Raw genomic sequence first — 72,089 nt, forward strand, 5'->3', positions numbered from 1 at the left:
GAGCCCCGCTCATTTTCGGGTACTGCCGGCGAGGAAGGGGACGAATGGTGACGCACTACCAACGCTTCAGCCGGTATAGAATGTGAGACACGAGCGCAAAGCTTTCCAACGTGGTGTTCCTGTTGACAGACACGAGTCTGGGTATGAGAACCACGAAGACCCTTTCACATCCTCGGTACGCTTTGTAGAAGAGCTGTCCAAGCGCTTTGTGACTCCGTAGCGGAAAAGAAGCGAGCCGAGCAGACACTTGCTCAACAAGCACAGCTTCCTGGAGAGACCTGCACACAGTGTATCCAGGTGGCCCTAAATCTCTGCAAAGTTGTCTATCCTTGCACGTCTGGTGAGGACAAGGTGGGCCACCTAGTAAAAGGCCTTGCTGAAGATGTCTACACCTACCTTATCAGCAAGTTAAACTTGGCATCAGTCTCGAACGATGCGCGGAAAAGCGGAAAAGAAGCGAGCCGAGCAGACACTTGCTCAACAAGCAGAGCTTCTTGGAGAGACCTGCGCTCAGTATATCCAGGTGGTCCTAAAACTCTGCGAAGTTTTCTCTCATTGCATGTCTGATGAGGACAAGGTGGGCCACCAAGTGAAAGGTTTTGCTCAAGATGTCTACAGCTACCTTATCAGCAAGGAAAACCTGGCATCGGTCTCGAACGTGATTGAGCATTGCCGCACTTTTGAGAACCCTAGGATGCTTCCAAATACACCGAAATTTGCTCGTTTAACTACTGTACCAACGGTGGCAGCCATTGACTCCACTTCTGCCAGCGATCTTGCCGCTACTATTCATCACATTGTACGTGACGAGTTAACCCGCTGGCAGGATCTAACTTGCCGTCCCAGCGAGTAGCCATGCGTGTATCCGATGGCTTTGCCTCAACCCTTATCTGTCAACGCAGCGGACTACAAGGGGTACCCGATGCACCAGCTGTCTTGACAGGGTCGACTGCGCCACACCTGTAGATCGCTGAGCGAACTAATTGCTGCCCGAACCAATTGTGTGCTCTAGTGAGCCACCACCGGTCACCTACGATGAAGAAGTATGACGTGATGCCTTCCTACAGGCTCCAACACTGTGGTAATCCTGGCCACACCTCGCGGTTTTGCCATCACCGCCGCTCGCCTCGCTATGGCTCCACAGTTTACCCTGCACGGCCCATTCATCAGCCTCATCCCAACGGGCAGCCTTTTAACCCAATCGCTGCATCAGACCACTGACACGCGAACTAGAGGAACCCTTCTCCTGAGTCAGATCGCAGCATGACCCCCTCCGCCATCCCGAATACGCCGATCGCCGTCACCACGCCGGCGCTCCTTACCACCTATTTTGGAAAACTAGCCAGAGCGAGCGATGGACGTGAGGTCGCTGGATGTCTGTTGAGCCTCGACTACCTCCCCCCTGTCTTAATGCTTAAGAAAAAAGTTAACATGTCCATCGATGGCGTTTCTACATCGGCCTGGTTGATACCGGGGCAATTGTTTCAGTTATGAGCTTAGGATTTAAACGGTTGCTAGGGAGCAAAGTGATGTTTCAGTGCGCTCTAAATCGGCGTTCTGTCAAGTGAACGGTGAATGGTTACTGACTTTAGAAGTGTGTAGTGAGGAAGTCAAACTGGGTGGATCAGTGTTCCAAGCGGAATTTATCCTTATTGCCCGTTCCACGCATGACATAACTTTAGTGCTGGATTTTGTGAAAATGTGCTGCGCTAAGTTGACTGTCGTAGTGTGGTGGTTTATTTCAAGCCCACACTTGTGCCTGGTCTCGAGGAAAGTTCGCGCGATGCGGACGCTGTGTTTATAGCGTCCCAAGGCAGTCTTGTCATCGTGAACTGCAGTGTACGTCCAAGTTTCCTAATCGCCTTGCAGCAGTGACACGTTTGAGGCTGTAGTGCAACCAATTTATTCAGCGTGCATGAAGAAGAATGTCCTAGTACCTCTTTGGTATCTGGTGAACGGTAACCCCTGTTTGTGGACAATTAATTCCTCCGCCGAACCCGCCATTCTGCCAGTTGGCTTCAAACTTCCGTCCTGTGGCCCCGATATGCCCTCCGCTTTGGCATCGGTCGAAGTCGCTCCAGCGGACCCTTATCTGAAGGCTGCAGCAGAAATATCCACAATTACTCGTATAGCCATCACCAGCCTCAGTACCCCTCAGCGCCAGGCCCTGGTGGACTTTTTGCTAAAATACTCATCTGTTCATGACTGCGCCCAGCCTTCTGCACCGCCTCCTATCCCTGCGTCTCGCACTCGTCCCGCCATAGACACCGGTCCTTATCGCCCGATCCGCCAGAAGTCATATCGTGTGTTAGCGTTCGAGCGCAAGGTGATCAAAGAACAAGCCCAAGAAATGCTTCATGAGGGAGTACCTCGGGAGTCTTCGAGTCCTTGAGCGGCCTCTGTAATCCTAGTGCGCAAGAAGGATGGTATGTAGAGGTGCCGCATTGATTATCGCGTCGGAATGCCATCAATAAAAAGGGCGTATACCCACTACATGTATGATGACGGCATTGGCTACCTTTCTGCCGCCTCGTTTCGCGTGTCGATCTAAGATCAGGTTACTTACTGGCCGATACCTCTGGACCCTAAAGACAAGAAAAAAATTGCATTTGTCACCCCGGACCAACTTTTTGAAATTAATGTTTTGCCGTTCCGACTTTGCGACGCGCTAGCAACCTTCGTACGATTTATGGAGACGGTGTTGCGCGGTTAGAAGTTTGATATTTGTTTGTGTATCATGGACAACGGTAATGAAGGGGAACTGAACAGGGGGTAAAGGGTTGCGCCTCAGCTCGCAGGTCGAGCAAACGTTTCGACAAGTGGATTTGTCTTCGTCTGGACAAGTCCAATTGTGGAAACGTTGGCTCGACCTGCGAACTGAGACCTGTGACCTTATTCAGTGCTCCTTCATATCGTGTAAACCACCTTCTTCCTCTCGTTGTACCTGATCAATGTTGTCATTATGGTAAGGACCTTCTAGGAACATAACGAAAGCTTAGCTATTGTCTTAGACTATTTGCGTAACGCTGGCCTCTCCTTAATTCCAAGAAGTGCCGGTTCCTCTGAACTGAAGTTCCTCTTAACATCGCATCCTATCTTACGGCGCTTCAACCCTTCTGCTCCAACGGAAGTGCATACTGACGCTAGTGATATAGGCATCGGTGGTGTCCTTGTGCAGTGCAATGACGAACGCGGACATGTCATTGCTCAAGCCAGTTGGAATTAAGACTGAGCGCAACAACACCACCCTCGAGCAAGAGTGTCTCGCGGTTGTTTTCGCCGTGCAGCGGATTCGCTGCTACCTGCACGGACAGCCTTTCATAGTTGTAAACAGTCACCATTCCCTATGATAGTTACTTAACCTCTGTGATCAGTCTGGTCGCTTGGCCAGCTGGGCACTTTGCTTAAAAGAATACCACTATACTCTTTCACACAATATCGGCCGCCGGCACGCAGATGCGGAAAGCGTCTCCCGGTTGCCACTTGCCATGACGGAATGTGACGCGTACAACTTCGATCGTTACATCACTGCTTTATCTGAAGGATTTCCCGATACTCGCGCCTTTCGAACAGAGCAACACAACGACCCGCATCTGGAGCCACTCTTGCTACTCAGGACCCAATCTTGAACAGCCAGCTTTATCTACTTGATGGCTTGTTATATAAGAAAGCTTATTCCTACACTGGCCTTCTATTCCTGCTGGTAGTGCCCTAAAGACTCCTTCGTCTTTCTAGTTTACGCGTCATGCATGACGATGCAGGTTCGGAACACACAGGATCCGCGAAAACTTTGCACCGCACACAGGAACGATTCTACTGGCCGCAGATGCGGCAGACGATTGACCACTATGTGGCCAGCTGTACTCAGTGCCAGAGCCACAAAATTCCTACTGGTGTAGCCCCAGGAACGCTTGACCCTGTACCGCCGCCAAAAGTGCCTTTTGAGAAAGTCGGATGGAGGGGGGGGAGGGTGACCTTTTGGGTTCTTTCCCTAACTTACTAAAAGCAATCGTTGGATTGTTGTATGTGGGGACAATCTTACTCGTTATTGTGTGATGACTGCTGTTCCCGCCGCTACAACGTACCTAGTCTCTTTTTATGCTGCATTCTGTCATCTTGCGACAAGGCCTCCCGATAGTTGTGATAAGATACAGAAGCCGCCAATTTATTGTCGATGTGATGGAAGAACTTCTCCGATTATGTACATCTGATTTCATACATTCTATACCTTACCAGCCTCAAACAAATATTTTAAAAGAACGCACCAACAGAACGCTCATCTATATGGTTTTAATGTACGTCGCTTCTAACCATAAGAACTTGGACTGTGTTCCTCCATTTCTCATATGAACCTTCAACAATGTCATCCATGAGACCAGAAGATAGAGTTCATTCTTCCTATTGTACGCCCGCTCCCCTCGACACACCCTCGACACTATCCTTCTATTTTCCGCTGATGACAACCCGTGCTTAGTTGACACCATTTATCTGGGTATAGAAGCGTGGCGGATTGCCTGAGTGAGAACCTTGGCTTCACAAGGCCGATTGAAAGCTCGACATGAAGACCACCATCGCCAGATCACCTATCTCCCAGGTCACCGAGTCTACTTTTGGAAACCTGTAAGAAAGCGCGGCTTATGCTAGAAAATGCTGACACAGTACACTGGTCCAAATGGTATTCTAGAACGGCTCGGTGAACTAAACTACAAATGGCACGCATTACGGCGAGTGGACGACATTCGGCGAAGACTGCGGTGGCACATGTCGCCTGGCTGAAGTGTCATTGTCGTGACAACATCTGATTCTCCCAGAGGGCTTCGTTTGCGAAAGGCGGCCAAATGTTACAGGCTAGATGAATGAAGGAAACGTGCAAATCAAAATGAGAGGAAATAATGTGTGGGTGTTGAGGTGCCGTCTGGCTCGGGTGCACTTGTTTTGTGTGAGTAAGGTTGGTTTAAGTGGTAACATGATTAGTTTTAAAATATTTTTCGTAATTCACCTTATCAAAACTAAGTGTCTTGGATATGTGATTATAAGAAGTTTGCAGCTTTCCTCTTAGCCAGTGGTGTCAAACCATTGTCAAGCTGGAAGCTGAATGTTGTGCGGTAATTTATCAAATAAGGTAATCATGTGTATATAAAAAAACAATCTACATTAAATTTTACATAACAATTCAGGCGTTCTGTCCTCAATAACAGATGTTAGCCTTTGCAATGTATCGTTTTTTCCTCTGCTTTTGCTTCATTTATTCTGCGGTCTGATTTATATAGATTGTTTACTTGAGTTTACATTTATTTTCATTGCCCTTTTCTCATTGCCACCTGGGCAGTGGCCCTTACGGGTGTTACACCTGGTGTTTAGGAGACAATGTGTGGTAGCAAGAGCAGCATCCACCTGCAAATTCCTTTGCCTCTGCTGCTTGGTGTTTGGTGCATTGCAAGGCGGTCATTTGATGCATATGTGTGTTTTTCACATGTATTGTTGGACTTCTGCCGTAAAAACTGCTTCGTGTTGCTGTTTAATTTCGTTTTGGCAACTTTTTCAATGTCATCTCATTCAGCTATATATTATTATTTTCTTTTATTATTCTCTGATTGGGGCCTAAAAGGAAACGTATTCAACATTAAAGTGATTACTGCCCATCTTTGAAATAGACTGTCTACTGATTAGTAGTTTCCCTAAACATATCCCCTTGTTTCTCTGAAGGCATGCCCTTATTCGCACGAAATGTTTTATTTGCACACTACGATGAATTTTTTTAGTATGCTGAAATACGGGCCCGTACGAGAAGGGCCATATCGCCAATAGCTGTCATGCGGAGGAACTAATTATGCACGGTACCGTTCGGTACTTGTACGGTTTTGTGGCGACCACCCTAGCTGTGATGTGTTACTTGTGTGCGCCAATTACTGTTCTGATCTAGTATATCAAAGTGCAAAAGTGCAAATTTTACGCTGTTTTCAGAGGCTAGCTTCATTGTGTTAGTTTTGTTGAACAGCAAGTTGGTTTAATATGGTCAACTGCGAGTGGCCTGGAATACTGCACCGATTCTCGGCACATTTTACGCAGTACGTTTTAAGTGCAGGATAATTGTACGGTAGTGTGGCGACCACCCTAGCTGTGATGTGTTCAATGTATGTGCCAATTACAATTTTGATCTAATATATAATGGTGCAAAAAGTGCACATTTTATGCTGTTTCCCAAACCTAGCTTCATTATGTTGGTGGTGTTGAACAGCAAGTTGCTTTAATATGGTCAACTGCTAGTGGCCTGGAACACTGCACAGATTCTCGTCACATTTTACGCAGTGTGTGTTAGTGCAGGATAATTTGTCAACAAGTGTATGTATCCCTTGTTCTTTACTTTTTGCTGTTCATAAATATGGCCTTTGTTCGTGCAACACGTAATTTTTTTTATTTTTCCTCATGAGCGTCAGAGTCATTAGAGTTGCATTCCTCCTGACACGTAAACAGAAATAAAATTAAAAATGTATTTGTCTTCTCTACCGTCTATTCCCCATTAGCCTTTCGCATTGTCAACTCCTGGCAAACTCCTTCTGTGGGTACGTTTTTTCGTTCGCTTGTTATAGAGCAGAATTGTAAATAAATGAAACTTGGGCCATTAATGTATGCCAGCTGGTATGTATTGTGTCGGTGCCATTGTGCTCACTGACATGCAGATTTATCCGGTGACAAGTGCTTATTTGAAAGCACTTGTTATCTTAATATCAGAATAAACGCTAATTTGCTTTGAGTTAAAGATGAGGCTCCCATTAATCTGTATAGGCAGCATGATGTATTGCTTAGTGAAAGGCGTTGATTACCAATGTCAAGTGTAATACTGCAAGTAAATAATTATAGGTCTCACTGTTAATGAGTTAGATGTGAATAAATTGAGTTTATTGCACCACTATGCATATATCACTCAATAGATTCTGTTGCGTATATTTGCATAAAACCGCTTCTCAGTTCAGTTCAGTCGTTCAGTCGTGGCCGACACTTGGTGACCCTATGGACCATATCACGCCACGCTTTCCGGTCTCTATCTTCCTAAAATCACATAAATTCATCTGCAGCGCCTCGAGGATGCCATCTAACCATCGCGTTCGCTGCCTACCCCTTCTCCGGTAACTGTCAATCTTTCCCAACATCAAATCTTTCTCCAGCGAGTTCTCTCTTCTCATCAGATGACCAAAGTAGCTGAGCTTTAACTTTAGAATTTGACCCTCCAATAAGCAGTCAGGGTTTATAGTCGACAATATTGACTGATTTGAGCTTCTGGCCGTCCAAGGAACTCTCAGCAGTCTCCGCCAGCACCACAACTCAAACGCGTCAATTCTTCGGCGGTCAGCCTTCTTCACAGTCCAACTCTCGCATCCATACATCACAACTGGAAAGACCATAGCACGAGATATACGGATCATCATGGTATAACCTGGTATGATTACAGCCTTGAAACCACTTCTAGGCTGTAATTATTTGTATTTATTATTTATCTGAGAATAAATATGTACTAAATGCGTCAAAAGATAAATTTCTGGATAGCTTACATTGTCTGTTAAGCTCCATGTTTCATCATGGCTTACATCGAGTATCATTGCGCTCAATTATTGCCGGCCCAAATAATTTTCATACAATTAATCAACTAATTCATAGCTAATAATGTTAGATATTCTGCACAACACTACATCAAATAATATATTTTGGTAGCTTATGTTTAGTACACTTAATTCAAGTAATTAAGACAAAACAATTATGATTATTGATCATGATCAAATACAAACACATATCATTATTGTCCTTTATGTTGCATTATCCAGAAAGATTCACTCAAGCAGAGATGCACTCTTTTAGCGGTGTCAGCAAGCCGCATAGCACCTATTAAAAGGTCGTGTCTATACGTCATAGCGCCCAAATTTATGGTACGAGCAATGTCTAAGCAGTGTACAACCAACCAGTCTGTTTTACAACTTAAAGTGTAGCACTACAGAGCTGTGCTTTTTTTGTACAACAGCGCAGACTGTAGTAGAACACATCTGTTTGTAGTACAACAGAACATTATTCTGTTGTACAACACAAATTTGTGTTGCACAATACAAAATAAAACAAGACAAAAAACAAGCCCAATGACGTCAACTAAGCTAACCACAGCGCATATTGACATTCCTGTCTGGGTTCCGTCATTCTGTGTGCTACTTAAATTCCTACGTGATGACAGCATGCTCAAATACACCCTGCCGATCAGTCTGGATAAAATCAACCTCAGAGAAATGAAATTCATTACACTTGTAATTGATTACCAGCTGACCATTCTTGTTTTACACTGAAGCTACCATTCCTGTAAAACGCATTATAAAGTACAGTTTCAAGAGTGATACGTCACGGGAACACCGCTGCAGGAATGCATGTATGCTGGACCATGTTCTGATCTTAAAGAGAAAGTACAGTGTAAAACAGTTTTAATCGCGCTTATAACATTATGCATCGCGCAGGAACGAGTAGCGGTACATGGCAAGTGAAGTAACACACACACAGTTCACACACAAGCTTCCTTAGGCAATCGTGCACTCTTCCCTATTACTTCATTAGCGCCTGGCCTGTCGCTCTAAAACCGATCGCGTCCTCAGCGATCGGAAGCAGCCCCAGTGGAAGGTTCTACTAATGGTGATTCCATTATGTGAGTTTATAGAGGCTTAGCAACAAACGTGGCTGTTGATGACGTGGTATTCAAAAGGAAAAAAAATGGTCGTCCAAGCACAAGGACCTGGTTAGCAGAGTATACATCAAGGAGGTTTTATAGGCAACCCCATTGCTATATGGCCACTTTTTGGATAAGTGATTGTATCTGATACCATCAAAGCAATTCAAAGAAGCATTGAGCGAGAGATGGCTGCGCCAGATAGCGCAATGTGTTGCATAAGTATCCACAATTAGCTCGGTAACGGTGAATATTTTTGCTGGGCCGCACGCTACAAGCTCTGAGAGGCTAACAAAGTTGTTTATTAGCAATTTCGTTGCTGGGGGTAGTAAATTAAAAAGACTGCCCCCAATGTTTTTTCTTAACGTGATGTTATTGTAAAGTATCACTACAATATCGCACACAAATTTCTGAAACGTCTCTCATAGTAACGAGGCCACACCGGAATGTCCATCTGCCCTTGTGGAAAGAACGCATGAACAATAGCAGCTGAGCATGTAGCCGTGAAAAGCATTGTTGCAATCAATATAAGCAAAATTAACAACGAAGCTTCTATCCACAAATTTCAAATGAAGGAACGTGTTGGCAAGCGACGCAAAGCTCGAAGCTCATTGCCCAAAATTTCGGTTAGCGTAGTGGGGTTGTGCAGTGGGCGTGGTAGGGAAAGGGGTAAAACGGAAGTTACATTGGGCTGGGGCCAGGTGTCTCCAATTTCTAAGAGACGTCGGTGCTTTTGACAATGTTTGCTTACTTGCTGGAACATTTCATTATTCATTTTATTTGTATTTCCAGCATTTCTGCAGTCTAGAATTCATGAACGTGCTTCATCTTTTTCCAGTTTAGATTGGTCAAAGCTAAACTACTTTCTATTCTCCTGCCATCTGCTCTTATAGCATTTGGGGATTTTTTCCATGTAGCAAATCTCTTCCTCGCGTATATCTAATGTAATGAACTTCACTGCGTCATCTCGTTATAAACATTCCACCGTGGCATCTTCAATCTATTCCTGCTTTTTACATTCATTTTACTCTGCCATCTTATATGATTCCCAAATTTCATGTCCCCTTTTAGTTGTTCTATGAATTCAGTCATCTAGCAATGCATGGACTGCTTTTTATTGCCCTTTGGAGGAGGGTATATACTTCAGTTCTTTCTTCTTGATAAGATTATCATGTTTCGTCAATGCTTCCTTTTATAACGGTCTCTTATTTGCATGGGATGTTGCCTTGAATCTACACGTTGTTGTCCAACAGCTCCCATAGTTTTCTTTATTCGGTCAACTTCCGTCTACTCTTTCCAATCCAACGACAATTTGTTGCATTCTACAGAAGGCATTTTGCGCTTTAACCTAACAATGCGCTGTAGAAGAATGGATTATAATAATAATTTTCTAAAATACTATCTGGATAGTTCCTAAACTATGTGCAATTGAAAAAAAAACAATGTTTATGATCAATATCTCCGCATGTACCTCACAGAAAAGTTTCTCCTTTTCTTGAAAAAATCACCAGCTTCACAGATTTCACGTCGCGAAGGCAGATGTTGACACCGATGTGGTCTGGTGCTTCGTAATCGCAAGGCTAATCATATAGAACTCAAAGCTAGCAGATTTATTGACTGAGCGGTTCTATATCCATGGCACGCTATGCACACTGCAGGTAAGCGGTCAGGACACACGCTAGCGTGTGCCCTATCCGCCTACCTGCAGTGTGGGTCTTTCTTGTGTTGTCTCCCTTACGTTTGAAAAACACAACCAAGAACAGGAGTAGAAGAAACGGAAAGTAGTGACTTCACTCACATTTACTTGCGATGTGACTAGCATTCAAACACAGTGTCGAAGTCTAAATATTGCTGGTCGTTTTCATTACGTAAACTTACTGTTCACGCGGAAGCTTCGTTGTACCTGGCTACATGTAAAACATTTTACTCACGACAAGCTGTTTCCTTCGTCATTGCTACGAAATTGTCAGCAAAGTATTTTGCCTTCGTTGCCATCAGAAAGTAGTTTCTTGGAAACTGCTATATATATAGTTCGGTGGTCAGCAAAGTAGCCCATGATGGGCTTAACATGGCGGGTTTAGAGTTTTCGACTGAGTAGTTGCACGTTTAAAGACTAGGTCGACCCATGTACGACAGAGGGTCGTGCTCCTGGATACCTCTGTGGCAAATTCCGGGTCAAAAATTTCGTTTTAACTATTGAGGAATGCGGGGTCTCGCTTGAGGTCTTTGATAAAGTCTGCCATGACCACCGCAGCTTCGTCTTAGCTCTTCAAATCTCTCTCCATTGCGCGCCTAGCCGACAACTACACGCGCCGCTGTTATACCCATCCCAGTATGGCAACCAACGACATGCGCAGTGGGGAGACGCATAGCTGAGTGATGACGTCAAGCTCTGTGTGGATGAAGAGCTCCGTGGCGTGCGGCAAACCCGCGCCGGCTGAAACTCCTGTGGTTTTGCGCGCGCGCATTGCGACATTATGCCCTGCAAGGCAACCTTTGCTTTAGATGGCGCAGAAAAGCTTTCGCTTCAAATGTTCAATGACTTCATTAGATCGTGAAAGCGGCTGATTTCACTATGGAAAACAGTTCTGCCGCTCCAGCACTTTTACCGACTTCCATCCCCTTATTCATTATTTAAAACACTTCAACTGTGCCGTGTAGGCTGGCTCACTATGTGTAGTGCCAGCTTGTTGAAAAAAAAATTGGAATACTTTTCCGTCCTCAGGAAAACGGGGCTTTTATAACATCTCTTTATTCCCGACCACTGTGTTTCACTACTTGTCGCTCACATAACGTTTAAAGAAAGGCGGCAAAGAAATTACTGGTGCTCTCATCAGCTCGTGTTTATTGTTCTGTTCAGCAACAGCTTATCTCTACTAAATATTTGGCGAAGGATTGCAAGCACTGTTGGGACCATATTGTACAATGTGATAACTGTTATGCCTATTTCTAAAATGTGTGATAACAACTCTGGTGCTGTCCACATCGGAGTACGGAAATTGTGAAAGTTAGTTGCGCTGTCAGACTTCATAAAAAAAAACGCGAAGGTAACAAACAATTGAAGTTACACATTTCAGTGGTTGCAATCTGTCTTTTCAAAATCTTTATTTCATGCTGGGGCACGGGGCTTCATTCCAGCTGTCAATACGCTTAAGTCCCGTTGAGTAAAGTTTTGCTGATCTTCCAGCCAAATAATGTGGTCAAGTGCATAGTTCAAGTCTCTTGACCTGGTAAAGGCCACCTGAATTGTAAAATAAGATGAAAACAGGGCACAGCAAAAAATTATTTTAGGGAATGTCAAAATAATCAGAATTCATACTCTTTCCCTGCACTTTCACGCAAAAGGTATGACCACAAATCTGTAGAGAGATGTGCGAAGGGAGCCATCGTTCTTTATTTAAAAACAAGCAACTGGTTAAAAATCACGAAACTTCAGTTCTGAAGGAGTAAATTTATATTGTATTGTTCAAATAAATAAAATTGCGAAGTGCAATGTTGAAACTGCATCACAGTCATCACAACTTCATTAGTGAAACCTAAAAAAGGCTCATAAGGTAGCCTTCAAAGATTCTCCAATTAATTTTCCACTCTCAATTGCGCTTCAATGCAAACGCTTAGACAAGAGTTCGACGGAAGTCCGCCTAGTCAGGCATGTTGATGCAATGAAATTAGCAGTCACAGACCATAGTCGAAAAAAGACGTTTAGAAACATGTACGGGTTTCTTGTTCACGTGAGTAGGACACGAACGTTGGCGAATTTATAACAAAATAATATGACGTAAAAATCAGGCGTAGATGCTTAGCAAGGAGCTGGAGTTGTTATTTAATGTTGGATGCGTTCTTTGAATGAATAGAATTACGAGAAGAAGGTCGGGTTTTGTTGTTTGGATTCGATGGAGGCATTGACCCAGTCAATCTTAAGGTCTGTGTCGTGTGCATGACCTGCGAGCGCATTTGTGGCACGCTTGTTGTTTTTCACATCGCGTCCTGTCTCATAGATGTAGACATGATTACAGTTCAGGCATAGTATCTTGTGCATAACTCCTGGAAGCTTCTTATTTGGCTATCGGTCTTTCACAATATTAGCGCATTTCGCAGCTTGCGACAGTTATGGGGGCCAAGCACTGATCGTACCTTGAAAACACACTAGACAGTGCTTCGCTGATGCCATGTACGTACGGAATGCGTACTCGTGTTCGATAAGTCCTGCGATCAGCGGTCGGCGGAAGGGCAGCTCGTCTTGTATTTTCGACATGAAGTGGATTGGATAACCGTTGGCTTCACGTATTCTTTTTAGCTTCTTTTTTAGATCTCTTCGGTCCTTCCACAAGCGGGTCGCACGTTTAGTAAGTAATGTAACGACGGAGCCTTTGTTGGCAACTGGATGATTTGAAATAAATTCTAGATACCGGACTGTATGCGTAGGCTTTCGTACACTAAGAAGAAAAGGCGGTTTTGTTTTTGCTTGACCTTGACATACAAGAAGTCAACGAGGTGTTCTTGTTCGAATTTGGTTTGAATATCAAGCTAGGTTCGACACTGTTTAGTTGATGCAGAAACCGCGGCGCGTCTTCTTTTCGTAAAAGGCAAAAACTATCATCGACATACCTGTAGAAGACTTTGGGCGCCGGATTGAACGCATTCAGTACTTTGTCCTCTAGCGCTTCTATGACGAGGTTTATTGTGGTAACTCTGTGCCGCTGGGTCTGTCTGTAAAACATCGAATGATAGAACAGACACGTATTGCTTAAGCAGAACCTTAGCAGTGAGCTCAGCTCTGAAACGTGAAATGGCACACGGCTTGCCAGATTACCGTCTTTCTCCAACTCTTGCCAGATTACCGCCTTTCTCCAACTCTTCCCCGCATGTGGTTACGGCTAGGTCGACTGGGACACTAGTGAAGGTATCCGTGATGTAGAAGGAGATCATTAAGTCTTCTGCGTCCTGTTCAAATCACGCACTTTCTCACCAAAAGACGTTAAGGTCGCAAAATACGTCATGATCCTCCCGGAAAACGGACTCAACACGTCGTGGAGGTACATCGAAAGTTGATACAGTGGTAACCTTGTGGAGTGCACTATCGGTCACAGGGGCACTCCAAGCTTGGGGATGTTTGAGAGCCCGTATATAGCAGGAGCCGAACAGTTCGTCCACAGGAGAAGATACTAAATCGATACTAAATCGAAAGTGTACCGAAAGCCTTCGCATACAGCCCGGCACATAGATTTTAATTCAAATCATGCAGCTGTGCACGAAGCCTCCGTCGTAACCTCGCTGGTTAAACGTGCGACACACGTCTGCAAGGTAAAGGGCATATAAAAAAGGAGTTAGGAATAGTGTGCGAAGAACTTTCAGCCAACTGTTTTCCGAGTCACTTCATATCGAAATTACAGGAACGAGCTGCGCATCTGGCCACCGCTGATCGTAGGACTTATGGACACGAGCAGTCATTTCGTACGTGTATGACATTGCGAAGCACTGTCTCGTGTGTTTTCAAGATACAACTTGCGCGTTGCCTATATGTCTGCCAGCAAGCTGCGGAAACAGCTAATGAATGTGGAAAACTGATTGCCTAATGAGCAGTTTCCAGATAATATTACAAGATGCCATGCCTGAACTGTAATCCTGCATGGCTACATCGATGAGACAGGAAAGTTATCGTAATGTAAGAAAGATCATCAACCTGATATGAAAAACGGCAAGCATGCTACAAATGCAATCGTGGGCCATGCACAGGGCCGTTGCCATCGGATTGACTGGGACAATGCCTCCATCTTATCCAAGGAACGAAAAATAACTTCGCGCCTCCTTCTGGAATCGCTATTCATTCAAACAACGCATGAAGCATTAAATAAAAACGTCGGCCTTATTCCAAGCATGTATGCCTGATTTTTACTTCACATTCTTAGGTTGTAAATTCGCCACCGTTCTCTTCCTGCTCACTGTGATCATGGAACCCGCAAGGGTTTCGAAACGTATTTTGTTTTTCGACTATGGTCAGTGACTACTTCATTTTATTGCAATAGAAACGCTGCGTCCATATAAACTAAGAGTGCACATCAACGAGAGTTATTCTTCTGTATTCAGAAACAAGAGTGTTGGTTAATATCTTAAGAACTTGATGCTCAGCCCAGTTAGGTAATATTGTCTCAATATATTCACAACTGAGAACGGTACAATGATAAAACGACAGAGGACCAGTACGTTTTGGGATTTTCTATAGAACTACATAAAAGGTGCAAACGTTTTCAGCTAATATTTCAAAATTCTCGACTGTGTTCCAGCACAAATGTTATGAAAACCAAAACAGAGGAGTCTGCGAATTTAATTACCATCCAATGTAAGGAAACTAGAAAATTGGCGAATATGAAACAATGGCTATTTATAACACAGCCAATTAGATTATATTGGCGAAATTGATTCAAAACTCAGAACTTTGCAGTGCTAAAGTTAGAGAACACGAATGTATTTCCCAAGCTGCAAGCATGCTGACAATACGGATGTGAGAGTTTGGAAAGGCATGCTCACAAGCAAGTTATCATAGTTTTTCGCTTAAACTTTGCACTCATCTGCTGCGCTCGAGCACAAACTCTATGACATATACCCAAGACTGCTAGGTGTAGTAATTTATTATCCTGCATGCAGACACAGCAAAATTGCAAAGGCTGGGAAAGGAATCCTCAAAACTGTTAATTCCTGTCCCAGCCTGACACTATGTCGAAAAGCCTTCCACCACGCAGTTATTGCCTCAACACGTGTCTCGCCGCACTATGTCCCAGAGAAAGCAGTCAGGAGTGTAAGATATAGCATGTCTGAGCTGAACGGGTGATATGTGTTGCTGACTTATGTGAATATCTTAACTAAAAAAAGACATATAAAAAGGAAATGCTCGCCCAAATCTTAAAAAAAGGGAATAATTTTATTTTTTCCATAATCTTGAAGCTTGCACTACATTGTCTACATATCACAGCTTAGACATTGAAATCAATCTCAGTGCTGTATAAATTTATGCAATAGAAATTTTGCCGAAAAACCTTTAAATCTGTACTTGTTTTTTAGCAGCCGCCGGAATGTTTTCTTATCAATGTGATTCTGGCACGCGTATCAATTCTGCATTCTTTGTTAATGCTGGATGTCGCGAAGCGCACCTTTATTAGTTTTTTTGTCGCGCAAGATGCGCCGAGATTCCGGCCACTCGTGAATGGTTCTACAATGTTTCAGGTTGGATAATGACCCTGTGAGCCGCATTTAAATTGGGCATTGATATGTGCGACAGGCATCCTTTTTTCGACGATCGACGTGCGCGTTTCTTGCTATCGCCGCTGCCGAGTTGCTTAGTTCTTTTGCGGGCGCAAGTCAGCCCAATAGAGTTAATTTCGGTACTACCAAGTCTGTGTCTTCTTTTGGTGTATACGGCTTGTCACCACCACGTAAGATATGTTGGAGGTGCTGAATCCCGACACCGTGACGGACCCTGAAGATGGCACTCGTCGAAGAGAAAGCACCCTTGTTTTTTGTCCAACCCCGTGAGCCCCCCTCCCCCCTTCCTTCTTGCTTCCAAGGACGACCGGGTGAGGATGCACAAGACTGGCTTGGCCTATTGGAACGCGTGGAAACGTTCAACGCCTGGAACGAGGAAGCGGAGCGAAGGCAAGATTAACTTTCTTTTGGAGGATCTGCCCGTATATGGTTTGAAAATTATAAGGCAGCTTTGAAAGATTCGACATTTTCAGGACTGAAGTTTTGACGTCCTTTGCAAGCGTCATCCGCACGTAACGAGCCTAGGCCCTCCTTCCTTCAAGACTTTAACTCCCAAATGAGCCTGTCCTGGTTTACATTGAGGAGATGAAGCGCCTATTTCGCTTCGCTGACCCTAACATTACCGAAGATGAGCGAGTGAAACTTTAATGCGAAGCGTTAAAGAGTCGCTTCTTGCAAGCCTTCTCCGAAATGCGCCTAAAACCATGGCGTAATTTGAAACTGAAGCGTCTACCATGAACAAGACGATGGACACCTGGATGCGCCACTTCGGACGACCACTCCAACCGGACTACTCAAGCCACTATCCCAACGCATCAGCGAGCGGAGAGAACCTTCGGGACCTCATCCGGGAGATTGTGCAAGAGGAGCTTCGCCGATTGCTGCCATCATCGCAACAACCCTAGGTGGCGACGCCCGCAAGCGTCGTCCGCCAAGAAGTCCAGCAGCCCTGGACATTCCAAAAACGATGGCTCGGAATGCTCTCGAATGAACTATACTGCTGCATTACGTCGTCCTGCACCCCGACGCGACGGCACAAGCACTCGTCGCTAACATCCTGCTCCTGGAATCCGCCCCTTGGCCCCCGCCTGCCATGTCTACCAACTATCTCTAAGCCCAGGAAATGCGACGCACGGAGGATGTCTAACAACCGACCGCTCTGCTTTCATTGTGGTGAGGCAGGGCACATCCTGCGTAACTGCCCGCACAGGTGGATTGGGCTCCAGGGTTTTGCTCTCGACGCCTGACGACCCCGTCGTCCCGGAGAGCGACCACAGCAGATTGACGGCTCCCTGCGCAGCGGAGATCACGCATCGCCAAGACGCCTGTCACGCTCCCCATCACTGTACAATGCCCAATTTGCGTCGCCGGGCCGCGGTTACGTGCAAGGACGGTTCCCTAGCCCCCTTAGGAGAAACTAAAGGGAGCAACCTTTGAGGTGAGGTTGCTAAACGGCGAACTCCAGTCGTATTGACCACCACACGACCGTCTACCCTCGCCCTGCTAAAACGTCTGCTCAACTCAGATCATTTCTTGTGAAATCATCTAAGGACTGGAACGATCTGCCGCCGGAAGCCGTGCAGCTTATCAACCCCATCCATTTCAAGAAAAAGATCGAAACCATATGTTTTTAACTGTCATGCCCAACCCTCATGCAATGCCCCATAACAGGGGCCTTTGAGGTACAATAAATAAATAAATAAACTGATGAAGATCCTCCACTGCCGACGACGAGTGACGATGCATCTACCAATACCCCACCGCTACGCACGACGAGGACATCGACGGCCAAGCGACCACACGTTAAAGTAATACCGGCGCCCAGTGTGCCACCACTGTGACAACAGTGTGCCACGTGACAAACGTGTACCACGTCCGCGACCTAAGCAACCGAACAACAGTGTGCCACGTGACAAACGTGTACCACGTCCGCAACCTAAGCAGCCGATGGAGCAGAGATGGAACTTCGAAGGCAACATGCAATACGAGGTCACGAACAAGTGACCTTGCCGTTGCTGTCGACTGACGCATGGTTACCAGCCTAGTGGACACCGGAGCCAAGTACTCTATCATCAGTGGAGCTTTCGCCGCCCAGCTAAAAAAAGTGACGAATACTTGGGATGACCCGCTAATCAGCACCACTGGTAGTAATTTTATCACACTGTTGGGGTGATTCGCAGCAAGGGCTACGGTAAATGGACGTACCTACCCTACCAGCTTCGTGCTCCTACAGCAATGTTACCGCGACGTGATTATAGGCATGGATTTTCTGAACGAACAACGGGCGATCATCGACCTCCGATCCAAGCTCTACAAGCTCTCGGGGAAAAAAGCCGTATCTGCTAGGAGCTAAATGGCTAGAGAAAGAACAGCGGTTGAAGAAGGACAAATTATGCGCGTACGCTCTATGCGAGAGTCATCTCAGTGATCTAGAAGATCCGCCGTTTTTAGAAGTCTACGTCTGGGAAGGGTGCAACAGAGCGAAAACGGAAAAAAAGGGGGGAGGGGTAGGTATGTTGATACATCAAGGAAGAAATTGGAAAATAAAAAAAAATCCTTTTGCAAAGAACATATCTGGGTATCAGGAAAAATTGCCGGCATAAAGACATGGCTAGTGGTAGTTGATTTAGGAACAGGACACCAATGCAGGCAAGACAACAAGGATCTCGTTCAATGTCTCAGTGACTATGTAAGCCAGTTAGGAGACGGGCCGATATTATTCTACTCGGGGACACGTACGGCCATATCGCCGATCTGGATGGACACACGGATTGTAATTGAAAGCTAATGCTAGATTTCGGTGAGCGACACGACCTAGTTATTGTAAATAGAGAAACAAAATGCGAGGGACAAATCACGCTGGAATTCCGCGACAGGCAGACGACCATTACTGTCTAATGTCGCAGGGAATTTATAGCAATGTTACAAAAATGAAAATAGACGGAGAAGGGGAGTGTAGTCTGGAAATGATCATAAACATATTATTCTGCAGATCGGGCCCTTGATGAAAAGAGAAAATTGAACTTAGGCAAAAAGTAAACGCAAAATTAAACGATGATCAAATAACACAGATAGCAGCAGACATAGAGGAAGCACTAGAGAAAAGCCCCATTGCAGACTGGGATAATGAACAGGTAGAACTACTCATAAGGAGAAACGTTAAGGAGGTTAAAGTAGCAAACCGCTGGAATAAAACGAGGAAGCCACGGAGTTGGTGGAATAAGAAAATAAGGGACGCCATTGAACGACGACGGACAGCTTCAAGGGAAAACCGAGAAGCAAATAAAGCACAGCTCTCAGAAAGAAATCGACTAAAAATGGGAATCATATCGACAAAAGAAACTTGATGTACAGGCCTTCCGTCCAAAGTAAAATAAAGCACTCCACCGATCGCTGGATGGCTGACATACACGATGCCACTAGAGGCGGACCAAGAAAATTCTTGAACCATGTAAGCTGGTTAGGTACAAAGAATCTGATAAAGCAAGACCGGATTCAAGATAACGACGAAAATTGTTTAAAGGGAGATAACACAGTGAACTACATTACATCATTTATAGCCGAGTCATTTAAGAGTGACGATAGGATACTCTCCGCAAATCAGGAAGCAACAAAAGATAGCAGAATACAAAGCAGCTTAGAACTAACCAACCTAAACTGGGAAAAGGCAGAAAAAAATATTCCAAAAAACACATCTACAGGAATATTGGAATTCCGATCAAGCTGATTTTTGAACTTGGTCCACGAAGTAAGGAAACTTTCTTAAAAGCTTTGGAAGCAAATTCTGAACAGCTGGCGGCAGAGTAAAATGAATTTGATTTATAAAGGAAAATGAGAAAGGATGCACATAAAATCGTACAGGCCGATTATCATATTGATACAAGCTATAGTCGACGACGAAGCGGAGACAATCAGTGGCTGGTTTCTGGACTGAAGTGCAGCTTCAGCTTTCTCGCGGCGGTCGGCATTGGGGAAAGTGGTCAGAAGTTCACGGCAAAATGCTTGCCAGGTGGTAAGGGCGCCCTCGTGGTTTTCGAACCACGTACGCGCCGACTCTTCTAGGGCGACTTAAACATGATTGAGCTTTCGCTCGTCACTCCAGCCGTTGTACCGAGCCACTCGCTCGAAGGTAGCCAGCCAATCCTCAACGTCTTCGAAGACGTCGCCGTGAAAAGATGGTGGTGTTCGCGGCGGGTGGCAAAGAATCGGATCTGAGAGCCTGGGATCAGTGGCCATGTCGAGGTGGCTCGAGAGTTGCGGCTGCGTGATCCTCGTAGGGGTGGAAAGGGGCCCAATCTCAGGCGACTGTCTGCGGAGGCGGCGAATGAGTCGCTGGTGGACCGGAGTCAGATCCGTCGTGAAGCGTGTAAACGTGGGAAAGCGTACCCAGCGCACTCCACCAGACTGTAACGGGTATTGCGCCAAATGTCCAGACACCACTCTGAGCCTAGAAGACTGCCGAAGTCTGAGATTGGTCCGAGCAGCGGTCTGAGCGCGGTTCCAGGCAACCAACTTCGTCGTCTACGCCAACCAGCCGCTGATTGTCTCCGCTTCGTCGTCGACTATAGCTTGTATCAATATCATCTGTTATGCACCGGTTCGCCATACAGACGGTGAAATTAATAATGCAAGCATGGGTAGAAAGTAGCAAGATACTCTGAGAACTTCAGAACGGTTTAGAAATTGTAGGCGCTGAGATGATTACCTGTTCGTGTTTACCCAATGTATTGAAATATCTACAGCGAAAAATGTACCTTTGTATTTGGCCTTGCTTGACATAAACAGGGCGTACGACAACGTAAACAGGGAACTCCTGCGGAACATATTAAAAGAAGAAGGTATCGGTCATGAGATAACAGAGTCCCTACAGGAAATATACTGGGATAACAAAGTAGAAATTACATGGGAAGGGATAATAAGTACAGAAGCTGTCAAGGTATGCAAAGGATTAGGACAAGGTTGCTCTTTATCACCGCTGCTGTTTGATGCTTTATATAATAAATCTGGAACGGAGGATGCAAGAACGTAACCTAGGTTTCATATAGACTAGGCGGAAATTCGGTAGAGCAGCGCCTCCCTGATTTAATGTATGCAGACGATATTGTGCTGCAAACAGAGAGTCGGGAAGAATCGCAAGCTCTTGGTGAGTATCGCTAAGAGGAAGGGGACGCTCTGGGCTTCCGTTTTAGCCCATTGAAGTCAGTTCTGATACTTTTCAACGGCTCAACTGATCCGGGTCTTAATATATAAGGCCATAAAATACCCAGAGTGGCAGGATATAAATATCTCGTGGTATGGGTAAACGAAGAATGGGCATACACTGAAAAGCATGAGGAATCACTTAAGGCAAAAGGGTGCAGAAATGCCGTGATAATGAAGCATAGGGCCTTGTGGGGATAAAACAGGTATGAGGTTTTGAGGGGTATTAGGAAAGGAATTATGGTGCCCGGGCTTACTTTCGGAAATGCAGTTTTGTGCTTGAAATCAGAGGTAACGTCGACATTAGAAATAAATCAGAGAGCCGTCGGACAATAAGCACTGGGTGCTCACGGCAAACCACAAATGAGGCGGTACAGGTAGATACGGGCTGTGTATCTTTCGAAGTGCGGGAAGCTCAGAGTAAATTAATATATGAGGAACCCTTGAGCAAATTGGACAGTAAGAGATGGGCAGCTAAAGTATATAAATACCTTTAACTAAAAAGCGTTGACACACTATGGGGGAAAATAACTACGAAACTAACCAGTAAGTATGCTGGTCACAAGGACGAAGAAATAAAGAGCCTTAAGCAATAGTTGAAAAACAGGGAAGGTAAAAATTGGATAATTTCAATGAAAAAGGAACAGAGTGTGAAACTATACCGAATGTTGAAAAGGCAGTTCAGAAAGGAAGATTTCTTTGATAACTCAAGAGGCAGTGCTCTACGTTTTGAAGCTAGATCAGGGTGCCTTAGAACACGCAGCTACGAAAAAAATTTTACAATGAAGACGACGCCTGTGCAGTATGTGGTAAATTCGCAGAAACAATTAACAATATTATACTCGAACGTAATGTTATTCATCCGGAGGTCGATGCAGGCGCAGTCACTGTTCCTGAAGCTCTTGGGTTAAGAGACACCAGTGGCCGGGTAAATTAACCTGCGGTGGATGCTAGCGAAAAACAATTGGAAGATTGGCGGCTTAAAAGCAGAAAAGTGACATAATGTTACTAATGTGGAAAGAAACTTTTAATAAATTTAATAATGGTATAGCTAACGAATTTAAAACAATATACGATATAGGGGGGGGGGGGGGGGGGAATGAGCATGATAGCAACTCCTACCACCCCGTTTCAAAGGGGATGCTCCTATATTCCATCCTTCCATCCACAGAGAATAGACCTTACCGCACGATCAAGTGTCATCGTCCCTGTTTCCCTGTCGAAGGAAACAGTAAGCTCTTACTGGATAGAGTACTTGGAGTCGCACGAGACGTCACCCATTTCTGTCATGAACAAGCTCAAGTGTTGGTCGCAAACTTCACCGAAGAATACCGGCAACTGCACAAGGGTATAACGATTGATTTCTTTGACGAGCTAACGGACACCCGAGAAGTCGTCGCCCTCCCCAGCCAACCTGCCGACGATGCACCCAACCTAGCCAAACAGCCCATTTTCTACATAAACACAGCGCTCCCCAGAAACAGACAAGACTGCATTCGCACTCTTCTTGCGAACTACAGTGAGTGCTTTTCTTCAGCGTCGAAGGAGCGGCAAACTCCGTTGGCGAAGCATTGCATCATCACGGACGAACACACTCGACCGCTACGTCAAAGCCCCTACCGTGTATCGCTGCTAGAACGCCAGGCCATACGCGATCAAGTTGAGAAAATGCTGCGTGATACATGATCCAGCCATCGAACAGCCCCTTGGCGGCACCAGTTGTTTGACGAAGAAGACGGCACATTTCGCTTCTTAACTGATTAGCGGCGCTTGAATAGCGTAACTAAGGATGTCTATCCGCTTCCCCGTATCGACGGCACACTGGACCGGCTCTGTACCGCTAGGTACTTCTCGTCGTTGGATCTAAAGAGCGGGTACTGGCAAATTGAGATCGACGAAAGACACGGCCTCTTCCAGTTCAAGGTATTGTCATTCAGCCTCTTCTCTGCCCCAGCGATATTCCAGCGTGTAATGGATACATCGTTCGCTTGCTTCGAGAGGCATATTTCTCTAGTGTACATAACTGACGTTGCCGTCTTCTCGTTGAACTTTGAAGACCATCTGAGAATTATTCGAACCGTACTTGACGCAATCAAGTCGTCAGGTTTAACGCTGAAAGCAGAGAAGTGCCACTTCGCCTATAAAGAGATGCTGTTTCTGAGTCATATCATCAGTAAGGAGGGAGTTCGCCCGACCCACGAAAAACGGCTGCGATCGTACAGTTTTCACAACCCGGTGACAAGAAGGCTCTGCGCCAATTCCTCCGACGGTGCGCGTATTACTGACGATTCATCAAGAACGTTTAGCGCCTCGCCAAATCTTTGATGCAGCTTGCAAAGGCTGACATGTCATTTCAATGGGATTCACCGCGAGCGGAAGCCTTGGATGAACTTAAGCGCCGTTTACAGTCCCCTCCTCTGTTACGTCACTTCAATGAAAACGCCGAGACTGAGATACATACCGACGCGATCAGTCTGGGGCTAGGCACCCTTCTCATTCATTAGAATGCCGGACAAGATAAAGTATTCGCCTACCCTTGCAGATACCCCCTCGAAAGTCAATACCAATTACTCGACGACCAAGCAGTAGTGCCTAGCGATCATCTGGGTCACCTAAACGTTCCGCCCGCACTTATACGGCTGACCATTCAAGGTGGTAGCGAGCACCACGTGCCCTGTTGGCTGGCAAATTTGAAAGACCCCTCCGGCCGCCTTGCCCGATGGAGCCTGCGGCTTTAAGAATCGATATCACAGTCGTCTACAAGTTAGGCTGCAAGAACTCCGATGCGTACTGCTTGTCACGAGCCCTCGTTGATTCTCCGGCGAAAGAAGAGGACGAATATGCCTTTTTGGAGCCGGTAAGCGCCAGCAGTTTCGCAGAACAGCGATCAGACCCTGAGCTGAAAGCGCTAGTGGATTACTAAGGAGGAAAGACCGCTGCTATGTTCAGGCGTCATTTGTTATCGTTCCGGGCCGCATCGTGAAGAAGAACTTCGCAGCCAACAGGACCGCGCAGCTGCTTGTTGTGCCTAAAAGCCTCCGGCAGGAAATTCTGGAACTGGGTAACAAAATCCTCCCAAGTTGTCAGAGGCGTCGTGGTTTTCGAACGAGACTAAAGCAGCATTTCTTAGAAATAGAAACCATGTTCGTAAGCTGGGCAGTGGCATCCCATCGGTTGTAGCGGCTCACCCGTCGGTCGTCAGGCCGGTATCCAACCTGGATTGCATTGTCAGCGTGAGCTTCTGGCGGGTCATCGGCAGGTTGCGTGGCGCTGGTCCGAAACCCATAGTTTAACGCCTGTAAGGCGACAACTCCTACGATATTCGTTCTATTGCGTTAATTGTATAGCCTAGTATCTTTACCCATAACTTCCACAACAATTTCATGCCTGTAACGTGACCACACAGACCGTCTGGAGAGTTTGAGAAGCGAGCTTCACACAGCCGGCGGAACATCACGCAGGCACCACAAGTCAAGGGTCCAACAAAGCGCACACACTTCTAACTCTTCGTCTTTCCTCCTTTTCCTAGCTCTACCGAACACCTCTTCTTCTACGTAACAATATATCGCCCATACCCCAGTAGTATAATGTAAGCTATCATTTGAGAGCCCGCGCTGGGCCATGGGGGCAGCCCACATGGCCCTATTCTGGTTTTGAAACTTGTGTCCAGAGAGGCCCCGCGTAGGCCGCCCAATCGTTCCACGATCGTCGTGATTTGTCAGGAAGAGCAAACAAAATCCCAATGGGGGGGGGGGGGGGGCGGAGTTACCGACCGAGGTTTATTCCATCACAGCTTGTAGTAGAAATCAGCCGCGGTAGCCGAACGGCGGGGATTATCTTATAGCCAACTATCGCGTTCGTCCCGCCATCGCTATTGCTCTTCCGCGAATATACACAGCACTTTGTCATTTTATACAAATGGTCTAATTGTATTTTCATATATTAGTAAAATCGAGCTTCATATCGGTTGGGTGGACTGCATTGCCCTAATTTGTAGCACTTTCGCGGCACCGACGTTTCAAATTAATGAGCGGGCACAGCAATGACCTCGCGAGACTGCGCGGGCACTGGCTCATCTGAAGCTAGATGGTCACCGTCGTGTTTTAAAGGAAAACCAAGAACTCCTCCAAGTAGTCTGCGTCGGCACACATTGGTGTCAACATAGACTTGCGTTACACGGCAGCTGGTCGAGGTGCTGACGCCAGATGAGCTTACCTCGGTGTGTGGCCACCGTGAGTTTGTAGGAGACTGGTACGGCCTTCTTAAGAATAATCCCACGAAGCCACTTCAGTGAGCCTCTAATTACGAACAAAGATGCTTTATTGCAAACATAGCCTCTCTTGCTTTGACGCCGAGGCATTTGGGTGAACTGCTTTTGCACCAACTTTCCCTCCACTGTAGGTTTGATTGCATCTAGCCTAGTATGCAATCTTCTACCTATGAACAGCAGCTGGAGCCTCTCCATCGTACAATGAGGCGTATTTCAGTACGCCAACAAAAGTTGTGAAGTGTTTCTTAGACTCCACAGCAGATGCCTTGCGAAGTGAAGACTTCAACGTTTGCACAAAACGTTCGCCAGGATATTTGTGCTTGGACGATAAGAAGCGCTCACGACATGTCTGGCCCTGATGTCCCGCATGAATGCCTTGATCTCTTCAGGAACCAGTTGTGGTCCATTGTCCGAAACTAGCGTCTCCGGTATTCCGAATGTGCGGAAAATTTGATTTAAAGGACAGAACACTGAAATTTAGGTCTCGATGTTTTTTCGCCGCAGTGGAAAGATTCATGTCTAGAATGTTCGATTCCATGACGGTTTTGTTAGAAACGCTGTAGAAAATTTTTACCGGGAATTTTTCGATCAAAGCGTGCGCCCGTTCTTATGTAGTCCGATGGTGGAAACCATGAGCAGCGACCGCGATGACGACTGGTGGTCGGCAAAAAAGACGTACCGAAAACAAATATAACTTTCACTGTCGAGACAGTAATCAGACATTTTTTTTTGCGTACAGTAACGTCCTTTTCAGTTTCACACTGAAAAGTGTTGTTACGGCACAACAACGCACGCCCTCGTCGACAAAATTTTAGTGGGCACTGTCATTGCTTCAATCATGAAATTGCAAACAATGTGGCGCCATCTAGTGGCAAAACCTGACAGCACACCTCTTGCGGTGCGAAAGCAGGGGTGGTTTTTTTTAAGAACGCACTGGAGAGAGCGCAAAATATAATAAATTATGGCAAGTACTCCTAGAAGAAAAAAGAACAATGTGCAGTTACGAAAGTCAGCGATATCTCGCTGACATGTAGTCACGTGGGAGGTTACACTGAAAGTACTAGGGTTTCTCCACTAGATAGCGCCTCGGTTGTTTTTATGCGATTTTCAATGGCAAATTGAAATTTTAAAGGCTCTTTTCTTTGATATTGTAGTGCTCGATCTATACTATATGAGGCAAGATCTTTTCGTCTCCACCATAATCTCATGACATATTTTGGCCAGTGTTCTGTCCCTTTAAGCAAGCAACAGTAAGTTCGGACGTTGTTCTCCGCATGACAAACAATTCTTGCCAATTATTAGAGTGGGCATCTACAACCACTAGAAACACTGGTCCTCGGAAAGGCCCCGCGAAGTCTAGATGAAATCGCCTCCATGGTGCGGTCAGCCATGCCCAAGGATGCACAGGTGCCTTACATAGATAATTCCGTTGCTTCTGGCACGCTTGACAACGGCGTACCTTTGTTTCTAAGCCTGAATGAATTGACGCTCACCAAACGTAACTGAGAGCCAATTCCTTGCTCCGCATGATGCTGGGATGACCTTGGTGCAGCTTATCGAGCGCGGAATCTCGTAGCAGTGACGGAATCGCAACCTTCATTCCATACAGGAGGCACCCTTCATGCACTCTGAGCTGCCGCCGTCTGTCAAAACATTTCTTAAGGCTTGCATCTCGCAATTGCAATGGCAAAGCTATGCTCGAAATATAGAGTACATTGCAGAGCACCGGATCACACAGTGTGGCTCGCGCTATGTCTGTCAGACACAGGCATCAACTGCAGGAGCAACACAGAGACGATACCTTGGTGTTGTACTTGCCATCTTTCTGGCTGTGAACAGGTAATCTTTAAAAACATCTGCTTCTGCGCTATCACTGGACTTTTTGTACACGAGCGAGTATTTGTAAGCGGACAAAGTGACAACCTATCACTGTAAACATGCTGTCGCAATCGGTGGATTCCTTGTGTTTTGCCCCAGGATCATTTGTAATGACTTGAATCCGTAATCATCGTGCAACATCTTCCCTGGATGTAGAAATGAAAGTTTGTGATGGCAAAAATGGCGAACGCTTCCTTTTCTAGCTGACTGCACTTTTGCTCGGGGCCAATTAATGTGCACGACGCAAGACCCACCTGGCGAGAAATTTTATTTTCCGTAACGTGAGAAACTACTGCCCCAAGCCATATTAGGAAACGTCACATGGCACTTGAAAATATTTATCTGAGTCTTAATGCGCCACACATCGAGGATGACGTCAACATGTTCTTGATTTTCTCGAATGCCGTTTGACCCTATTCATCACAACGCCATGGCTGGTCGCGACGCCGCAGTTTGCAGAGGATTCGAAAGCGTAAGCAGTCGTGGAACAAACTTTCTGTGGTAATTCACGATACCCAGACACGACTGCAGCTAACGCTTACATGTGGGCGCACAAGCTTTTACTAGCGCTTCTATATTCTTTGGCTCTGTGCTGGCCCCTGCTGCGCTGATAACGTGACCTAGATACTGCAGTTCGTTTTAAAAGAATGAGCACTTTTCTTTCTTTACTCGAACCCCGCACTCCATCAACCCCTTTAGGACAGCTTTGAGGTTTGAAAATGCTCGTCCGATGCACTGTCTGTGATGAGAACATCATCCACATAGCAGCTGACGCCTTTCAAGTCTTTCAATATCGTGTCCATAATTCTTTGGAAAACGGAAGGCGCTTAAGGAACCCTTAACAGCAGCCTGTTTGCGATAAAAAATCCGTTAGGAGAATTTAATCTCAACTATTTTCTTGCGGACGCATACATTGCTACTTGCTGATAGGCTCGGTTGAGGGCAATCTTAGACCTGCTAGCACTGCAAACAACTCGTCAACTGTGGGGATTGGGTACCGGTTGGTTTCAAGACAAGGATTTACGGTGATCTTGTAAAAGCCGTATAACCTTATGCCACCGCCCTCTTTCTACTACTGGCACAATAGGTGTGGCATAGTCACTTGTGGGGGCTGGTGAAATTATTCCCATTACTTCCAGCTTCTGAATTTCAGCCTCGAATGCAAGTTGCCACGCAAAGGGCTCACTACCTGTGTTTAGAAATTTCGCACGCTATCTTCCTTTAGTGAAAAGGCTGCTCTTTCTCATGCAATTGTCCCCAGTTTGTCCCCCAGTCGAGTCGGATGACTTGCAACCATTGTCGACCAAGCAGACAGTCCCTTTTCACTCGTGATGTATAGAGGCAGCTGGGCCCTCTGTTTGCGTACCGCACGGAAACTTGAGCAACTCCGACAGGCTGAACTACGGCTACCTGAAACGTCCTCAGCTTGAATGTCGTTGACATGACAATATTCCAGGGAAACATCTGAAGCAACTGGTACAAAGACATGAGGGAGTCAGTAGCCCCAGTATGCAGCTCCATTTCCAGGGGTACACCTTGCACGCGCATCAAAACTTTTATCGCGTCCAGGCCAGGCGAAACAATTTCTTTTCTGTTAACAGATGCTCAACCGGGAATTAACACCTTTATTGAGTCCCGCCGCTCTACCTTTACCGTTCGCTGCTCGCTACCTCGGCACACTCTTTGAATGTGGTTTTCTTATCACATTTGAAACAGGTGACTGCGATGTGCGGACACACACGGCTTACACGCATCGTCTATCCGCAGCGGTAGCAATTCCACTGTGTCATATCACTGTCCCCAACCGCTACGGCATTTCGAACGTCCGGTACACTCAATTCAGAGGTGCGCGCTTCTTCCACGCTCTTTTTCGCCGCTCCCATGGGTAGCGCTCGTTCCACGGCTTTCTGGAAGGTTATCTTGTTATCCTCCGTGAATAACACACGCTGTATGTCTTCTCTCCGCAAACTGCAGACGGAACTGTCCTGCAGAGACTGATGGAGGGCGGACTCAAATCCGCATATCTGCGCCCAACTTGCGCAACTGGGCAACATATTGCGAAACGGACTGTCTCGAGTTCCGCTCTTCTGTGAAACGTTGCGCGTTCAGGAATTACCGTCGGGTTCAGGGACGATCGTCGTCACCTAGAAGCTTCATTAACCCGCTGAAACCTTCAGCTGACCTCAATTCTGGTGTGATCAACGACTTGAGGAAGCTATGTCTCTGGGCCTGCGCGAGTAAAAAAAGCTAGAATCTTGTAACCCTGGGGGATATGGTCGAACGCAAGAAACGACATTGTTCGTTCCTCGTAGAACGACCAGAAGCTCGTAGACTCGTTGAATCGGCTTGCCGCAGAACTTGTCAGACCCCAAATTGTCGCCAATATCGTGTTTTGTCGGGAAACAGCAGACGAAGGTCCGGTGGGGAGGTAACTGAACGTGGTGTATTCCATCACTCGTGTAGAGGAATGCATCTAGGTGGCTGAACGGCGGGGCTTATCTTAAAGCCAACTCTCACAATAATTGCGCCACCGCTAGCGCTCTAGCCGCGATTACACAACAAACACCGGTCCCTATTCGTACCCGTGTGGGCAGCCCAAATAGGCTGCCTGCGTTCGGCCCAGATATATCTAAATTTGGGCAGCATACCAAAGTCACTAACGGGCCCTACTTTTGTACAGGCGGGTGCCGCCCCATTCAACTTTTAATTTTCATGTCGGGTGATTCATCTAATACCAGAATTGTAGCGGCTTTTTCGGAGGCTTTTGTGTTGCCCTCATAGGTAGAATATAACATTTTCTGGGTTGCCCAAGTTGCATTCTCCATCAAAAGTGAAACATTGAGCAATAATTGTTTACCTGAAATTCTATGTTTAGCAACATGATGCAAATTTATTCCCGCACTATAATATTATGGGCTCGCCCACATTGACCCCTAATTATTGGTCTGAAAATTTATATTGGTGCTGTGTGTCAAATAATAATGACACAGGGAAGATTCAGGGGTAGTTTAGTACATACTCGTAAAGTTTGAGAGTTACGGCTGCATACTTTCTGCCAATACTGCATAATAAACATAGTTGCCAGAGTAAAATGATACTTTTAGTAACGACATGAATATGCTTAGAGCAGTTATGTGAAACCTCCGTGAGGCAATTAGGGGCAAGTATATTATGAATTCAAAAAAATAAACTGGCGCCTTTAGAACTCGAATGGAGAGGTTTCGGAGTGTTAACCCTGCCTACCGCCAATTCGGGGCCCACTGCGGCCTTCCATCGGCAGCCCGCATTGGGGTAATCGGTTGTTTACCGTATAGGAAACAAATATATATTACAGTTACCCATAAGCACCCCCAAAAAGCTCGTCTGGGTAGCATGCACGATGAAATGCCCACTATTCATCCCAGCCTAGACCCATGTGACCAATTGGGCTTTTGTCTGCGCAGAACCATTTTGGCTAGCCCATCTTATATTTGCTTTAGGCCTACACTTGTATTGCATCTGCCCTTAAAGTTCTGCGCTGCAGACCTATGTTGCTAGAAGGTGGTATGAGCAATTCCAACCCCGCCAAAGGCGATTCGGGTACTATCGACGTTTATTGGTGGGCCGCTCCATTGGGGCAGCCCAGGAGTTTTCTGCATGAAGCCCGCAGTTCCCTCTCACCTTCCCCTCGAGTATCCTTCAAGGGTCCCACGTCGACAAACTGCGGGCATGCCCGTTTTTAGCCCCACCGCAGCCCATATGCAGGACCTATTGGTATTTTGAGTTGGCAGCCCCATTTAGTGTGGTCCAGACATTTTCTACATTTGTGACGCCTACATGATGCCGAAACAAAAAAAAAGTATATATGCATATGCTGGTGGAGCGCGCTGGGGTATGCATAAGACTGCTTCCGGCAGTCAACAGCGGATCCCAGACATCGACACGCCGGTGCATCGCGCTAGCCGCCGCCTTTTAGGCCTAGCCCCGGAATTCAGCCATCTGCCAAACGACTCTTCAAACGCCCAAGTTCATCAGGTCTCCCAAGCCATGGCACATGCCAACCCTACGCCAGTAACTCTTCAGAACACTAAGGTGCCAGAGTGCTTTCGCGGGGAAGCGTTTGAAGATGTGGAGGACTGGCTTGACCAGTTTAAGCGAGTGGCCAAGATAAATCAATGGAGCGCAGACCAGAAGCTTTCCAATGTTTATTTCGCCCTTCAGGACAATGCGAGAACGTGGTTTGAAAACCACGAGGCCAGCTTATTCACATGGAATGACTTCCGCGGCCAGCTGGTAGACACATTTGCGAGAACTGATCGACGAGACAATGCGCTGCGCCTGCTTGAAGTGCGCATCCAGAAGCCGAATGAGAGCGTGGCTATGTTTGTGGAAGACATGGCACGCCTTTTTCGCCGTGCCGACCCTGATATGAGTGAGCCACGAAAGCTGCGGCATCGCATGCACGGTGTTAAAAAACAGGTGTTTGCCGGCTTGGTACGCAACCCACCTAAAACCGTGAGTGAGTTCATTAAGGACGCTACGGCTATAGAGCGAGCCCTCCAAGGCTGGTGCCGCCAGTGCAACCGACCTGTCAACTGTGCCGCGACGACTACAGCGGCGCTGACTGCAACAGATAAGACAGCACTTCGAGACATCATTAGAGAAATTGTCCTTGAGGAGTTGCAGCAAATTACGGCTGCGAAGGCTCAGTCGTCAGGGGACCTCATGGAAGCTGTGAGAAATGAAATTCGGTACGCCTTATCACCGTCTGCACCGTGCAACGAGTCTCGTCCAGTCGACAACGCGGAGGCCCTTTCCGAACCATACCACGCTCCCCAATCGGTCAGCTACACGGCGGATATTCCTGCGCCTTACCACGAGTTGCATCCCGAGAGCGATGCCGCGGTCCTTCGTCGCCCACCTCCTGACCACGCCCCACCGAGCTCACAGAGCCGTCAGTAGACGCGGTTTTTCCAGCGGCGTCAGTGGGCGCCTTCCAGACGCTCTCAACTGCGCCGAACTGACAGGTGGCGCAGTTATGACAGCCGACCACTCTGTTTTTACTGCGGACAACTTGGCCATGTATATCAGTACTGCAGCAACCGCGAAGAGGGGCAGGCCTTCTCGCCTGCTTCTGCTCGCCGCCGCTTCGACGCTGACTCTGTCCAAATTGCGGACGACCCTCCGGTCAGCAGGGAAACCGAATCCCATGGTTTCCGCCGCCGCTCCTCCTCATCGCCACAACGCTATTATCAGCCGATGCGTAGCAGCGCTGTTGACGTTAGCGGACGGCGGTCCCCTAGCCCTAGCCGGGGAAACTACCAGCCGCTACCTCGCGAGGGGAAGTTGCAACCAGTCGAAAAGTGTTAAAACCCTCAGCACCACCGCAATTGCTGGGAACCCGTGCTTCTGACGCCGCCGTTAACATTGAGATTGCCGCAATACCGCCGAAAATGCCGCCTACGTTACCACCGAAAATGCCGCACCAGATGATCAGCCATGACGACGTAGCAGACAGCGCCGACCTTGCCGCACTTCCGCCGCAAATTCTGAAAGAAACGAGCAACCCAAATGACTTTGTTAGCGCTGACCTCGCCGTTTCCATTGATGGGCTGGAGGTACATGCTCTGGTGGATACTGGGGCGGATTGTTTAATTATCAGCCAGAAAGTGGCCGACACACCGCGCAAAGTAAAAACTAAAAGAAGCTACACGACCTGTTCGGAAAGCCTATTGGCCGCAACATTGCCGCCAAGAAAGCGCTCGCCTCTCGCGCCCAAACGTCTACGGAGTCTCATCTCATTAACATTCAAAACGTCCTGTCTCTATGCCGCAAAGTCGACCAAGGCATGCCTGAGGAGGATAAAGTCGGCCATATAGTAAAAGGCATTGCCGACGATGCGTTCAACCTCCTGTTGCGCAGGGATTGCTCCCCCGTGGACTCTGTGCTGCAGGTGTGTCGACGTTTCGAGCAGGCGAAACAGAGGCGCATATCTCATCGTTTCGGCCGGCTGCAGAACACGGCTGCTAGCTCCTCCTGTATCGATATCCCGACTCCACGACCGCCTGCTAACGACAGAACTTTGACACGCATTGTCAGCCGAGAGCTTGAGGCAGTGACTTCCACGGCCTTGCTGTCGCATACACCCGACAACACCCTGGCTACTATATTACTTATTAAGGCTGTTGTTCGCCGAGAGCTTGAGGCAATGACTTCCACGGCCTTGCTGTCGCATACACCCGACAACACCCTGGCTACTATATTACTTATTAAGGCTGTTGTTCGCCAAGAGGTTGCGAATATGGGCCTCCCTTCTTTCAGCACCACCGACACCACGGATTCAGGACCTGCCCCTCCAGTAAATGCTGCTGCCTCAACTAACGCCGGTTTCTCGCCCCGATATCGTTACCGCAACCCAAATGAATGGCGTACCCACGACAATCGCCCCATCTGTTTTACTTGTTCTCGCGTTGGCCACATTTCCCGCACTGCCGTAGTCGCTGGTACACGCCATCTCGTCAGTACACCTACGTCGACCGCCGCGGAGACTATGCCCTTCACTATTCCCCACCTCGCCCCGACCAGACCCGTGCTGACGCCGGTTCCACTGTCCGTTCTGCCAACCGATCACTATCCCCGCAAGCACGACGTTCGCGTTCTTCTCTTCCTCGCCGCAGTTCGCCACCGTCTTATTCTGGCCATGTACCGGAAAACTAGACAATGCAGCTCCCGGAGGTGACGCTGCATTCATGACCCGGACCGAAAAACCTCTGTTTACCCCTGCCCTACAAAATAACCGCATCGACGTCCTTGTCGATGGAGTTCCCGTTTCTGCTCTAATTGATACAGGCGCCCAATGTCCGTTCTGAGCTCCTCATTTCGGCGTCGACTCAAGAAAGTACTTACGCCAGCCGTCTCGTCCACAGTTCGAGTGCCAATGGCAGCCCTGCTGCCGTGGTTGGCATGTGTGCGGCGCGAGTTACCATTGCTGGCCGTGATGCCCCAGTGTTGTTCACCGCCCTACCTGAATGTCCCCACGACGTTATCCTTGGCATTGACTTCTTAACAGCCCACCCTGCCCTTATTGACTGCCCTAGCGGCCTACTTCGCTTGGACCTTCTGCTCTAATCTGAAGACCCCTCCTGCTCACCCCGCCTTCGATCAGCACAGTTTAGCCGCCTTCCTCCTTAAACTGCCGTTTATATTTATATGTCGCCATTTCCACCCGTCTCAGATGGCGATTATCTCGCTTGTCCCATTACTGATATCATGCTGCAGCGCCACGTCACCCTTCCTCATCTAATTGTGCACATCTTCCAGAACCGCACTACTCTCCCTGTCCTTAACTTCAGCTTTTCAACTCAAGTTCTGCCCGAGGGAATTTCATTAGCAGCGCTGTCCCCGATTACCGATTGTGCCATTTCAGCTCTGTCTACAGATCATACAACTGCCGTCCCTGCCAACAACCCTTCGTCGTCCACATCGCACCCTGATCCGCTTAACAGCATGATTGCAGCTGATCTGCAGCCTGAATTCGCCGCTGTGTTACACAAGCTTTTGTTTACCTACAGTGACCTTTTTGACTTCGCTACCCGCCCATTGGGTCAAACGACAGTTGTCACCCACCGCATTCACACCGGTGACGCCAGTTCTATTCACAGGCGGCCCTATCTTGTTTCGCTTGCCGAGCGACGCGTCATTAAAACTGAGGTCGAAAAGATGTTAGCGAACGACATAATGGAGCCTTCCAGTAGCCCCTGGGCATCCCCTGTCGTGTTGGTCAAGAAGAAGGATAACAGGTGGAGACTCTGCGTTGACTACCGTCATTTGAATAAGATAACCAAAAAAGATGTATATCCTCTTCCGCGCATCGACGACGCGCTTGATAGTTTGCACGGAGCCAGCTACTTTTCCTCCATCGACCTTCGCACCGGCTACTGGCAGATTTCCGCCGACGAGAGAGACCGTGAAAAAACAGCGTTCATCACCCCTGACGGCCTTTATCAATTCAAAGTCATGCCTTTTGGCCTATGTAACGCCCCTGCAACTTTAGAACGGATGATGGACTCATTGCTAAGCGGCTTACAGTGGACGACTTGTCTTTGTTACTTAGACGACGTCATTGTTTTCCCGTCCACTTTTGACAGCCACCTCTCTCGCCTTTCTACCATTCTCGAGCTATTCCGCCCCGCGGGCCTTCAACTCAACTCAAAGAAATGCAGTTTCGGCCATCGGGAAATCAAAGTGCTTGGTCACTTGGTTAATGCTTCTGGTGTTCAGCCTGACCCTCACAAGATACGAGCCGTCAGAGATTTTACCACACCGCGTTCATCCAGCGATGTTCGAAGCTTTATTGGCCTATGTTCCTATTTCCGACGATTCATCCCGAACTTCGCAGTCCTTGTTCGTCCGCTCACCCAACTCCTCAAGGAAGACGTTTCATTCTATTGGGGGCCTGAACAAGTTGCAGCTTTCTCAGAGCTTATTGCTGCTCTAACTACTCCACCAGTCTTGGCCCACTTCAACCCTTCCGCCAATACTGAACTCCGTACCGACGCAAGTGGCAATGAAATAGAAGCTATACTCGCTCAGCGACAACACGGCCGTACAATAATGATTGCGTATGCCAGCCGCCTCCTCTCAACACCCGAACAAAATTATTCTATTACAGAGCGAGAGTGCCTGGCGCTTGTCTGGGCTATTACGAAATTCCGCCCTTATTGGTTTGGCCGATATTTTACTGTGATAGCAGACAATCATGCCTTGTGCTGGCTTTCCTCTCTCAAAGATCCTACTGGCCGTTTGGGGCGCTAGGCGCTACAATTACAAGATTACACCTTATCCGTCGTTTACAAGTCCGGCCGGCTTCACCAAGATGCAGACTGTTTGTCACGTGATCCCGTCGACTCCCCTAGTCCTACAGACTCTGACGATGATGCATGTCTCTTGTCTGTCTCCGCCTTTGCTAACATGGCCAAGGAACAACACTTAGATCCTTCTCTGCATTCCATTATCCTCCGTTGTACCTCCGACCACCCTGACCCATCTCTCGCCTTATTTGTGCTCCACGAAAACACCCTATACCGACGTAATATGCGACCAGATGGCACAGACCTTTTGCTCGTCGTTCCCAAACACCTGCGTTCCACCATCCTTGAACAGTTCCATGATGCTCCCACGGCTGGCCTCTTGGGTGTTTCTCGCACATACGGTAGCCTGCGCCGACGTTTCTACTGGCCGGGGCTCTACCGCTCTGTCCAGCAGTACATTGCCGCATGTGAACTGTGTCGGCGTCGGAAGAAGCCCACAATTTTGCCTTCAGGTCATATGCAGCCGATACCCATACCAACTGCCCCCTTTTCCCGTATAGGCATTGACTTCCTTGGCCCCTTTCCAGTTTTCACCTCGGGGAACAAATGGATCGCCGTCGCCACCGATTACGCTACTCGGTAAGCTATTACCCGATCCATCCCGACCAGCTGCGCCACAGACGTCGCTGACTTCCTTCTAGAAAACGTAATTCTTCATCACGGTGCTCCTTGTGCACTACTAACTGACCGCGGCCGCTGTTTCCTGTCGCGAGTGGTCGACGAAATTCTCCGGTCGTGCTCCGTCCGCCACAAATTCACCACCGCATATCACCCCCAGACCAACGGCCTCACGGAACGTCTAAACCGTAACTTCATAGACATGCTGGCCATGTATGTGTCTGACGACCATCGAGATTGGGACGTTCATCTTCAATGTGTCACATTCGCCTACAATTCATCTGCCCATTCTACCGCTGGATACCCCCTTTTTTATTATTTGGCCGACACCCGTTACTACCCTTCGACACCTCTCTACCCGCGGCGGACGCCACCAGTACTTACACCAGTGATGCCATCACCCGCGCCATGATGCCCGCCGGATAGCTCATACCAGGCTGTCTGCATCCCAAGACTCCCAAAAGATCCCTGTACGACAGCCGCCACCGTGATGTCCACTACACTCCTGGATCTCTCGTTTTGCTGTGACTCCCGTGCCGTAAAGTGGGCTTGTGTGAAAAACGTTTACCCCGTTAAACTGGCCCTTACCGTGTTTGGCGCCCCGTGACCGACGTCACCTACGAAGTTGAATCCGTGGTTCCGAAGTCTCCGTCCACAGCTCCAACCTCCGAAATAGTTCATATGTCCCGTCTAAAGCCCTATTATCAACGTTCTATTTCGCTAACATAGACCGCACCGGACTGTGCTTTTCCCGCGGGGGGTAGTGTTACTTAGCTGTATTCCCTGTTCGTGATGAGGACGAAGAAGTGCAACAGACTCCCAGTAGACGACGACGCTGAGTGTTGTGAAATCGGTGCCCTCATCAACGTTGTTGTGCGGACAGCTTTGGGACTGTAAATCTTCCACGTAACAATATGTTCGCCTAATCCCTAAAGGGGGCCTTCAAGGGTATTATTGTGGGCGTCCCCACACCAACTTGCCCATAAGGGCCCCAGGGGGGCTCAATGCTGAATATTTTGCTGATAGCTCCGATGGCTTCCCAACATTCTATCCATCGTGGGTTATAGGTGTATTGTACGGGAAGCTGTAATGACTTGCCAAAATCATGGTATGTATTCACCATAAGGCCACGTTAATATAAATGGCTTAAAGTTATGGAATATATGTTGGCATTTATTGATCGATATTGACATACAGTTTTGGGGTCGTTCCAACATTGTATATACCTGTGGGTTATAGTGGTCGGCATTGTCCAATGAGGCTTGGAAAATGAAAATCGTTGAACACATTATGAAGCGCATTGGCCGACACTGGCTTGCAGATAAAAAGACCTCTCAACCTGCATATGCTGATGTATTTTTATAACGTCCCAATACTGTCGTGGTCTTCGGAGGCTTTCGAACATATCAATGCGAAACCGTCTGATACCTCATTGCTGTCAGCAGGTGCTTTCGGTAGAGGCTGTACCAGAAGTTGTCACGATCTCGAAAGATATTTAAAATAAATAAATAATCCTTGTCTCCATCGGGAAATGAGCGTCCATCTCTTGGATCACCAGTCGAGCCCTTTACCAGCTGCGCCATGCGCGGGATTGTGAAACGTTCATCATAATTCCCCTTGCCTACCATGCGGATGGCGGAATTCCGCGAGTAACCGACACCGCGCCTTTAATTTCCTGTGAACAAAATATAGAATGCTGGTGAACTTTGCGGTGATCAATGATATGTTGGTTTTGTTCGTTTTTCCCCTGGTGCTTATTCAAACGCCGCACTACACAGCAAGCAAATGCAGACCCAGATGTCTAAGAGGCGCTAGTACAGCAGGCATCAGCGGCATTTAAAATTAATTTACAGGGTATAAAAGGCGTAGTATCTGTCAGAGTTGTCCGTGGACACATGTACCACGCCATAAAGGAAGGAAACAAGGAAGCAGTGAACAAAGAGAGGGAGATAGAGGTGCCGCAGTTGAGAGCTACGATCCAACCCGCTATATTGGCTTTCGCCTCCACGCACTTTAAGCGGTATTCACACGGGGGAGATTTTCGGGGAGGGGGTGCGGGGGCACTGACAGCCGGCGGAGCACCCTCCCTTGCTCCCGCATTCACACGGGCGGCGGAGTACGAGAGTGGTGTCACAGTTGCCAGACGACAGAGGCTCGGCGCTCGCCGTGAAGAGCGCGTCTGTGCTGCCTGCCTCACCGCTTCGGCGTAGCCGGGTTCTATCAGTCGGCCTTGCAGGTAGCGTAGTCGCGCCGAATAATGAATGAAGAAGGGGGAGACGGGAATACAATGAAGTTGCCTGGGAGCGTAGCACCCTATTTTGCATGATTGTCATGTTCAACACGAAACTAAGGGCGTAAAAACATGGTAAGCACCAGAGCCACAACATAAACCGAGTGCCACAAGCATCCACACTCATAGAATACGACGCTGTGTTGAATATATGCCTATGCAGTTGTTTCCCAGGGTCAATCTAGTGTTATGTTATTAGAAAGAGCTATATATTATTGCGAAGCAATACTACTTTAAATACCACCTCAGCCCGTCAAAAAGGTGGCAGCCACGCTTGAAATTTAGCGTGACCTGGCTTTGTGACGTCATACCATCTGTGTAAGAGCGGGACGCAACTCGCGCCGTCGCCTTGCGCGGTGGCGGTTACCGCCTGACTAGTGCTCCTCTCACCAGTGGCGCTGCGCGCTGCGTGACGCCATACCATTTGTGTAAGAGCTTGGGCTCACCGTCGCCTTGCGCGATGGCAGTTACGGCCTGACTCCGCTCCTGTCGTCAAGCCATGAGATGCCGCCTACAGTCAAAGCGCTTAGGCAGGCTGCAAAGAGAATGAGCACTGCCCAGATGCTGAAATTCAATGGGTTTGAAGTATTCGACCTTAGTTTGAATACGTAATTAGTGATGTACAGAAAAAAGCCATTTCTTTACGGATGATAATGATAAACTCTTTATTTACTCCCAAATAAGGGAAACAGCCGAAAGACTGGTTCCACTGCTTAGAGAAGGTCAGCAGGGATCCCTTGGGACTCTGCGGCCTCCAATGCGCGCAAAATGAGCTGGCGCTGTTGGGCGAGCTCGGTGGTACGCAGGAGAGACTCCCGCGCATCCACTGTAGCTGTATTGTCTGCGTTGTGTCGTATACATGTCCACACCATGTGAATGAATGTGGCCGGTGGTGAGCAGTGTTTGCAGCTAGGTGCAATAAGATTTGGGAAAATTTTGCAATATATCCATGGGTTGGGAAAGGTTCCTGTTTGTATTTTGCGCCAATGGACGGCCTCGCGCCGGGATAGTTCCCGGTGTGCAGGGGGGTATAGACACCGTTCGAGCCGATAATGCTGGAGGATGTCCGTGTATGCAATAAGGCGTGAATGAGTGCTTTAGGGAGTGTCAGAGGAAGCGGCAGGCTGAGGAGGGTGCTCCGCCCGGTAGCTGAGTTCTCGGCATAGAGCATGCGCCTGTGCGTTCCCGCTGAGCGCCTAATGAGCTGGGATCCATATGAGAAGACGAGGTGTAGACGGTAAGGCGAGAGATCGGAGGATAGTGTGTGCCTGTCGGGATATACGACCTGCATCGAAGTTACGAATTGCCTGTTGGGAATCGCTAACGACTACTTTGGTGGAGGGGTCGGTCAGAGCTAATGCGATGGCAACCTCGTCCGCGGTGGTAACAGTTGCGGCGTTGAGGACGCTGCAGGCGTTGTTCCAGTTTCGGTGCGGTGCCAATGCAACCGCAACCATAGCGAGGGGCGTGCGTGGTGGGAAGCATCTGTGTATGTAACGTCGGGGCGACCGGTACAACGTTTGTGGAGTTGCCGGGCTCGGTCGGCTCTGCGCTCTGTATGATACTCTGGATGCATACGTTTGGGAAGCGGAGGTATACGAAGCCTGAGTCTCTGCTCAGGCGTGAGGTCCATATACGTAGAAGTCGCCCTCATAAGAGTGATTCCTACCTGGCTCAGTACTGCACATCCCGCATGTGTCAGCGAGAGGCGCTCATATTGGGAAGTTAGAGTCACTTCAATCAGCTCGTCGACTGTGTTGGAGATCCCGATGGTCATCAGTTTGGTGGTGGAACTGGACATGGGTAGAACCAATGCTGTCTTGCATGCCTTGCGCAGAGATGCATTCAGTCGCTCCCGATCTGTTCGCGTGAGGCGAAGGTAAGGGGCAACGTAGGCAATGCGCGTACAAACGAAGGCTTGTACGAGGCGAAAAAGGTTGGATTCGGCCATGTCCTTATGCTTGTTGGCGCCTCTCTTGAGCAGGCGGCTGATCTGGATTACAGATTTATCTATTCGCTGAAGAGTAGTGGCGTTTCCTTCATTATCTTGTAGATGAAGGCCCAGGATACGAATTCGGTCGGTACGAGGTATGGGAGTGCCCTGTACTTGCAGATTGAAGGATGCCGGAGGTGATCTGGGGCGTCTTGCCTGGGTTGGGACAATAATGTATTCAGAATTGGTGGCCGAGCAGGATAGGCCAACTGTGGCCAGGTAGGTACCAACGCAATCGATGGCTGTCTGCAGAGTCTCCTCGATCTGGCCGTCACTGCCGTGTGTAATCCACAGAGTGAGGTCATCGGTATATAGGTTGTGGTGCAAGTGGGGGATATATGCCAAAAGATTGGGCAGGCCAAGCAGCGCAATATTGAACAGGCGTGCGGAAAGCACTGAGCCTTGGGGTGTACCCCGGCTTCCAGGAAAGATAATGGAAGGATCTCCTTAGCCGGTATCAAGTTGTACTGTGCGGTTCGTGAGAAAGTCGCGTATATGTGCATACGTTTGTTGTCCCACCCCCAGGGTCTGGAGGTTCTTCAGAATGGCTTCGTGCCGGACATTGTCAAAGGCCTGCGCAACATCTAGACCAACTATGACATTGGCGTCCAAGGTGCTATGTGTCAGCACCTGATGCTTGAGCAAGAGCATGATGTCTGGGGCCGCAAGGTGTGGTCGAAAATCAAACATCGTGTCTGGAAGTAGGTGATGTTCTTCTACGTAACGAAGAAGACGGTTCTGAATTACATGCTCCAAAAGTTTTCCCACGCAGGACGTGAGAGAAATGGGGCGGAGGTTCGAGAGAGTAGGTGGTTTGCCCGGCTTGGGGATGAGAACAAGGTTGGCGCTTTTCCACTCTTGCGGGATGGCTCCCCGCTCCCAGAAGTTTTGCAAAAAGTCTGTGAGAGCATGAATCGAGGCGTCGTCGAGGTTCCGAAGCATACGGTTAGATATCTGGTCCGGGCCTGCAGCTGAGTTTGGAGACGATTGAGCTAGGCTCGTACCTCCGGTAAAGTGATGGGAGCATCTAAACGGACGTTTTCCTTCCCCTGATAAGGAGCGAAAGATTTCACCGGTCCTGGGCGGATGTAGGTGTCTACTAGCTCCTGTTTGAGGGCATCTGAAGTGGCCGGAAATTGGTGGAAGATACGCTGGAGCTGCTCGCGAGCTTGGAACTTGCTCCCTTCAGGGTCGAGGAGGTGACGGAGTAGTTTCCAGATGCTTCTGGTGTTAGGAGCCTTATCCATCTCGTCACATATAATGTGCCCGTTTTGGCGTGTAAGCTCTACGGCATAGTTTTCGACGTTTGTATGGACTCGAGCGAGCCGTCGTCGAAGATTCCGATCCCACTTGCGAGTTTGCATCAGGGCCTCCAGCTTGCGCTTGCGGTCCCACAGTTGGGCATAATATCTGCCGCAGTTTGGTACGGAGTCTTTCACAGCAACTTCAACAGTGACATCTGCAACTTGTTTGAGGATGTCGGCTGACCAAGCGGCGATGTCTGTGATAGGTTGGAAAGAGCCTTGCTCTTTTCTTTGGCGCGAAAGCAGTCCCAGTTGACCACTTTAGCTGGTCGCGTACGTTGTCGAATAGGCTCCTGAATGACAATCTCCAGAACGTAGTGGTCGCTTCCGAATGTTTCCCGAGTATTGCACCAGGTAGCTAAAATCCCCGGTCCCGTAAAGGCAAGATCCGGGGTTGTGTTCCGCGAGACGCCCGTTCCTCTCCGAGTGGGTTGGGTGATATCCGTTAAGAGGTTCAGATGGAGTGTGTGCCAATCGTCCCAAAGCAATCGGCCTTTAAGCGTGTCGTAATGGTAACCCCACGCTTGATGCGCAGCGTTCAAATCACCGATAATAATTAGAGGTTGCCCTAGCGCTAGCTGCTGTACTTGGAGGAAAAGTTGCCCGAAGACGGCCTTGCGTGATCGGGGTGGGCTATAGACGTTGAGCACGAAAATACATTGCCTGGTCGCACGAGAGGGCCGGGGGAGAATTTCGAAAAGGATATGGTCTGGCAAAGGGGAGTCTAGCTCATGTAAGATAACCGTAAGGTTTCGCCTAACTAGAGTAGCCACCTGGGAGTTTACTCTTCCCGATGTGTATGTGCGATATCCAGCCAATTTCGCATGTTTCCCTGCTTCTTGAAGGGCAAAGATTTCTGGGGGGTCGCTCGCGGTAAAGAACTGCTGAAGGACCGTGCTCTTGCGCGCGAACCCCCTGTAGTTCCATTGCCAGATGGTGGTGTTACCCGAGCGAGCCGCCATGATTAGGTTGGGAGAATTTCGGAGTGGAGGTCGTTGGGTGATTTGGCGTCTGAACCGGGAGCGGGGTCATGCCTTCATGTTTGCAGAGGGAGTCGATTGCCTTACCAAGAGATTCTAGCTGTAGAGCAAACTGAGAGCTGAGGGTGCGAAAGGAGTTCTCAATATGTTCCTCCAGCGATTGGATACGGCCTTGAAAGAAAACGCCTTGTGCTTGCAGGCGCGCTATCTGTGCGTGTATGTCTTCAGTTTGCGTATCGCTTGCGGCAAGAGCCTTACGTTTGTAGGCAGTGCCAGCTGGTGCGGGGGAAGTAGGAGGAGGAGCATCTAAGCGTTTCTCGATAGTTTCGACTCTATGAACCAGTTGTGTTACGACGGTCGTGAGGTGTGTAATGGCTTGTTCGAGTGCGTGCGATATGGGCGTCCCTCGAGCCGGTGGCGGTCTTGGCGGAGCCGGGCCCTGGCGCTGCCCCCGTGGAGCATGAAATGAAGAGGCGTCCGTGTGCTGTGCGATGTCAGTGCCTGTCTTTCTTTACGGACCACCGGAGTGTATTTATAGGTTTGAATAAAAGGTTAAACGAGAAACATGTGTGCATTGAAATTCTGTCTGCGTGTTTAGCTATGCAAAGCCATAGCTAAACATAGTACATTCAAGCGTCACCATAGCCATAACAGCCAACATAGCCGGAGCATCACCATGGTGAATATAGCACAGCCAAGCATCACAACAAGCCGTACAATAGTAGTACCACGCATTGCTTCGCAATCACCAGGCTTAACCAAGCTAAGATACAGCCATTTTTTTTAGTTAAGGATAGTACAGCTCTTGTTTTCTTTGTAATAAATTTTGTAAATTTATTTTCCAGCCCCTGACTCAAGCGTTCCAAAAGCTGATCATGATGTAACATTTCGTTACATCAGGATCACCACCATGTGAATATAGCACAGCCAAGCATCACCACAAGCGGTACAATTGTAGTACCACGTATTGCTTCGCAATCACCAGGCTTGCCAAACTAAGCCACAGCCAATTGTTTATTAGTTAGGCATAGTAAAGCTCTTGTTTTCTTTGTAAGAACGTTTGTAAATTTATTTTCCAGCCCCTGACTCAAGCGGTCCAAAAGCTGATCATGATGTAACATTTCGTTACATCAGGATCATCACCGTGGTGAATATGACACAGCCAAGCATCACCACAAGCGGTACAATAGTAGTACCACGTATTGCTTCGAAATCACCAGGCTTAACCAAACTAAGCCACAGCCAATTGTTTTTTAGTTAAGGATAGTACAGCTCTTGTTTTCTTTGTAATAACGTTTGTAAATTAATTTTCCAGCCCCTGACTCAAGCGTTCCAAAAGCTGATCCTGATGGAACATTTCGTTTTTACTGAGTCATTTGCTATGAGCGCAGTAAGATTGTCAGCAAGCGCTACGAAACGCACTAGAAATAGTTCAAAATATAAATCATCATTATAAAAAAGAAACGGGAGGGCATAAAATGCATCCATACGACATGTCAAACATGTCAGTGTGTCTTCACCGGACAGGCGCTACAGTCCTGGTCCGCGCTTCGATGTCTTAGCAATGCATCACGTACGAGCGTAATAATAGCCTAACGCCTCTGACGCCAAAGCAGCCAAGTTTCTGCATTAAAAAGACTATGGTTGAAAAATTGAGACACATTCGAAAAATCGGTACATTGCAAGGGACATCTGCTTGACACAATGCATTTTTTTAAACTATTTTATCGGAGTAATACTGTTTCATAAAGCCAAAATGACATTCGATGAGGAACGAATACTTTGACAAAATATTATTTCTTGGGTAGGTAATTCTTTCAGTGTCTTCTCGGCCTCCCTAAGCATCTCTCGATCCTCTGCCCCATCGCCGGGTTTCCTGTCATCTTGGCAATCTAAGGCCCCTCTATATCCCTGTACAGCCGTCGTCATAATGTCGCTCCCGCCTTCCAGTGCGTTGTTCGTCGGCCTTTCTTAAAAAATTGGTTCACAGGAAGGGAAAGGCGCAGTAACTGTCACACTTGCTCTGTGGACACCCGACCCGCGCCGTAAGGGAAGGGAGGGAGGTGGGAATGAAAGTGGAAAGAGAGAAAGAGGAGCCGTAGTGGAGGGCTACGGAGTAATTTCGACCACCTGGGGATCTTTAACGTGCGCTGACATCGCACAGCACACGGACGCCACTTCGTTTCGCCTCCATCGAAACGCAGCCGCCGAGGCCGGGATTCGATCCCGGGAACTCCGGCACAGTAGTCGGGCGTCTTACCACTGCACCACCCCGGCGGGGCTCTTCGCCGCAGGTTTTCGGTCAAAAAGGGAATGAACTTGCAACACTGCTTAGAAGTCGCTGGCTCCCAACTTATCGCGCAAGCAAGAGCGCCACAGGCAGCTAGCCATTAGAATGTCACCTGCAGAATTTCATATCTGGCTGTTTTTTTTTGCTTCGCTACGTGCGAATAAAAAAGCTAGTCAAAGTTGACGAAGGCGCTGGTCGCGCCTTTGGCCTGGTCAGTCAACTATCCTACCACCAGCAACCACCGAATCCTAACTATAGTGCCTAGAATATACTGTCCCAACTACAATCACGCGCTTCCCCTAGCGCGCGACCGGCGAAGTTGCCAGCCAAGCGAAAAAGGCCGCGGACACGCCTCCTCTTGGGAGAGATTTTGCGCCAGGAGGAGGAAGAACATTTATTTCCGCCGAATATGGCACGGCAGCCACCCCAAGGGTCCGCACGCAGGCGTCCAGGGAGGCAGTCTGTCGCACTGCGACCGGAGGACACCCGGCCCCGTCTAGGAGAAGAAGTCTTCAGCCTCGTCCGCCAGGCGGACGGTGAATCGCTGAGCTTTTCATCGGAGCTTCTTAGCGTGGTCTCCCATTAATCACTAGTTTTAATCGCGTTGCGCCCTGGGGCATGAACGCATCTCCATATTATGTGATGTAATGTTGCCACGTGGCCGCAAAATTTGCAAATTTCGGTTTCTGCACCGTCCCTCTTCCGCCCTCTGGCACCCGTCCCTCTCCTCCATAGGGGTGAAGAGAAATTTCGAGCTTGGAGTCTTCTCCAGTCGTATGATTCCTTTTTACTCAGGGATCTATCCGGTGGCGGATATATCCTCCGGTCTTTCTTCAGGTTGTCGGTTACATCCCTAACCGTACCAATACATTCTTTGCTTTTAGATGTTGTGGAGGCATCCGCAGCACCCCGAGGTAGGGAGGAGCGGGCGAGCTTGTGGACAGCCTCGTTGCTGGCGAGACCGACGTGTGCTGGAGTCAAGATTATGGTCACGCTTTCGGCGAGAGACGACTCGTTCAGAATTTTTGCAGCACGATTGCTGACTCTACCCTTGCTAAAATTCCTAACCGCGGCTTTGCTATCGTTGATGACGTGTTTCACGCCTGGTCGTGCAATGGCAATGGCTATTGCAATCTTCTCCGCCTCTACCGGCGGTAGATCTCGGTTTCTTTCGATTCCTGTGCCAGCGGATAAAAAGCCCCCCACCACGCAGGGGCCCCCAGGAAACCGGTTCCGACGGTCGAAGATGGCTCGTTTTCACAACATCCCCGGTCGAGAGGGGTGGGGTTCTCCCCCGTGTGAATACCCCTTTAGTGGTTCAAATTGCCCTCTAGAATGTTTTCTATGTCGTCACAAATATAGCAGCAGTAAGAGAAAATTTATTTTAAAAATGAATAAGGCGGTAAAGGCGCGATTAGTAGTGTATCCCATGGCTCTATTGGCTTGGTTTTCTAGACAAACCCATGCTATCAGATAGAGGTCGCCACTCTAGAGCATAAACTTTTAGCAAGCCCAGAAATGTATGATAGGGAGGCACTAGCCATGCAAACAGGACATGCCTCATGCATTGTGCCACTGTCATTGCAATCAAGTCAGACGCGTGCCTTACACCGTCTATGAAGCGCTGTTGCTCTGTTCTCAGTTGTGGAGGCGTTTACTACTAAATCGAAACGCGCAGCCGTTACAAGCCCTACCATTATTTTTATACACCTTCAGGGTGATGTTGTTGTTGTTGAAAACCTTTATTTCCACCGAGAAGAAGCTCCGTTTCGGACTCCCCGGCACGCAGGCCTGATGGAGCCTTACTCAGGAGCCTCGCGAACTAAGGTCTGGTGAATATGCATTGTTGCTTCACGGCCTCAGCCGCCAGGCGGATGGCTTGCTGCTGCTGAGCGGGGTCCTCGCTTCGCAGCAGGGTCTCCCAGGCGTCTCTATCTATATTTTCTTTAGCTCCTGGGCTGTTGTTACATTCACAAATTATATGATCTAGAGTGCCCCGTCTCCCACATGTTATGCAATGTAGATCCATTTCATCTTTTGAAATTGTTAGATATACCCAAAAGGGACTAATATGATTGCCCCCTTGTAGTCTCCTCCATGCAATTGCCTCCCCGTTTCCGAGGGAACGGTCTGGCGGCGGATAGACCCTTCTGCTTATTTTATAGTGTTCTGTAACCTGTTTATACGAGATTAGGCTATCTTTTATATCCATGCAAGAGGGCTGCTCGGCAGCCGCCTGGTGATAGAGAGCTCGGGCAAACTCGTGAGCAGCCTCATTCCCTGCGATGGATTCATGTGCTGGTATCTATATAATTTCCACGTTGCGCTCAAGCGGCCTCGATTCGAGGACTCGTTTAGCTTCTTCTGATATTCATCCCTTCCCAAAATTTCTGACTGGACTGCATTTTTGCTATCGCATTGTATGAATTTAGCCTTGGTACCGACACAAGCGAACGCTACTGCCAATTCCTCCGCCGCGTTGGCGTCTCTCGTGCGGCTTGAAGCCAATACTACAGGTGCTCCTGTTCCGTCGACTACTGCGGATACGGCTGCTCCTTGCCGTCCATATGCAGCATCTACGTAGGCCACTTGTTCTGCTGGTTGTTCTCCCATTCTTTTCTCGTAGGCTCTGGCTCCATGCCCGCGCCTCTCTTTGTTATATTCGGGGTGCATATTTTTTGGCATAGGCGGGACGCGTATCCTGGCTCTTATCTCTTCCGGGATATCCACTGTCTTATGTGCAGTGTATCCCGGTTGGATGTCTATCCATTCTAGTATTTTTCTGCCTGTTTCAGATTGGCTTAGTCGCTCCAGCTCAGCTATTCTAACTCCCTCAGCTAGCTCGGCCCATCTGTTGTGGATACCCATTTTCTCTAGACGTTCCGTTGATGTGGATATGCTTGAGGCGACTCATACGTCATAATTTTGAGAATACTTCGTCGCCCTCCTTGATAAATTAACAACAAATAGGTGCATATTGAGTTCTTTGGCGCCCGTTGCAGCTACAGAGCCAGAGCTACGGGCCTGCTCTGGCTCTGTAGCTGAGCCACCTCCGCTGCGTCGTGCAGAAAGAAGAGATAATAATTATTGGTTCACAGGAAGGAAAAGCGCAGTATCTGTCACACTTGTTTCTGTCGACACCTGACCCGCGCCGTAAGGGAAGGGAGGAAGGTAGAGGTGAAAGTGGAAAGAGAGAAAGAGGAGCCATAGTGGAGGGCTACGGAGTAATTTCGACCACATGGGGATCTTTAACGTGCGCTGACATCGCACGTTAAAGATCCCCAGGTGGTCGAAATTACTGGGTAGCCCTCCACTATGGCTCCTCTTTAACGTGCGCTGACATAGGCGAGTGAAGGGTGGCAGTTCCTAGCACTACGGGGCTGGGATAGTAGGTCAACGCCGCTTGCGCTTGGGGCTAGCCAGCCACTGATTTTTATCTTTTGTAGGTCGTCATTGCACCCACCACCGCCTCGGCGGTGGTGGACGATGGCTGTTGTTGCGGCGGGCGTCTTTCGCTCCCTCTTCGTTTTTCTTTCTTGTCTATGTTTCTCTTCTGTGCGCCCCGCCGGGTTGGTGCAGTGGTAAGACGACCGACTACTGTGCCGGAGTACCCGGGTTCGAACCTGACCTCGGCGGCTGCGTTTCGATGGAGGTGAAACGAAGAGGCGTCGTGTGCTGTGCGATGTCAGCGCACGTTAAAGATCCCCAGGTGGTCGAAATTACTCCGTAGCCCTCCACTGCGGCTCCTCTTTCTCTCTTTCTACTTTCACTCCCATCTTCCTCCCTTCCCTTACGGCGCGGTTGCGGTGTCCACAGAAATCAAGTGAGACAGTTACCGCGCCTTTCCCTTCCTATAAATAAATCAGTTTTTTTCTCTTCTGTCCGCACGAGGCAGCGGAGGTGGCTCAGGTACACAGCCAGGAGCAGGCCCGTGCATTTTCTTTTCTTTCTTCCTACAGCCACAACAAACAAACAAACAGCGCTGACATCGCACAGCACATGGACGCCTCTTCGTTTCGCCTCCATCGAAACGCAGCCGCCGAGGTCGGGATCGAACCCGGGTACTCCGGCACAGTAGTCGGGCGTCTTATCACTGCACCACCCGCGCGGGGCAGACAGAAGAGAAAACAGAGAAGAAAGAAAAGGAAGAGAGGAAGACGCGCGCCGCAACAACAGCCGTCGTGCACCACCGAAACGGTGGCGGGTGCAATGACGACCTACAACAGATAAAAATTCTGTGGCAGACTAGCCCCCGCCGGTGACCTACCTGTCCCATCCCCATCAGGGGAGTACCTCCTACGCGTTTCACGTCGTCGTCGCCGCTGACGTCGCCGTCGGCCTCGTAACGTCATCGACCGTGACGTCATAGCTGAATATGCCATCATCGTGATGTAACATCCGAAGATGTCTAACCGGGAATGATAAACATGTTACATCCGGTCATGACGTCATGAGATGCGGACGTCACACGGAGATTCACGCACATACGAGGATTGAGACGCCGACCAAGCGAAAGAGCAGAGATGCAGTCGATGGGCTCCATCGACCACGAACGCTCGCGCTCTACCTCGGCCACTGGAGTTCGGATTTTCTACGGGAATCGGCTCTATATAGGAAGGACTCACCGGGGATGCTCACGTGTCCAGGTGGGCCGCATGTTTTATTTTTGAGGAATTGAAGAGCTTGGCAAGGCAATAGAGACGCTAGGCCTAGTTAGACCTAGGCAGAGAAAATCATCCCGGCGGGCGAGGCCGTTTTGAAGCTCAACAAAAATGGTGGAAACCGTGGAGGGAACAAGCATAGACACTGCGGATGAATGAGCCCGGTTAGTGCTCAGTCAGCAAGAAAGTAGGTCACGCGGTGCCACTCAAAACTGAGGAATGCTGCGCCACCGAAGATAAGGCAGGGAGCGAGTAGCGTCCAAGCTCGGCGGAAAGAGAATGGCAGCAAAATTGGTTGAAAAGCATTCAGTCAAGATACCCGACGGAACTGAAAAATAAATCTCCGCCCACAGGGAGAAGTGAGCCGCCTACTTAATTACGGCAACATAGAACTTGCCGAGTGGATCACTCGCACCGCGGACATAAACATCAGAGAGGACGCGGAAGACACCTTCTCGGTCAACACAAAGCAAGAGTCCATCCTCTTCGCAGCAGACAGCCAAGTGTGGAAAAGAAAATACGTCGCACTACGCGTCCTCGATTTTCAGGGTAAGAAAATCGAAATCACGTCGTTTGTCGCTATGCCCGAAGACTACGGAAAGGAGGGTAGTACATGACATCCCCTTTCGCATCACCAAGGAAGAAATAGTAGACCGGCTTCGCACCATCAAGGACAGCACCCTCCCCCTCTCCCCTATCCCCCTGTGCTAGGAGTCATCCATCTGGGTAAGAGCTCAACCACACTCATTCTGTCCACAGACATAGAGCAGAATTGGTTGCTATCGAAGAATGGAAACAAAAAAATACAAGGAACATTTCAACAGCTTTAATATGGCTAGAGGAGAAACCGTTCAATCTCTCATCTGGCAGTGGAACTACCGAGGCTTCAAACGCAAGCGAGTTCTTGTGCAGCAATACCTTAAGCTCATGGATAAAAAAATTATAGCCATGGCTTTTCAAGAGCCGGGCAAGAAAGTTAAACTAGCAGGGTATCAGTCATACATTCACCATAATAGGCTGTATACTACTCTACCTGATAGATATACAGTAACGTATGATCTGCGAACACGAAAAAAACTTGCACCTATTACTCGAACCAATATGGAAAGCAGAAATTAACTTTTCAGGTGCCATCCTTTATCAACACACCAAATGTGGAATTTTTATTGCCACCTAGGGTATTTAAAAAGAACATAAAACAATAATTAAATGAATATCCCCTATAATTTCAATGGGGGTAGTAACTGTATTTTGCTCATATGCAATCTTTTTTGTGTAAATATTTTTTGCTATGAAATTTATGTTATTGAGTGTATGGTCTGTTTATTTGAATATCCGATGAATACTGCATGTATTGATACCTTTTATGTATCGTACGTAAGTGTTGCATAATGTTTTTTTTTATACTTTATATACACTAGAGGTGTGTGCTGTTGTCTGCTGTTATCTGTTTTGGGAGCCAAGGCCTAGTCAGGCTTGTCGCCTTTGGCCTTGGCTTTCCCTTTCTTGTAAAAGAAAGAAACTCCAACTCCAACATTAGTGATATAGGAGCGGAATCCCACGTCGCTAGCCTAATTAAGAAAAACATTGCATAGAGCACGATGTCAATTCTAAAGATATAGAGGCAATCTTGCTAGAAATTTTAACAGGGAGAAAGGAGGTACCCTGCATTTTCTTTCTAAATGCATATTCCACCTCACGGCAGCGAAAGGTGCGATTCAGAGCCCTCTTTCGCAAAGCGATCAAGCCGGCTGGAATGATTCCCCTGACTAATAGCAGGATACTTCAACGCGGCAAACTAAGCGTGGGGGTACGCTAAAAGCGGCGTGAAAGGCAGACAGTTATGGGATGATAGGTACGAACTAGGACTAACCCTTAACACTGACCCTACTCAGCTGTCCGTCGAAGGTGGAGAATAGCCGCAGCGCAGACACCTCCCGAGACCTAACCTTCTCTAAAAATGCAGTAGATTTAAACTGGCAAAATACAGAACATAACTTCGGAAGCAATCACTGTATCCATTCCTCTACCCTTAGAAAAGGAGCAAAGTAGCACAGAAACCGTCAACCAAAGATTACGGAATGGGCTAACTTTCGAGAAATTAGAGACAAAAAGAAGGCAGAATGCAAAGTAGGCAGAAGTCCTCAAGCGACGCGTTGGAGAGGCAGCGAAAACGCTAGAAGACGACGATGCCACATAAATTGCCGACAGCAACCTGCTCCACATCTGGGAGGCGAAACGCAGTATAAAAGGTATGCCTAAAAACCAAAAATGATACAGGAACCCTCGCAGAAGACTAGCAAGACGCAACAAAGAAATCGAGAATTAAGCGATTAAATTATGCGAACAAAATTGGTGTGACAGGGGCGATGAAATGGACAGGGGTATGAGCTTTTCCAAGACATGGGCCTGCTACGCCACCTATTAGATCCAACAAAGTCCAAACTCCAATCGGACATCACACTGGCTAAAGTTAGACACGCGTACGAAGGCACTGACAACGAATTCATGGATAAATTAAAGCAAATGTACATTGGAAACACCACCTCCTGCGACATATCGGTGTACACGGAAGATGGACCTCTTCTGCTACTAGCACAAGACCTTCCTAGAAAAAACGTATTTCCTATCCTATCCTAAACGTGATTACGGAGGCAGAGGTGAGGGCAGAACATTTCGGCCTAAAAACTAAATCTGCCTCGGGCTCCACTGGTATCACAAACGAGATCGTCGGGAACGTAGATGATGACTCCATCATCGCTCTTACAGAATACATGAAGGAAGTTCGGACCAACGGAAAACTATCCCAGCCATAGAAGCAGGCGAACGTTGCACTGATCCCAAAGCGGGGCAAGCCCTCCAAACTTCAAAATATCAGGCCAACCTCATTAACTTCATGTGTAGGGAAACTCATACAGCGAGTAGTGCAGGCTAGGTTCCCAAATTATATGGAACAAAATGACTTGTGCCCTCATGAATTGATAGGCTTCCGGCCTGAACCGAGCACACAAGACGTTATGCTCAGAAATAAAACGCGATATCTTGGACGCCGAGTCAAAAGATTCTAAAGTGGTCTTGGAGCTAGACTTGACAAAGTAGTTCGATAACGTCAGGTACGAGGGTATACTCCAGGGCTTAATCGACATAGGTGTAGGCAAGAAGCTTAAATACGTAAAAGACTGTCAGACAGAAACATCTGCATAAGTTCCAAGACATCGAACCCCCGCAGTGGAGCTAAAGAGTAAACGCGCTCCGCCAAGCTCTGTCCTATCGATTTTCCTCTTGAAAGTGGCCATGAGAGGGCTCCCCACGGTCCTACAGAAATTAAAGGTCTAAATTTCAGCATTTGCGCGGAGGACGTCAATATCTGGATTATCCAGGCTAACGACGCGAGCATAGAAGAGCGTTTGCAGGAGGCATTGGACACAGTAGTTGCCTACGCCGCCAATACGTGCCTCTCGTGCTCACCGCGAAAATCGGAACTATTCGTCTACAATCCTAGTTCCCTTAGGAGAAACATACACTCGAAGTTGGAAAATAAACTTGAAGCTAAAACCATTCCTAAAGTAGAACAAATCAGAATACTGGGCTTCTTAATACAGAAAAAAGCATACAATGACGGTGTCATAAAAATGCTAGACGACTACGCGTCACAAGTTCTAGGCATCGTTAGGAGAATCTCCCTTAGAGGCAGAGGCCTTAAAGAGAAAGCCCTATTGAAGCTAGTGCAGACTTACATCTTTAGTCGAGTGGGCTACGCTACACCCTTCCTAAATCTTACAGTGGAAGAAAATAGGAAATTAGGCTCTCTCATATGAAGATGAATCAAGAGATCCCTAGGACTCCCGATATGCACCTCTACGAAGAAACTCCTTTCCATGGGGGTGCATAATAACTGGGACAAATATGCAGAGGCAGTTCGCATGTCTAAGCTAGAGAGACTTAGCAGCACCACCACCAGCAGAGCCATCTTGCAAATGGTAGGCTTGCAGTATGACCGCGGGCTGCGCCTTGAACCTAACATCCCCCCTAAATGTAGGGAAACAAAATGATACCCCCCTCCCGAGAAATATGCATCCGGAGAATAATACCGAGAAGAAGAGTACGAGAGCCGAAGTGCAACAAAATGCTTTGGAAAACTAGATCCCGAAGAGGTCGGCTACGTGGACGTGAATGGTAGAAAGTCTGGCGCGGTTGCCTCAGTAGTCAACGGACTAGAACCCCCAAGTCGCCAGCCACAGTTCGCAGCCGCAACATAGAGACGGCCGTATAAGTTGCTATAATGCTCGCTTACTTTGCAACGGAAGCAAAATTTGTAGTCAGCGATAGTAAAACTGCTATGTGGAATTTCATGAAAGGCCGAATCTCGCTGGAAGCGGCGAGGATCCTGACCGGCAAAGACTTGACCCGCGAAGTCAGCCTAATAAGGACGTCAGCGCGTGCGTCGGTTCCCGGCAATGAAGTGGCACACGACCGAGTCCATCCTGCTTCACTTCGACGCGGACGAACTCCCAGATAGCATCGTCTACTTCGGAGTCCTGTACCCAGTTTAGCCCTTCATTCCAAAAGTAGAGGCGCATAACTGCATACGAGTCGGCCACAGACAAACAGAGTCGGCTGCATACAAACTGCATACGGCTGCCACAGAAGAGACGTATGTCCGGAGCCACCGCAACAACGGTGCCGGTTCTGCGGCAACCAACACCTGGAAGAAGAAGTCTGCGACCCGGTATGCATTATCTGAGGAGGAGGGCACCGCACAGGCGATAACAGCTGCAAGAAACGATTTCAACGACACCAAACGAAAATGTCGGAGCACCAATCAAGACCCAAATCACGGACATGTCACGACCCAACATCTACTGAAAGAAAGGACCGCTCGAGCTCCTTCCCGTCCTTGGACAGCGGACGCAGCAGCAGCCGTAGCGAACGGAGCAGCAGCGGCAGACGCAACGGAAGCAACAGCAATGGTGGAGGCGCCAGCACTAGCAGTCGGACTCAGAGCCCCGGGCCTTAACAGGTGAGCTGGGCAGGAGTGGCCTCTCATGGGAAGGGGATGGAGCTGCAGACATTACAGTCTAAACTAGATCAGGAACTCCACCACATTCAAATTCTCACGGATCGAATCAAACACTTGGAGGAGGAAAATAGTAAACTAAAGGCACCCGCCATATCTAAGGACCCACCTCCGCAACCACTCCCATTGCCCGAAGTCACAGAAATGGCAACTACTGTGGCCGCCTCAGTCGAAACCCCAGTAAGCGTAGTTAGCAGGGAAGAAACACCTCACAAAAAACGAGCAGTAGCAGCTGACGTAAGAAATACCTGAGTGGAGGATAGAGTCCCAAAACTCGAACAAACAGTGGAGGAGCACAGCCAGAGTGAGTGAGTGAGTGAAAAAACTTTATTGAGGTCTTTTGGTTAGTCTCAGAGAGTCTTCCTGCAGCCGCTTCTTCGCCATCGTTGGAGACTCCTTAGCACGGGTGGTTCCCTCATTCCAGGACTCCACTGGTCCTGGCTACCTCGCATGCGTGCTGCACCAATGCCCTTTGGGCGGTGAGCTCGCAGCTGGTTAGCAGGCCCTCCCATTGCTCCGCACTCCGGTTAGTTTGTTTGTGGAAAGTGTAGTTGTGTTTAGATTCCCATGTGACGTGGTATAGGGTCGGACTGTCTCCGCACCAGGGCCAGCTTTCTGTATACTGTGTGGGAAACATTTTGTTTAGAATGTATAAGTTGTGGAAGGTGCCAGTCTGCAGTCTTCTCCAGCTGGTCGCTTCTTCTTGTGTGAGTCGCTTGTGGGGCGGAGGGTATTTTAACCTGCTGCCTCTGTAGTGATTTAAAATATCTGCGTACGTCGGGTCCACCATCACGTGGTCCACGAGGTCTTCTGTCAGCAAGGCTCGGTGCGTGATTTCGCGAACCAGGCTGTCTGCCCTCATGTTGCCCTCTATGTTGGTGTGCGCCGGTGCCCAGAAAACTACTTGTGTTGCTTTATCATAAACTCGATAGTCTAACCCAAAGAGTTGATAATTTAACGCAAACACTGGAACAACACATACAGGATGTATATCACAAGTTCTGAGTAATTCACACCATTTTACAGGAAATTTTACACGGGCTTCCCCCTTCAGCTCAAGGGGCGCCAATCTGTCTATCCCAGCAAAATGGCCAATCCTAAAACCGTAACAATTTGGCAGTGGAACTGCAGGTCTATGAGCAACACAAAAACAAATCTGCAGTTACACATTCAATCGCAATCCGAAAAACTTGACGTAATAGTGATTCAAGAACCCAGAATGTCTCGACTAAAACTGCGAGGGTACCGGGCGGTTCTGTCATGTCACATCAAAGAACAGCCTTTAACCACTACGTTGGTACATAGAAATCTTACCGAGGTTAACCACGAGATTGAAAACGTAGAGCTTGATTGTATATTAATTGAAATTCTGCCTAGCAGAAGAAACTCCTCTTCTCTGTTCCTACTAAACGCATACAGCCACCCCAAGGCACCGCCTGGACCAGCGAAAGCCGCTATACTCAAAACCCTCCAAATCGCAGGCCAAAACCCAACCCTAATTGTGGGCGACTTCAACGCTCAACACGTGCAATGGGGACACGCAACCACATCCAGGAAAGGAACGGCCCGAGTGGATTGTATCCAGCAAAGAGGGCTCACCCAAAACACGGACCCTATGCAACCTACTAGGATAGGCAACAGCGTGACCAGGGACACGTGCCCGGACCTCACGATAGGCAAAAATTTCCCAGATTTAAGCTGGAGCAACACCAGACAAAATCTGGGAAGTGACCATTATATCATAATGTCTAAAATCGCCATTTCCAATCTCAAACCCAACCCAGAAAAAACAAAATCACTGACTGGGACAAACTTAGGACTATCCGCGACCAAAAAAACGAACCAATCATAGACTTAGAACACTGGACACAAACCCTCCTATCGGATGTGGGAAAGGCCACTAAGGAACTAGTACATGACTTAGGCGTAAATACGGTTGACAGCCGACTTACGCACATGTGGCAGGAAAGGCAGAGCCTAGAAAAAGATGGCTTAAGCAAAAATATAGCAAAAAGCTTAGAAACAGGATCGTCGCACTCCCGAAAGAAATTCAACACCACACCGCAGAACTAGCGAGACAGCAGTGGAACCATATCTGTGAAAATGTGAATGGCAATCTAGGCACGAGGGAGACGTGGAATCTTCTGCGGCATCTCCTTGATCCGGAATCCAACAAAGCTACTACTCAAAAGGAAATCACCAAAATTTTAAACATAGACCCAGGCACGGATCAAGAAATTATAGACACGCTACAGCGGAAATACTCTGCACAACCCGCGAGACGAAGTCCCTGCCCGATTATAAAGGAGAGCCTAACTGCATCCTGGATGCTGACATAACAATTGCGGAAGTAAGAGCAGCCCTCTTTAAAGTACGTACAACATCCGCCCCAGGAGAGGATGGCATTAACAATAAGACACTCAGAAATCTAGACGACGCTTCTATCACAGCCCTCGCGGACTTTGCGAACGAGTGTTGGAGGGTGGGAAAACGCCCAGCGTCTTGGAAACATGCCATCGTTAAATTAATCCCAAAACCTGGCAAAAAGCTCGCGCTCGAAATCTTCAGACCTATTTCGCTTACTTCTTGCATAGCAAAACTGATAGAGCACGTCATGCTAGACAGACCCCAGTCCCACATGCAAAAATAGAATTTATATCCAAACACTATGGTCGGCTTTAGACCACATATATCAACACAGGATACGATGCTAAGACTAGCAAACGAAGTCCTATCTCATGAGCAAGAAAGGAGTACCAGGGCAATCCTAGCCCTAGATTTAACCAAAGCATTTGATAACGTTAAACACAAAGCAATCCTAGAATCTCTCTCACTGCTGAGTGTAGGCACAAGAACGTTTACCTAACTCAAGGACTTTCTCTTCGATAGGACGGCTAAAATTCAAATTGGCACTATCAAATTCGACGCCTTCACTTTAGAAGATAGAGGAACTCCGCAAGGATCGGTCCTCTCCCCCTTTTTATTCAATACAACCCTAATGAAAATGGCACACGAACTCGCAAGAATCCCAGACCTAGAACACTCTTTGTACGCGGACAATATCACACTTTGGACCACCAAGGGGAGTATTGGCACGATACAAGATACGCTACAACAAGCGGTAGACGTAGTCGTAGAGGAGGCGCAAGCCGCGGGACTCGCGTGTTCCCCTCAGAAATCTGAATTACTCATTCTACACCCAAAGCGTCAAAGAAAGAATAAAGCGCCTGCGATCAAAAACTACGCGGAAGGTGCAGCAATCCAAGAAGTGGAAACACTAAGAATCTTAGGAATGCTCATACAGTCAAACCAAAAAAACGACACACTAATCAGGAACTGAAAAACACCGTCAACCAAATTTCCCTCTTCCTCAGACGAATCGCGAATAGGCGTGGAGGAGTTAAAGAAGCTGAGACCAGGAAACTAGTAGAAGCCTTCGTTCTTAGCAGAGTTATCTACTCCACACCATACGTCACCCTCACTGTTAGAGAAAGAGACGATCTGGATTCTCTAATTAGGCAGTCCTATAAAATTGCGCTTAACCTCCCTCGTCAAACCCCAAATGAAACGCTACTAAAGTTAGGAATTCTTAACACCTTAGCGGAAATGATGGAAGCACACCTCACCGCACAATACGAACGACTATCAAGCACTGAAACGGGACGTTTCATCTTAAAAAAAGCAGGAATAAAATATGAAGGGACCCGTGCCCACCCTTTGCCGATTCCAAGACACGTGCGCGAGCAATTAATAGTCCATCCTCTGCCTAAAAACATGCATCCAGAATACGATACGGACAGAAGAAAGGCTAGGGCACAAAAATTACACGAAAGATTTTCAGTACAGAAAGACACGGCGCACGTAGACGTGGCAGAACATGCGGACAGAGATGCCTTTTCCCTGGGAGTTGTCGATCATCGAGGTTCTCCCCTTGCATCGGCGACAATCAATAAAACAAAATTTCCGGAGGAGGCCGAAGAGGCTGCCATAGCTTTAGCCATTACCTCCACCACTGCCAAATACATCCTTAGCGACTCTAAAACCGCAATTCAAAATTTTGCAAAAGGAAGGGCCCACTCCACAGCCATCAAAATCTTACAAAAAATCTCCCATACCTGCCTTATCACTTTGATCTGGGTCACTGCCCATTCGGACCATCCTGGGAACGAGGCAGCGCACCAACTTGCCCGAGGATTCGTAGTTAACCGGGAGGTGCGCTGCTCTGAGCTCAGGTCGGCCAAGGAGCGGATGACACCCTACAAATAAATTACTACCCACTTCAAGAAAGAAAGACAAATCTTTCCAGAACCACATAGATCTCAAAGTAAAACACAACAAGTCACCTGGCGGCAGCTTCAAACAGACATTTTCTTTAATCCGTACGTGTACTCCATATGGTTCCCAGAGCAGTTCAGCCCTGTCTGTTCTCTCTGTGGACATCAGAAGGCAGACCCACCACACATCCTATACTCATGTAATCAAGAAAGGCCATCACAGAGTCTGTAGCTCTCTACCCAATCTCAGTGGGAGGCCGCGTTGCTCAGCTCCGACCCGGAGGTTCAACTCCGAGTCACGGAGCGGGCCGAAGAGGTCGCCGAACGACATCGTCGGTCGGCCAACTGGCGTCCGGCCTAGAAGAGGAGCCCACCGCGGGGACGGGAACGGCAACCCACCCCGCGCCTACGACCTCTTCTTTAATAAAGTTTACCTCCTCCTCCCAAATAGAACTTTTGTTAAAAAGAACAGGAAAATGATCTTTGTAAAGCATGCGTGGAGAGGGGTACTCTCTTCCCCATTATATGGCAGTTCGTCGACTCCCCTAGAGTCGAGGAAAGTATCAATAGCAGAGAGAGCTAGGAAGCCCTGCTGCGGAGCGAAGACCCCGCTCGGCAGCAACAGGCCGTTCGCTGGGGGCCGATGCCGCGAAGATACAAGATCTCTTTGTTAGCCTTTAGTCGCCGAGGCGCCAGCGCTCATTTCCTGGCCTGCGCGCGGGGGGTGGGAAGTAAGGGGCCTCCATTTAAGGTAGACAATGAAAGTTGTCATCCAACAATCCATTCACGCACATACGAAGCTGACCCTGCCGGGCGTTCGATCCAGGCGTCCGTGCGGCGCCTTTCACTTGGAGTTTTCTCGAACGCCGCACCACAGATGCAGTACACCAGCCATCAGCGGCATTTGAAATTTGTTGACATCAAAGAAAAGACGCTGTATCTGTCACAATTCTGCGCGGACATCTTAACCGAGTGGTAAACAAAAGGAGAAGGGTGGAAGTAAAAAAAGAAAGATGTGCCATTGTGGAAGGCTTGCGACGACCACATAACTTCTTCATGACAGTCCAGAAGTGTTAGTGGAGTGTTTCTTGAAGGCATATGTGTGAAAAATAAAAAAAAAAGTTGTCTGTAATTTTACATTCATGTCTTGCTCGAAACCTTAGCCTTGTGATATGTCGCTCGAGGCCCCATTGGTAACGTTGGCCTGCGGCTCCGTGGCTCGGCGGAAGGCATCGGCTGTCCCTGCAATGATGTGGCGTCGACTAACAAAACCAGCGTTTAATTCAGCATCACGAAGAAACGAGCAGAGAAGCAGGCGCGAAGAGAAAACTGACACGCACACAAAGCAGGTGTCTGGCGTCGTCTGTGCGACGCCTCTGAAGTTTCCCTGAAGTCGCCCTCGCAGCGGTAACCGCTGCGTTTTATACGCTCGGCAGTTCAGATGGACAGGGAGAAGAATTCATCTCCGAGCAATCTGTGATTACTGGGTGTCAGTGGAACGACAGGAATCTCCTCCACGTCTTGTTCACGGGCGAGGGCGACGCTCTCTCCCTCGAGTGCCGGACTTCGCCAGAGTTTGCAAACAAGCACGCGCACACACGCCCGCACACACATTACGGCGCGCGTACACTCAACACGTCGGATTACGTTCTCGGGAAGAAGTGTTGGGCGGCCGATTTTACGATGCTGAAAAGGCCGAAATGCTCGCTTCTTTGACTGATGCTACGTTGCAGCCGCGTGGGTTGTCGCACGTGTCGGTGGCGAATCGTAACAGACGGACCCGCCGGGACTGCGAGATTCCGAAGGGCAGGGGACTACATCCGCTATCCAGAGGGATTGTTGCGATGGCTGCTACACGGGGTCGTCCAACTCGGCTTCTTTTGAGCCCAGTCAGCCAGAAGGCTTCTTTCCCACGTTCTGGTTCCAAAGCACTCCACAAAATGGCTTCTGAAGTGTTTTAGTCGTACCCACAAGCGTTACAACTATGGTGAAAAGTCAACCTGTCAGACAGCAGGCACGGCACAAACTTCATTAAGCTATGCCAGACTCTTTCCCTCTTATACACCCATTTATCATAAGGGGAGCTCAGCAGCACTTGGAACGCGTCCACAAATTTGAAAATTGCACTTCAAGTGTAAATCACTTTTATACAAAGATAATACAATACAATAAGTTGAAAATCCTGTGTCAGGGACAAAAACACCATCGAGTGAGAACTTTAAGGTTTATAATCTCACGTTAGGGGCTCAGATTTAGGCCATCGGCGTTACCGTTGAGGCTCCCTTTTTTGTAACGCAACTCAAAAGAATACTGCTGCAAACCGAGGCTCCGACGCAATGGGCGGCCTTTTTGGAAGAGGTTTTTCTGCAGCCATTGGAGAGGGCAGTAATCCATCTCAATAGTAAGTCTCGAGCAGGCAATGTATATTATAGTTTCTGAACGGACCACACAAGGCACGTCACTGGCTTCGCCGAATAATGCAGTTAGGAGAGTCGATTTTTTTTTCGCGATAGTTTCAACTTCCTCACGGTACGTTGGCAGCAGTCTTTTTCCCGCCTGCCTTCCTGCTTTTTCCGGCGACAGCACTTAAATACTCGCTGTCTGTTTTCTTTCGGTGCCAGGACTTCCTAGCTAGCGATAACCTGGACTAATGTGGCACCGGTGTCGTCAAAGTGGTAAACGTGCGGTGCCAGTTCTGCACCATTTCCAGCAGCGCATGCCTCACTTTCAGTCAAGTCCGAACAGCAACCTCTCATGCCAGCCCCCATGCTAGGCATTTTATCTGGCGGCTCACCACTCAGATTACCCTGGTGCGCCGGTGTGTCGCACCAGGGTAATCTGAGTGCGTCGGTGTGCCGCATCGTTCAGAGCTAACCGGCGCACGATCAAGTTCCTTCGACAGCTGGGGAGCTTCGGATTGCGGGAGGGCCATGTGTGGCACGTCCGCGTTCGCACTGGGGTTGTTGCTTCCTCGATTGTACCCTGGCGTGGTGTCAGGGCTTGAACTATGCTGACTCCTCTTTAGGTGCTTGCTGTCACCTTTGCAAGTGTGGCTCTCTGCAGCGGACGCGCACTATTCGTGCGTCTGCCCTGACTGATCACAACTCATGGGCTGTACAGTTTTCCTGATCGGCACTTCGGTTTTCTGGGTACCCTGCTGTACGTCAAAGTGGACTTTGGAAACCGCAATTCTGTCATTTCCTAGCTCGATTACATCTCCGCAACGCTCTACTATAGCTCCTGCTTTTGACTCGAGAGGCGGTTCAGTTACTGCCACTTCTCCGCTCTCATTTGGTGGAACTAGACCTCCTACAACTACTTGGGTCGGCGTGTAGTTCTCCTCCCTGCAGTGGACCCTGCGGACTTCTCGCCAATGGAGCCTGCGCTAACCGTCTCAGCTGCCAGTGGCGCGATCAAGGTAGCCCGATACTCTTCTGTTCGAGGCTCGGTAGGCTCGCTGCTGCGGTCGCGTTGCTCGGCCGCTCCCCAAGCAATAGTTCCCTCTCTGGTACCTTTAACCTTTCAGGCTCACGTATGGCTACAAGGTACGTGGTCTCAATCTTAGTGTGATATGGCTCCGATCCTTTCTCATTACTTGACAACATCTCCGAAACTACCGCCTTTGCAGCAAGCTCCCGAGCTCTCGATCTGGGTAAGGATAGTAAGCTGCCGTCTCCAAACACAAGCCTCTTTTTGCACAGGAGGTGATCGCATGTGTTTAAAAAGAGGTACGGCTACTGAGGAAGAAGCGCAGATGACACCGCTGCTTCTGTCTGAAGTGCACCAAAATACCCTTCAATAAGCTCTTTGGCTATGGGCAAAATGCATGCTGTGAGCTTTCAAGTCTTCTTTAATCCACGCGCACTCATCTGTGAACATCTCTGGTTTTACGTAAGAGGAGTGAACCACATCCATGGTTGCCACAGAATCACGAAGCTCTCCACACTCGTTCCCGTTCATGAGGAGGTCTCAAGTGTACGGTTAGAGGCGTTTCATGTTCTCGTCAGTGCTGCATAGCGACATAAACACAAACTTTGTATTTGTTTCCGGACACTGCGCCAAAAAGTGACCCGGCTTCTGGAGGCTGGAACCTCTTTTTCGTTCGGTTTCGTACCACCGTCTTTTTATGTTCGGCCGCACTGTTTTCAGTCGCATCCGCACCACGTGTATTCTCCTTGGCTCTAAGGAGCGTGAAATTTGTCGTCTCAAACTCCGAACCTAATTCTCCATTTTGACCGTCCTTAGCTCCACCAGCCCAACGCATCATAAACTCTTCAGCTAGGTCGGTGGCTATATCCACCATACTAACGCCTGGCCTATCCAATACCTAGTACCGCACGCTCCCGGGTAACCGACTGTAAAGCTGCTCGAGCCCGAAACGCTGTGCAACCTTATCGTGGTCACCATAAGCCTTCTTTGATCCACTCATATACTTCAGGCATAAGCTTGTAGGAAACTCTGTACACGACTGACTTTTGTTTTTCTCACACTCCCTAAACTTCCGACGGAACGCTTCTGCTGACAGCCCGTACCTTTTTTTAGCAGACTCGATTTCACTTTGTAGTAATCCTCCGCTTCCTCTTTTTTCAAGGGGGAGATTACGTCTAAAGCCTAATAGGGTAACAAAGTGAGGAAGCGCTGTGGACATGTTTCCTGAGAAAACCATTGCTTCTCGCACGTTTGCACGAAGTTAACCATGAACAAACCAATGCCCTCTCCAAAATTTAACGGCGGCATCAGATCCCTCATTTTGAACGATTCCCGTTCTCATGCACCGTGAGTTCGACTTGCAATACGAGCGCGTTCAGTCTAATTCGAGACGTTTCATTTCCAAAGCGAGTTGACGATCTCGCTCCTCTCGTCGTTTCTTGCCTTCAAGTTGCTATCGTCGTTCTTTACGTTCAATTATCTCAACGTTCCCTACATTCACGTTCCCTACGTTCACTTTTTTCTTTTGATATTCCCTACGTTCACGCTACTCTTTCTCTTGACGTTGCCCTTCCTCAATGATCTCAAGGCATTTCGAAAGCTCGTCATCTTCAGCTTCCAATGCATGAATAGCCTTTAGCAGTTCAGGTTTTCTGAGTTCGACAGATTCAGACCCAACTCCTTCGCAAGCTCCGGTAATTTTTGTTTGCGCAACGACTTCAAATCCATCGCTGTTCCGAGTGCTGCCTTCTCTACTGCCCACTATTGCCTTGCTGAAAATTAGCTCAGCAACAACAACACCATTATCAGCTCGGTTGTATACACTAACAAAAGCCGGCAAAACTCAGTAGAAGAAAGTCCCGCGCTCACTAAACCTCACAGCCAAGAATAAAGGGCAGCATTCCGTTGCAGGCAACCAGTCATTACACAGGGCTCGTTGCACTGCTGTGGGCTTGCCTTTGAGCTGCTTGTTGCACGGGTCACGCCTGGCACATCCCAGCTGATGGTGATGATGATCATGGATTTTAATGACGAAAGGGCGTTTCAGGCCAAAGCGGCCGCCCAAACACAAGGTGAACGATGTACTCATGTTGGTGTAATGTGTTGGTTGTTATTTTTACATGAAGGGATAAAAACAGTGGTGCATATATAGGGCCTAAGCTTCATTTTCTCTGTAAAATCACTAAATACAGTGGTGTACAGGACCTAAATTCATTCGCGATGCATAATGAGCTGTGCAAAAATAAAAAAAAAACGTATGTAGATGCTTTAAAAGGTCCTATCCATCTTCTCAAGGGGGAACGGGCTGAGACACACGTCGATCGGAAATTTCATGTAAAAAGCCTACTTTCAATGGGAATTTAAAAATATGTTTCAAAGGAAACACTGGGTTGTCACCAAGAAAAATGAATGGGTGGGCAGGTGTTTGGTTAGTGTACATGGAGGGAAAACGACGCCTCCTTTCTGTTTGGAGTTGCGCACATATAATTAAAACATGAATGACAGTAAACCGATCACATCCGCAACACTGTGGGGCAGGAGAGTTTAAAAATATATGTATGTGTTGGTGTATGTGTGGCCAATTCTCAGGCTGCACAGAGCTACTTATTTAAATCAGTCTCGTTTTTCTGCAGTGTACCTACCTATCCTGATTTTACCGTGTGTAGTTTATTTTCTGTTGCTGCGTCCCATTCCCCTTGTCATAGTTGCCGAATCATGTTTTTTATGTGTGGTTTGAGGTCATGATAAGTTTGCTCGTGAATGTCTGTGTATTCTTATTTTTTGGGGACTTCATTATGATGTCATTTTGTTAATAACTGTAGTGTGACCATACGCACTACCTTCGACTGTATGAAAAATAAAGTATTTGGCCTTAAAAGTACTAACATGCAAACGAGAGTACCTCGAGTGACCACAATGGGCAGGCATAATTTCCAGGACACTCCCCCATAACCAGAACGTGTACGCCGGCCATTATCGTATAGAGATAAGACTAAACGCTAGAACGCAACCCTTCCTTTCGCCACTTGCTACTTGTGCGGCGACTTGGCACTTTGCAATTTTAAATCTACGGTTGTAAATTCCAGTCTGGTGATGAAATTTCTAAGCACCCTTCAAGTAATTCAGCGCCACGCAATGCAATAAGTGGCCCTCCAGTTGTCCCGAGCTCTCCCAGTCGGTGGCCTTAACATTGAGTTATAGTTAAATTTATTTACTGTTACACTTCCCTAACTTTCCAATGATGTTTGTGAGATAAAATATATTGTAGCATACCAGGCTTTTAAATCCCTTTGTTGTCTCGATGCGGAACATGTAGTTGCCTTCGCAAACGTAACGACCCATTGAGTTCAGGGTAGGGTTGTTCTTTTTACACTCCAGTTCCTGAAAAAGAACAAATTACATATGAAGAGACGAAAATATACATGTCAACGTCACAAATAAATAAAAAGACGTTTTTTTATTTTATATTCTTTACTTTCTTTTAGGGCGTTTAGTAATTAATTTTCAGCTCTTTCACAAGACAAGCTAAGATGCAGGAAACATAAATAAAGTGTACGAAAACTCAGCCTGGAGCCCATAAATATATGCAAAGATATTTGACGCTGACAATACTCTCGAACATTACATACACTCGGAAATCAGATGACTCTCCGTTTTCGGCCCCGTTGTGAGCCTAAAGAAATAAGATACCTTATTATTATTTTCAGACAGCGAAATTGCGTTAAATATCAGCAGGAGAAAAATTACAAATTCGCTTTAGCAAATAAAATGCGCTCGAAGGCACACAATATCATGTTTATTTAAAAAAATTTGCTGCGGTTCAGCTTCGGTTAAACCGTAAGCGGCGGCGGCCATCTGTGCTTCTCGTTACTCATGCCTTCAAGCATCTTCGCGGCGCCGTTTCCGAAGATAGTCCTCACGTTGTTCTGGCGTTCGTCTTTAGAGCATCACAAATTTCAGATCGCAATGCAATGTCTTCCTGATCACCAGACGCAATTCATCGACGATCGAGCATGGCTGCTGAGTTGCTCTTCCACCAAACCCATTACGCGGCTCCGGCAGAGGCGCATGGCATACCTCTATATATAGCCGAGATTCATGTCAGTGATCGTGGGTCTCGCTACGCAGCTGCTCACACGTTAAGGTACTCCAAATTCCAGTTCACCTTTGACCTTGACCTTTGGTTCGAAGAATAGCTACCAAAAATTGTAATGCTTAATTTCCATTTTCGTTGCGGTAGTGCAGTGGTGATGATACTGTAGCGGAAAACCCGGGTTCGACTCGTACTCTGGCGGCTGTGTTTCGATAGAGGCGAAAGAAAGAAGTACCCGTGTGCTGTGCGATGATAGTGCGCGTTAGGATTTTAGGTGGTCTAAATTACTTCGGATACCTGCACTACGGCACCGATTTCTCTCTTCCTGATTTCATACCGGCCTTCTCCCTTCTTTTCCGGCCGGTTCAGGTGTCTCCAGAACAAGTGTCACAGGTACTGCACCTTTCCTTTGATACGAACCACTTATTAGGTTACAACTTGGCCTTGATGTTTTTGTAACGACATCGCAAGCATGCCGTAATCTTGGCTTTACCTCAATGCTATCGCTTAAATACAAGATTTTAGATTGTACGATTATTACAGAACAAGTGCGACCTGACGTAGAATCTTTTCGTCTGTATGAATGATTATATTATCCTGTTTGGCTGATTATTTCTAAGGTAGGTTTAGGCTTGGCACAAAGATAGTGACAGAATAAAATCGTTGGGGTACAGTGATTTCCTATGTAACATCATATTTCTTTAATCCGCTGTTGTTTCACAATTTATGATTGTTTCACAATATAATGTTGCACATTTTGTGGACGCCTCACCCGCGCCTTAGTAAAAGGTGTAAGGTGGAAGTGAATCTGGACGGAGAAAAGTGGGAGCCGCAGTGGAGGGTTATGCAATATTTTCGACCTCCTGGGAAGGAAGGGAAATATTATTTACCTCAATGTTATTTTTCTTCACTTTTGGGGATTCTTTACAGGTGTCTCCTTGCGGCATCCACAGGAGTTTTCTGCGTCGACCTCGACCACCTCTTGGTCTTGCCAGGCGGTGTACCAGACGTTACTGGTCCTCTAGCGGCCATTTGACAGCAGTCTCCCCTTGCTCTGCTCTCGCGTTTCGTATTTTGAGGCCCACGTTTATTATTTGACAGGCCCATGTGGGGTGATATAGTGTGGGTTTAGAGGTCACCCATGGCGATTGAAGCAAGCGGACTCGTGTCACTTCGGTTACGCAAATTTTACTGATTAAACACAAGCAAAACTCAGACCAGAACGCGTTTTATGGGGATTGCAAAACATCTAAAAGCGGCATCAAATCACTGAAAGATTGGAGCGGCATGCTGAGAGAAACGCGAGACAAGTGCACAAAACGTGTAAGGCGAACAACAATCATGCCCGAAGTAGAGGGACACTTTCTCCGACTATGGGAAGCCAGAAGAAGCCTTATCAAAAGATGGCGGAAGTAAACACGCAACAGAAAACTAAAACTAAGGATAGCTGAAGTTTGCCAAAAGCTGAATAATTTGTGCCTCAACTCGGAAAACAAAGTTGGGAACAATTCAACGACTATCTTAAGGGAACCTTAGGCTTGGCCGGAACCTGGAATCTCCTAAGAGCACTAATTGATCCGAGCAAAATTACACTAGAAAGCAACAAAGGCATATACAAATTCATCCACTCCTTCGAAGGTTCGGACACCGACCCCTAGAGAAAGCAAGCGAGAAAAATGTTTCGACGATCACAACTCTTCACGATACCGATGAAAATATTGCGGAGCCGAAAACGAGAGACTTGACCGCCCCATAACTGTGAAACACTTTACGCGGCTATAAGGTATATGACCGGAAACACGGAAGCAGGAGCGGACAGAATCGACAACGCCCTGACCCGTAACCTGAGTGATGACCTCATACAAGAGCTCGTAAGCTTCCTAAACAAACATTGAGAGACGGAGATGGTTCCCAAAGACAAAACACGCAGACGTAATTTTGATACCTAATCCTGGAAAAACAAATTGGCAGTAGTTTAGCTCTAGATAAGCCTTGTAAGGTGCGTATAGCAATGCACCGATATTGAGCTTAAGGTTCGGCATGTCGTGTAGCATCGCCTATGCTTCTCCTTGTAAGACTGCATAGCAACTGATTTCCCATTTGCGAACTCCTATTTCTCTCTTTCCACTTTCCCTCCTGATAGCGATCGTCTTTTATTGCTTATTGTATTACTGCGCAGTTCTTTACCCTGGGCGGCGGCCGTCCACCCCTTGGAACCTGAGTGATGCGTCCCGACCATCGCTTTGGCGCACGTGCCTCGATTTCCACACGCGCATGCAACATCGGGCCTCTTGCATCGCATTCGGTAAGAGAGTGCTATCCAGGGAACGCCAGGAGTGTGAAAAGAGAGAGGACAGGAGGAAGCGGTACGTCAGCTTTCGTTGTAATGCTAACACCCCACCCCCCTTCCTCCCTTCCCTTACGGCCCGGTTCCGGTATCGACGCAGCTGCGGCTCAAAGTCAAGCGTGGCGTCCGCCGGGTATACGCGACGGCTCGAAACCTGGCGCAGTGTTGCCTACGTAATCATCATCATCACCATAAGCCTGACTATGCCCACTGCAGGGCGAAGAACTCTTCCATATTTCTCCCCTTAACCCTGTTCTGTGCTAGCTGTATCCACTTGACCCCTGCGAACTTCATAACCTCATCCGCCCATCTAACTTTCTGCCGCCCCCTGCTACGCTTTCCTTCCCTTGGAAACCAGTTTTTTACCCTAAGCGACCATCGGTTATCCTCTATTCGCCCTACATGTCCTATACAAGCCCATTTCTTCTCCTTAATTTTCAATAGAATGTCGGTAGCTTGAGTTATTTCTATGACCCACTCTGCACGCTTCCTATCTCTTATTGTTACCTCTAAAATTTTTCGTTCCATAGCCCTCTGGGTTGTCCTCAACTTAAGTAGAACTCTCTTGGTTAGCCTCCACGTTTCAGCCCCATAGGTGAGTGCATGTAAGATGCAACTGTTGTATACTTTCCTCTTGAGCGATACCGGTAAGCTGCTAGCCATAATCTGCGAGTGCTTGCGAAATGCGCTCCATCCCGATCTTATTCTTCTTGTTATCTCCTTTTCGAATCTGCGGTTACTACCTGTCCTAAGTAGACACATTCGCCTACTACTTCCAGTATTTCGCTACCTAACGTAAACTGATGTTCCTTCCCGAGGCTGTTAAACATTACCTTAGGCTTTTGCATATTGATTTTCAAGTTAAGTTAAGGTTAAGGATGCCCCTTGTGCTGCCGCCGGTCGCCCATCAAATCATCATGCGCGACATGTGTCATGTTCTATTTTCAATGAACTCTCGGACAAGATCCGCGCGCGAACTAAGTATGGGCCGTGCACGGAACACACGCACAGTGAAAATGGCACACAATAAGAAGACGCATCGGTCTGCAGCCTCGGGCATCACAGTTTGGCAATGGAACTGCCGTAGCTTCAGACGGAAAAGGGCATCCCTACAACTCTACATTCAGAACCACGCAACTACTCCGGATGTCATAGCCATTCAGGAAACAGGCTGCTCGCCCACTTTGACCGGATACAATACCACCTCCCTATCTGCACGCACTGCAATTCTCGTCAAAAACACTCTCACTGCCATAGACCATACACTCAGCAATCAAGTAATTGAGCATACGCTCACTGAAATACTGCCGCCTACACCAGATGCCCCCAGCCTTTTCATAACGAACGTTTACGACCCACCCCGAGCCAAAGGACACGGCTTCCTCACATTTCTATCCGACATCAAACGCATATCTGGTTCACATACACTGATAGTATGTGATTTCAACGCTGGACACACAGCCTGGGGATACCTTAAAAACACTCCCAAGGGCACACGTCTGTACAACGCATTTATGCAACTCTCTCTCACCCTCATCACAGACCCCAACGCCCCTACCCGAATCGGTACTAGCACCGCCAGAGACACCACCCCAGACATTACACTGACCAACAATCGCTCTCCCATTTTCTACAACGTACTACCAGACACACTGGGCAGCGACCATTATATTATCCAAACTCAAGTGCAATATGGCGCAAAACAGTTCACATCCAAGAGCCAGCGTCGCACTAATTGGAAAGAATTTCGTGAGCAATTAGCGGTAGTCACTTCCGAGGACAGCAATCTCCCACTGGACGCCTGGGTAGATAAGCTTCAGTCTGCACTCAAACGCACCACTAAAACATCAAAATCACTCCGCAAGCACCTCAAATCGACCCTCATCTTCTGCATCTCTGGGAGGCAAGGCGAAGCCTCGTTAGGAGATGGAAAAGACAACGACACAACAGAAAACTCCGCCTCCGAATCGCACATATTACCACTGAGGCCATAGAGTATGCATTCAATCTGGCAAACTCGAACTGGCGAAACCTCTGCAATAGCCTTTAGGGTGCTTTAGGCACGCGAAAAACTTGGAATATTCTCCGAACTCTGCTCGACCCCACAGCCACCAAACAACAGACAGCCATCAACACGCACCGCCTCATTCACACTACAGCACAACAAGGCACAGACATCCTTCAATACCTCACACAGCGATACATTTCGCCCCCGCTCCCACCTTCTTCCACGCCCCCATCCCCTCCCCCACCTAACCCAAGGCTAGATGAGGACATAACCACCGCGGAGGTACGGTCCACCCTCGCCCATATCACTCGTAGCACCGCACCCGGGCCCGACCAAATTACATACAAACTCCTTCGAAACCTTGATGATACATCTCTTTCTCAACTCACAGCTTACTCAACCAACATTGGAGGGAGGGTACTTTACCAGCCTCTTGGAAACATGCTGCAATCAACTTCATTCCTAAGCCCGGAAAACCCCTTTCCTTAGACAACCTACGCCCCATTTCTCTCACAAGTTGTCTTGGCAAACTCTATGAACATGTAATCCTTAGACGGCTTCAACCTGAACT

The 72,089-nt window shown here is 48.0% G+C and overlaps 1 protein-coding gene across 1 annotated transcript; it reads left to right on the forward strand.

The window, feature by feature from the left end:
* The first annotated feature begins 31,331 nt into the window (after positions 1-31,331).
* On the forward strand, positions 31,332-41,643 carry LOC146179726 (uncharacterized). Its single transcript, XM_084580259.1, has 2 exons — positions 31,332-32,018; positions 41,581-41,643. Exons 1-2 carry the CDS (start codon positions 31,332-31,334, stop codon positions 41,641-41,643), a joined length of 750 nt encoding a protein of 249 aa, XP_084436385.1.
* The last annotated feature ends 30,446 nt before the right edge of the window (positions 41,644-72,089 follow it).

This window comes from Amblyomma maculatum, chromosome 9 (genome assembly GCF_055883805.1).
Source record: "Amblyomma maculatum isolate TAMU_Amacu chromosome 9, ASM5588380v1, whole genome shotgun sequence".
Taxonomy (NCBI): Eukaryota; Metazoa; Arthropoda; class Arachnida; order Ixodida; family Ixodidae; genus Amblyomma; species Amblyomma maculatum.

Bases quoted from the DNA above. Each gene is read 5' to 3' on its own strand.
- LOC146179726 (XM_084580259.1), top strand. From the start codon at position 31,332: ATGGCACATGCCAACCCTACGCCAGTAACTCTTCAGAACACTAAGGTG. The intron at 32,019-41,580 runs GTGAGAAATGAA...TCCCACCCCCAG, and splicing joins CAGGGGACCTCATGGAAGCT to GGTCTGGAGGTTCTTCAGAA.